The sequence below is a fragment of the Emys orbicularis genome, chromosome 5, assembly GCF_028017835.1.
Source record: "Emys orbicularis isolate rEmyOrb1 chromosome 5, rEmyOrb1.hap1, whole genome shotgun sequence".
In the NCBI taxonomy this organism is placed as follows: Eukaryota; Metazoa; Chordata; order Testudines; family Emydidae; genus Emys; species Emys orbicularis.
In genome coordinates, this window is record NC_088687.1 from 10,342,953 (window position 1) to 10,414,324 (window position 71,372).

The following is a 71,372-nucleotide window of genomic DNA, read 5'->3' on the forward strand; positions in this document are numbered from 1 at the left end:
GTAGTGGTGGCTGCAGCTCCGCGTAGAAGCGGCATGTTTGTGGCTCTGCCCCGGACCTTCCGTTTGCCACTCTGGCTTTGTGGTAGGCTTGCCTTAGCTCCTTAATTTTCACACGGCACTGCTGTGCGTCCCTGTTATGGCCTCTGTCCTTCATGGCCTTTGAGACTTTTTCTAATATTTTGCCATTTCATTTACTGCTACGGAGTTCAGCTAGCACTGATTCATCTCCCCATATGGCGAGCAGTTCCCGTACCTCCCGTTCGGTCCATGCTGGAGCTCTTTTGCGATCCTGGGACTCCATCATGGTTACCTGTGCTGATGAGCTCTGCGTGGTCACCTGTGCTCTCCACGCTGGGCAAACAGGAAATTAAATTCAAAAGTTCGCGGGGCTTTTCCTGTCTACCTGGTCAGTGCATCTGAGTTGAGAGTGCTGTCCAGAGCGGTCACAATGAAGCACTGTGGGATAGCTCCCGGAGGCCAATAACGTCGAATTCCGTCCACACTACCCCAAATCCGACCCGCAAAGGCCGATTTCAGCGCTAATCCCCTCGTCAGAGGTGGAGTAAAGAAACCGGTTTAAAGGGCCCTTTAAGTCGAAAAAAAGGGCTTCGTCGTGTGGACGTGTCCAGGCTTAATTTGATTTAACGCTGCTAAATTCGACCTAAACTCGTAGTGTAGACCAGGCCTTACTTCTGGGAAAATATTGACTCTGTGTAATGTGAGCTCTCCTCCTTCCCTTTCCTCTGCCAGCCCTGCTATGCCACCACCTTCCCACACTCCGCTACCAGCTCCTTTCTCAGACATTGGATGGTCTCTCGTACCTTCTTCCTCCAAACCCTTGATCCTATCACTTCCTTACCTCCCTAACAACTGCCTTTCTTCTTCCGCTCTTACTTATTCGTGCTCTCTTCCTCTCGTCCAGCTCCTCCTCTTAATATCGTCTGTTCCCGTGAATGTCGCCAATGAACCCATTCCTGTCTGAGACATCTGCATCCTTCTTTGCTTGTTAGCTATGCCCTCCTTCCCAGCTTTCCATGAGGTTTCCTGACTCCATGCTTGACTGCTCTCCTGCCTGCAGTGTCTACCCTTTCCACTGTCCTGTCTGTTTCTGCTCTCCCTTGGTGCCGGGGACAGGCCACACTGCATCAATATGCTCCAGTTGGTTGTGTAAGACAGTCAAAAATGTGTGCAGGGTTGCTGGGTTGTTTTAAAGTGCATCAGACCCTTCTCAGTGATGTCTGGCTCAAAAACATCCCAAACAAACAGTGAAAGCTGGATTCAGGAGACACCCAGCGGCACAGCCAGCTGCCTTCCAGGTCTCTCCTCATATGGGGAAGGGGCAGGATATATATACGCCTTCATCTCCTAGGATGCCTTACCCCACCCAGGACCACAATCTGGCTGCCGGGAAAGACGTTTGCCAAGGCTGGAAACTGCCCTGAGCCAGGCCTTTTCCTCACCATGGAGGGGGGAGGAGCTTTCCAGCCTGCCCTGTTCCTGGAGCACCACTTGTGGGCCCTAAAAGCAGAGCTGGCAGTGTTTTCTCCCAGAATGCCACTCTGATACCCCTTTCTCTTGCTCTTTGACCTTGATCTGTCACACAGGTATGTCTCCCAGCAAAACGTGCAGAGGCATAATGCTGTCCCAGGTGGTCTCCCTCATTACGGTGTCCCTTGGGCTTCTGTCCTTGGCCTGCTGCTCTTCTCCTTCTGTATCTCACTATTTATTTCTATACGTTACATCAGCACGCAGAGGCCTTGACCAGGATTGGGCCCCGTTGTGTGCGGTACTGTACGAACACATAGCACAAGCTAGTCCCTGCTCCGAAGAGCTTACAGTCTAAATGGACAAGACAGACACACAAAAGCAAAACAGTCACAAGGTATGTGTCTGCGTTCTGTTTTAAGATTTAGATTCCACTTCCTCCTCCTCCCAAAACACACCCAGCCAGCTGGTTCCTCTGCACTCGGTGTGCCCTGCTTCTGCCACAAAGCTTTGGGTTTGTTTGTGTAACCTTGTCTAGTCACCCGTTTTGTTTTATGTTAATGCCTGTTGTCTCGCTTCTCTGTGTGTCCCTCCCAGAGCTGTTTCAGTCTCTAATCAGCATCCTTCCCCATTCTTGCTCTTTGCAGTAGATAATTCTTTAATGTTTCCTATTCCTTTAACTCTAAAGAGACTACACCTGTGTGAAGAAGTGATTTTTTTTTTTTATTTCCTGGCCATACCAAAAATTGAGTGGGGTGGGGGTTAATTTCAGGTTGAACAAAACATTTTGTTTTGGTTTTGAGCCTTATTAAATGTTTTTTTTATTTTTAATAAAACGGAAGTAAGCTTTGACATGAAAAGTCATTTCAGATCAAAAAATTGAAATGCTCCAAAAAGGTCAAAGTGAAATGTTTTGTTGTTTTGGAATATTTTTAGATTTTTTTTGGAGGGGCAAACAAATTGGCAAATTTGTCTTAAATTTGTGAAATATTTCAATGCCCCCGAATCTGCATTTTTTTTGGTGAAATAGTTTTGACCAAACTGTTTCCCTCAGCTCTAACAGAGACATTCCCCATGCTTGCAAACTCTGTATGTCTTTGACTCCTCTACCTCTTTTACTCCTTGCATTCAGACTGTTCCTAAATCCAGCCAGTTTTCCCTTTACAACATATACCAAATCAATCCTCTCCCTGTCGCCCCTGCTACCACTATGATATGTTTTGCCTTGGTTATTTTTATACTGGAATATACAGTCACTAGGTTGCACTTGCCTTTGGGTTTTTTTGCTGGGGCTTGTGTACTCACATAACAATACCTAGCATTTTCATCACTAGAACTCAAAGTGCTTCACAGTCTTCAATGTGTACAACAGCCACAGCACTGAGGGAGGGAAGTATTATGCCCATTTTACAGATGGGGAGCTGAGCCACAGAAGCTAAGTGACTTGCCCAATGTCACACAGGAAGTCTGTGGCAGAGCAGATACTTGAACCTTGGTCTCCCAAGTCCCATGCTAGTGTCCTAGCCCCTGGTCAATCCTTCCTTAGGGTTACGGTACCACTCAATGAGGTTCCTGTAGCGAGCTGTAGGCCTGACTTCTCGTTGGGTTACTCCAGTTTTATACAGGTATAACACATTGATGTATCAGGCCCAGAATGCCCATTGTTTTTCTTACCTCAGCTATGAAGATGTCTCTTCTTTTCCTGCAGCTATCCTGTATGCATTCCTCATTTATGTGGGGGTCCTCAGTATCCTGACAGTGGGACGTGTCTTCGTGATGTAAGTAGACGTTGTTTGTGAAACATTCCTGTGCACGTTAGAGACTCTCTGGGGTTTTTTGTTGTAGATGAAAGCAGACTTACTATTATTATTTATTATTTGTATTGCCATAGCGCCCAGGAGCCCCAGTTATGAACCAGGGCCCTTTGTGCTAGGCGCTGTACAAACACAAAACAAAAAGATCCTGCTGTCTCATGAGTGCAAACCGGGAGCTGGGCTGTCTTACAGCTGGCGTCTCCTGTTCATTGGAGCTAGGCTGATTTGCACCAGCTGACTACCTGGCCTTTCATTTGCTAGGGGCCAAGCTCTTGATTTAAGGATAAGAAATTTATTCCACAGATTAACTGCTGACTGAATTTAGTAGAGCTACTGTGAAACAAAGGAGTTAATGGGGGACTGGGTGGCTCACAATATTGGCAATGGAACATGGAACCTTTCACTTCTTCTGGTCACGATGGGTAGTGTCTGAAAGTCTGAACAGTCTGACAGCTGTTGATGCTGGAGAGACAAGGTGGGGGAGGTATTATCTTTTATTGGGCCAACTTGTGTTGGTGAGAGAGACAAGCTTTTGAGCTTACACAGAGCTCTTCTTCAGAGCTCACCCACCTTGTCTCTAATATCCTGGGACCAGCATGGCTACAATAACACTGCATACAGCTGTTGGTACTCTTAGTCCAGGGCTGGAGTGCTAGGTGTTTGCATTTCAGTTGGTGGCTGATTGATACTGCTGTTCTCAGTCTTACTGAAGAGCCAGCTGTAGCATATTAACCAACTCCTCACTGTAGAATTCTCTGCAGCTCAGAGCTGGGCCCTATGCATGGGATGGGGTGAAGAGACATGCATTACTGCTGCCCGTGCTATGGTTTTTTTCTAGGGATACCTTCTGCCAGGCTGTCATTCTGTAGGCTTTCACCAGCACTAAAATGATTCGATAGCATGTGTTTGTTCTGAATAAGCAATAGAATATGATTTTTTTACTGTTATTGGTTCACAGCATCGATCCAATCAGGAATTGGTTTTACAAGAAGCTGCACCCTGGAGACACTGATCGTCTCATTAATTCTGTGAGTTGCTAGAAGGTGCTAAATTGCCGTCCATGTTTTTACACTGAAGCGTTCACACCAACTAGTCCTTTTTGAGGTTCAGTAAATTACCAGTCACATCCCCCTCATGGACAGGTTCCCGGGCAATCCTTGAAGTGTGGGCAGACAGCTGTCTCGATCTGTGGGGAGCGCTGGAGGGGGCTCGCCACCTGTTTAATGTCTGTGCAGTGGACATCTATGACTCTCAGGATACATCTACGCCGGAGCCGTGGGTGTAATGTCCAGCTCAGGTAGACATATATGATTGCGCTAGCATGCTAGACAGAGAAGCGCAGCTGTGACGGGCTAGCCTCACCAGGTACAATCCAGCCCGAGACCCTGGTTGCGTACTCACGGCAGCTAGCTGCTAGCCTATCCTACTGCCCATGCTGCCCTGGCCACACTCCTATTTGTAACAAGCCAATTTCATCCGAGCTAATGTGCGTACGCCTACCTGAGCTGAAAATTACACCTCTGGCTCCAGTGTACGTGTACCCTGTCAGTTACTGCACAGTCACGTGTTTTGCCTCTCTCGCTAGTTTCAGTGCAGGAAATATTCCCCTGAAAGAATTACCCTGTTGTGACGTGGACAATGGCTGCTCCCAGCACTATAGGCAGTTCTAGGCACTCTGAACGCAGGCCTAGAATTCTGTGATCAGACCAGGGCCTGGAAGTGCTGCGGAGGCTGTGGGCCACATTCTGCGCCGTTACACACTTGCAGATGTGGAATACAGCTGTTGGAATCACTCTGGATTTACACTGGTATAAATGACATCAGCATCTGGCCTAGTGTACTTTGCCCACGCAGGATGAGCACGCTTCAGTGATATGCTCCCCAGTTATTCTCTCAGGAGTCTATTGTACATGGTCCTCATCACTGGTGGCGTGCTGAGTGCATCAGTTTGATCCACACAGCACCCCTGTGAGGCAAAGAGGTGTTATCCCCACTCTATTCATGGGGAACCGAGGCACAGGGTAGATTAAATGACTTGCCTAAGGTCACATGGAGTGTGTGGCCAACATTGGAATTAAACCCAGCTCTCCTGAGTCACAGTCCAGTGCCCTGCCCATTGGACCATGCCTCCTACGCTTATTAAAGAAGTGAGAAGTATGAAGTGTGAAATACAAGGAATAAGTGTGGGGAATAAAGAGAGAAATGGGATCATTACCTGTTAGGTTCACTCCCTCTGGGGCACCTGGCATTGGCCACTGTCAGTAGACAGGATACTGGGCTAGATGGACCTTTGGTCTGACCCAGTATGGCCGTTCTTATGCTCTTATGTGAGAACAGAATTAGTTATGGTGTGTATGAATGCCCAGTATCTCTAGGCCTAAGCTGGCTGAGTCACATTCCCCATATGGTCAGGATAACAAAGGTGTCGAGGCAATTGCTAGCTTTTCCTCTTGTGTGGTGTTTCTATTCCAAGGAGCTCGGATCCCCGACCAGAACAGATTCCACAAGCAGTGATGTCCCAGCTACCACGTGGACCGTCTCCCAGCGGCGACTGCGCTCCCTTGACACATTCCGAGGGTAAATTGCAGCCTCTCACTAGAAAGCTTCTCTGGGTTTGAACAAATGTAATTATGGCCACAGTATGAAATCTTCACCCCCAGGGATGGTAGAATGTCATGGCATCAGATGTGGGCTTATAAGTATGGAGAAGGAAACTACCTATTAATAGAGATGGCTGGAAATTATTTTTTCCTGTGAAAACTTGAGTTTTCAGCAAATAATCAAAAACCAGAATATTTTGGCGGTAAACCAAAATATTTTGATTGGTAATGCTGCCCCAGTGCCTCATGGGAGTTGTAGTTCTGGTGCCTCATCCTCTTCTATAGGGTGGGCTCTTTGGTCAGACTACATCTTCCATCATGCACCATCGTCTTCCCTCTTGGATAGTGTAGGCCATGAATCATGGCAGTCTTGTGACCCTGTGCTTCATGGGAAATGTAGTCTGGGTGGGAAGTTTGCCAAGAGAGGAGCATGAGGCAATTGAACTACGACTCACATGTGGCACTGTGGGGGCATTTCAGAATCAAAATATTTCACTTTTAGGTTGAAAACTCTATTAATTATTATTATTATTATTATTTTGGTTTTCAGGCATCCAGGTTTTCAACAAAACATTGACATTTTCCCTGGAAAGCAGACACTTTTCATGTGTGTCAAAAACTCCGTTTTCCATCGAAAAACAGTTTAGCTGGAAAACTTTTGACCAACCCTACATATTATGATAACTTCTTCCTCTCCCTCCCTGTGAGAATTGTTCCCTGTAGTGCATTTACTAGTATCTGTCCTGTCTGGTTTTGATGGGCCTTTCACCACTTCCCTTGACAGACCATTCCACAGGCTGCCAGATTTCCATGGCAGAAAATTTTTCCTGGTGTCCAGCCTCCATTCCCTTTTTCTAATGTGCACTGCATGACTTCTAGTTAGATTTTCCTTTATTGTACTCAATCATTCTCTTCCCTCCATGAGGCTTACAAGTAAAAAGACAGCCTCGCTGTTCCCTGCCCTGCTCCCAAATTTCCTGTGTGGCCTTGGTCAAGTCTCCTAACTCCGTGTTCTGATATATCCACTGTCTACAATGGGAGGAATAATGCTTTTCCCTCTTTCAGGGGATGGGGTGGGGGGCTGAGGACTTGCTAAATGAAGTTGGTGGAGTCCATGGAATTACTAGGACCAATCTGTGCAATCTCTGGCTTAGAGATCTGACAGCCCCAGGGGGTCCATTTAACGGGGAAGAACTGCAGGATCCTACTTCTTGGGTTTCCTGAAACGTTTAGAATTGGGCTGGAGCAATGTGGGGAGCCAGCTTTGTGAACTTATATGGGAATATGAACAAAAATCACACTCCGCATGCTTAGTAATGTGACTTTCAAGTGCTCTCTTCTTCTCTCAGGCAACATCAGTTTCCTCTGAATGAAGGTCGTTCACTGATCCCTCGACAGCATGCTTGGCCGTTTTGTTTATAGGCTTGTTTAAAAAAAAGACAGATTGAAAAATGTTTTAGCGGGGTAAAATATTAAGTGCCTGTCTTTCTGACACATAATATTGTACCTGCGTTCTCATTATTTTTTGTCTCTTTTTTAGGCTCTCTCTCATAATTATGGTATTTGTTAATTACGGAGGAGGAAAATACTGGTTCTTCAAACATCAGAGTTGGAATGGTAAAGTATGGTTCATACATGTAATGCAGCCCTTAGTCACAGCAATGAACAGACAGGGCCAGATCCTCAGCTAGTGCACATAGGTGTAGCTCCGTTGAAGTCAGTGGAGCTATGTCAGTTTACACCAGCAAAGGATCTAGCCCCCAGTATCTGGCAGGAGAATAGTTCAAAGCACGGTGTGACTGTTCCTGGCATCAGACAATCTTGGGAAGGCTCCATATTGTCACACAACCTTTTTGCTCACATCTTTAACACAGCCACACATTTTGAGTGGCCGTGTTCTTATTTAACGCTTCTGGTGGTAGGACCTAGAGGTGACAGCCAGGTCATGGTCCCATTGTGCGAGGTGCTGTACGGATAACATTAAAGACAGCCCCGCCCCAGTGATCATGCTTGATGGTCCTGTGTTCAGACATGTTGTGCTATGCTAATACCATGGTAAATTGTGAAGATCCCATGCCAGAAGTCTTCCCTGTGACACAGCCGTTAATTCAGACAGTGTTTGGGCAAACAAACTGAAGGGAAAGTGAAGTAGATACACTCAAAGGAGTAGTTATGTGTCAGTATCTTTTAGGATGCGGCTTAAGAATTTGGTTTACTGAATCATTACAGGCATTCTGAAGTTCCTCTGCAGACTTAGAAGTGAGGGTCATCATGAGTGCAGTCTTTCGAGGCAACTAAAACTTGTCTATTGATTCCTTTGTAGGCTTAACACTGGCAGATCTTGTGTTTCCATGGTAAGTCTTTGTGGTGATTATTATTATTGTGTATTATCATGGACCAGGGCCCCGTTGTGCTAGGCGCTGTACAAACACAGAACAAAAAGACAGGCCCTGCCCCAGATACTGACGGACAGACGGGGAAGTACAAGGAAACAATGAGACAGTACTGGTCAGCATGATGAGCTGTGATCTGAGCACACCAACAGCCAAACCATTGCCAAGGTTTTTGTGGGCTTCACAGCAAAGGAGAGTTTGAAGGAGGATACTCCTGAAAGGAATAAATGTCTCCCCTTGGTAGACTAGAAGGGCCACACAGTGGAATGCTGCTAAATTGCACTTCAATGCACTTTAAATCCATTTGGAAAATGGATTTTGGGGTGTAAGTGTTTTTTTTTTAAGCACAGACCAATGAGAGTTTGGTGCTATGCCAGGGGCAGGGCTAGTCTGTGGTGATGTGATATATGCCCTATTGGCTAGTACAGGGGTGGGCAAGCTTTTTGGCTTGATGGCCACATCTGGGTATGGAAATTGTGTGTGGGGCCATGAATGCTCACGAAATTGGGGTTTGGGCTGCGGAAGGGGATGAGGGCTCCGGCTGGGGGTGGGGGCTCTGGGGTGGGGCCAGAAATGAGGAGTTCAGGGTGCGGGAGGGGGCTCTGGGCTGGGGCGGGGGTTGGGATGTGGGAGGGGGTGTGGACTCCGGCTGGAGGTTCGGGCTCTGGGGTGGGGCTGGAGATGAGGGGTTTGGGGTGCAGGAGGGCGCTTCGGGCTGGGACCAAGGGGTTCAGAGGGTGGGAGGGGGATCAGGCTGGGGCAGGGGGTTGGGGCGTGGGAGGTCAGGGGTGCAGGCTCTGGGCGGCACTTACCTGAAGCAGCTCCAGAAGCAGCAGCACGTCCTCCCTCCGGCTCCTATGCGGAGGCGTGGCACCGGTCAGGCAGCTCTGCATACTGCCCTGTCTGCAGGCGCCACCCCTGAAGCTCCCATTGGCTGCAGTTCCTGGCCAACGGGAGCTGCAGAGCTGGCGCTTGGGGCGGGGGCAGCGTGTGGAGCCCCCTGGCTGCCCCTACGCGTAGGAGCTGGAGTGGGGACATACCGCTGCTGCCGGGAGCTGCACGGAGTCACAGCACTGGAGTATGTGTGATTAGTCATGTTTCCCCTGAATAGACCCATTTCACCGCTGCCTGCTTTTCTAGGTTTGTGTTTATCATGGGCACCTCAATTTCACTGTCACTGAACTCCATGCTGAGGCGAGGATGTTCGAAGTGGAAAGTGCTGGGGAAAGCTCTCTGGAGGAGTTTCTTGCTGTTTCTAATAGGCATCGTAATCGTCAATCCCAATTATTGCCTTGGACCTTGTAAGTGGAGAGAATTCATTTGTTGTTTGCTTGTCCTTTTTGGAATTTGTAGATTTCCCATTTTTACCTGGTTGTTGTAGAATGAATATATGATCAGTCCCACCCCAGGGATGACTGCAGGTAGAGGGCAGTTCTGTGCAAGTGCTGTAATAGGCCAAGAATGGTGAGCTGTTCAGCTGTGCTGCATAACTCTAGCAGCCGTCTGGCTTAAGGCTGTCTCCTTACTGATATTCATAGATTATAAGGCCAGAAGGCACCATGAGATCATCTGGTCTGACCCCCTGTGTAACACAGGCTGGAGAATTTCATCCGTTCAACCATTTATTTGAGCCCAGTAACTGACTGAAGCATATCTTCCAGAGAGACATCCAGTCCATAGGAGACTGGGACTTCCCAATTCTTGCTTCTAGACCATCACACCCTCCTCTTTGTATCCTGAGAATAACAGCTGTGCTCGGACTGTGAAGTTGCAGGGGAGCGGGAAAGGAAAGCCTGGGGTAAGAAAAATTGGGCTTCAAGGAAAGGGCACAGTGCAAGTGTGTTGCTTGCGTTTCATGGGACAGTCCTGTCCTGTGCCCTACTCCCTCCCTGTGCAGTGAGACAGGGTGGGGAGGAAATATCCCCCAAGCTGTGGAAGTGGGGCACAGAGAGAGTGCATCACACACCTCCTCTGGGACCCTCCCACCCCACAGGGTCCTAGAGCCCGGAAGTGTACGCAGCAATGAAACAGCGCTGCCGCCTGAGTCGGCTCGCACGGGTCAGCTGTGGTTTTTTCTTTGCTGTGTAGACATTCCCTGCGGCAGCATGAGGACATAGGCCCTAACCCAGGGTGGCCAACCTGAGCCTGAGAAGGAGCCAGAATTTACCAATGTACATTGCCAAAGAGCCGCAGTAATACGTCAGCAGCCCCCCTCTTACATTGTGTGTGTTTCCTGTAGTGTCCTGGGGTAATCTGCGGATTCCAGGTGTACTCCAGAGACTGGGATTTACCTACCTTGTGGTTGCCGTCTTAGAACTCCTGTTTGCTAAAGCTGTGGCTGAGAACGATACCTTGGTGAGTGATCCTTGGCTATAGCTGGCTTCGATGATGCTGGAGGGGCAGGCTGTAAACGCTCGTAGGATACACAGCACCGTCACATTTGCCTCTTGCACGTGCTGTCTGTTGTTGGATGGTGGCCTCTCTCGTGCCTGCCACTGTAGTCCTGTCTCCGGCAGCTCTTGTGTGGTTTTAGGAGCCATGCTGCTAAGATTAATATCTGTTTAACTGTACAGAACAGTGCAAGGGGGTTGCTCAGGAAGTGAGCAGAGAGGGGTGCATTTCAACAGCTCTGCATTGCTAGCCCCAGCTTGGTTGCCGTGTAGAGGATTATAAAGGTCCTTACGAATTCACTCCTTCCTGATCTGCAATCAATGCCTCTTGGATTCCAAGGGTGCTGAAAAACACACGTGTAATTTTGACCTCTTAATTCAGTCCACTGTCCACTTCTAGGCTCCAAATGCCTCCCTCTTCTAGAATTGTCGCATGTCAGTCTGAGCACCGCCCTCTGGGCCGGAAGGCGAGGCACAGACCCGGCAGCAGTGCCCTAAGAGGGCAGGGCTTTGTTCTACCCTGCTAAGATCTGAGCAGAAACACACTAAGCATGCTGGGACGTGACCCTTTCCAATCACTTACTGTGCTTTTATTGTAACCCTTTTGTCCTCCACCTAAGCCAAGCAAGGGTTTAGTCCATACTGAATCCAGAGTTTCAAATTTCACCCACGTTAGCATAGCTAGGGTTTGTACAACAAGGAAAAACGCCTTGTTTTCCTGTCTGGCTCACAATCTGCTCAAAGGATTTTGCTCAGACTTTCAAAACAAAATCACTTTTGAAAGCAAACCTGGTGAATATCAGTTTCAGACATTGTGGGCGTGTGAAAACAATGTTACAATGGAAAGCCTTGCAAACTCTGCTGTTATCACTCCCAACCATCTGCAGTGCCGGGGGCTGTTCGAAAGTGAAAGGTGTCTTTTCCCCAAATGCTCAGTGATCATTTGCCAGTTAATATTCCTTTTCCTCCCTACCTCTCAAGCAGGAGACCCCGTATTTTGCCCTGCGGGATATCCTGCTCTATTGGCCACAGTGGGTTTTCATTCTGACACTGGAAGCGACTTGGCTGGGTTTGACCTTCCTGTTAATTGTACCTGGCTGCCCAAAGTAAGTTGAATGCTTGGAGTCCTTTTCCTTTGGGTGCTTTCTGTGTGGTGTCGGGTTATTCTGCTACGTAGGGACCATGTTTCAGTGTCTCTAGCTCTGAGTCAGTAGGAAAAGGGGGCTTCTCAGTGAAACATCCCTCCCCCACTTTGCAGTGAACTACTTGGCTTTATGTAGAGGACATCTTTATTACTCACCTAAGTAAGAAACAGGTTTAAAATCTCCCTCTGAGGTTCTCCTATGGTCCCAATCACTGTAGTGTCTGAGCAGCTCACATCTCTCATGCATGGGAGGTAAGGGAATGAGGTGCTCTGTTCCCGAAAGGACATCTCAATAAGCCAGTCTTTTCATATGTGCTGAGCTTTCGGGCTGCTGCTGCTGCTTGCTGCCTGCTGCAGCTACATCCCTGCCGCAGCTTGTGTGCTCAGGCAGAGGAGGACCTCCCCTCCTTGTAAAGAGATCACGCACACATGGGTCCTAGTAATGACTCTTGGCGCTTCTAGCTGCGACAGCCTGGAACTCTCTTGGCTCCTAGAAGTGCCTGGGCTTGTGGGATGCTGGATAGGGGCCGTACTAGGTCTGTTCAAAGTACCTTGTTCAACCTCTCGATGAGCTGCTTTGAGTGCAGTCAGCATTGGAGATGTCCTGTCCTCCCCTGCCAGTGCCTGCTTCCCCAGCCACCAACCTCAGGCGCTGACTAGCCATGTGTGGCCTCTTCCTGCCATTCCCAAGTACAGTCTCTGTTTGACACTGGCTGTGGGTCTCGTAGCGTCAGGGCGCTGGGTTCTGGGGGATTTCTTGTTAACAGCACCTGGCTGCCCACCACGGAGGTTTCTCATCCACTTGTTTCCAAGGGGCTGCAGCCTGAGGGGTCTCTTGGAGGTCCCCTGCGTTGTGCTTACTGCTGTGGGAGTCCGTGAGCATTTCCTTGCCTGGCGGCACCGATGCTGCACTGGCTTGTTCTGTATTCAGCACGTTGTATTCACCCCCATGCGTCAGGCCAGAGGAAGACTCCGCAGCATAAAAAGCTGGGCTGAGTTCCACTGCGCGTTGTACCTTCCCAGGGGCCCGAGAGCTGGATCTGCGTTACGGGCAAGACTGGGTGGTGCTGGGCTTTGGCTGCCCTGGCGCTATGGCTTGTCGGCAGTTGATCTTGTCTTGATCAGCCTGAGTCTGGCGCTTGTCTAGTTTGGCTGTGGGGATTGGCAGTGACTGAGCGCACTGGTGGTAACTAGTTGCCTGGAAAGCAGACCACCTGATGTTGGCTAGCATCTCCTCTGGGCTGCCCTTCCCCTTGCAGCTTGTACCTGGGAAGGATGTAGTTCGGTGGGTGACCTGATTGCCTGTGGGGGTGAGTTTGTGCTTCAGCAGATCCCTAAAGAGCAGCAAAGCGTAGCCTTGTTGTTCATTCTCAAGCCTTTCAACAGTATAGTGCTGCAAAGACCCATGGCCTTTTGCTTCCTTTCCAGGGGTTACCTTGGCCCCGGTGGCATTGGGGATTTTGGAAAATATCCCAATTGCACCGGAGGAGCAGCCGGTTATATTGATCACTTGCTCTTGGGAGAAAAGCATATTTACCAACACCCATCATCCAATGTGAGTGGTTCTTACTTGCACATAAACCACTGACTCGCTGCAGAGTGAGGTTCTGTGTTTAACATGTCAACAACTTTAATATAAAATTAGCTAAGTTTTCAAGGAGAAAAAGCTACTTCCCTCTTTAAATGCCAACTCTCCCACTCCATCTGGGATGTGACAGCTAAGACGGGCTCTTCCTTGCTTAGATCTCTCTGAAACTTAGTTGACAACTCTGGTGGTACCACTGTGGGAGGTGGAGAGGCTAGACTTGGGAACGGCTGTGGATGGGTGGGGCTGGCCTGGCCTGGCTTATTTGCAACTAGGCAAGTTCACCAGCAGCTCCTTTACATCAGCAGCACACTGGCCTGGGGGCTGTGGGGAGAGAGTTCTGCTCCAAAGACCATTTCCTTGGACTGTGTTCTGAGGAGGGATTGTAGCACAGTGTAAATGGAGCGATTTCAATGTGAAGTCTAAATCTGGCATTGAGAACAGTCAAGTGTCAGGGGAGGGCTGGGGAAATGGCCCTGAGGGGAGCAGGAAGTTCAGGGCTGGGTGCGTACCTTTTTAATCCTAAATCTCTCTCTCTCTGCAAGGTGCTCTACCAAACAACAGTGGCCTATGATCCTGAAGGCATCTTGGGAACAATAAATTCAATCTGCATGGCGTTTTTTGGACTTCAGGTACCGGCTTTGCTCTTTGGACCTACACTGTCAGCAAGCCTTCATCTCCCAGAAACAACTGAAGGCGTTTTGTCAAAGGTGGGGGTAGGGGGAAAGGAGCTTTTAGAGCTGGAGCGGCAGCATCTTCTCTAGAGTTAAGGTTGCAGTCACAGGTCCATTATAAACTAGCCAAACCCTCTGAAAACTTCTTGAGTCCAAGTTGGCAGGGCAGGAGGGGGCATCCGGCAGAGGCTTTAAATTAAAATTTGAGGTACATTGACCAGCGTGATTCTGAGGTTTAAAAAAATCTGGTGTTTTGCTCAATTCTTGAAACCCTGGTTTGTCATATCTGGGGAGGCCTGGAACCATTGCCCCAGCGGTTTGTGGGGAGGTCTGGCAATTACTGGTAGCAGCTGGCTGCTCAGGGGTTCTGAAAATAAGACTAAAAATGGACTTGGGCTGTTAAATTGGCTGTGGTGTTTCCATCATCCTCCTCATCTCTCAAATGCACTTAGCACCTATGGCATGTGCTCATTTTCCAGAACAGGAGACAGTGCGTTGCCTCTCAAACCATTAACGTGTCGAAAGTTCCCTCGTAGCCAGTCACTGTACTTAAAACAGGAAATAACTAGGGTGTCTCTTATACCAGGTGTGGGGAGTGATCTTGTAGTGGCTGACTCTAGATCTGTATATCTGGACTTAGGTGGGATAGCCAACCGCCATAGTTTGTCAGGTAGAATGGCACACTGCATATCCCTTGGAGGAAAGGAATTCTGCGTTGTGTATCTGAGTAGGAGTTTGAGGAAGTGGCTACATGGATTGTAGGCGGCTGGATGTTGGAACTGAAAGGGAGCGTGTGCCATGAAGGGTTGAGGAGTGCTTTTGGGTATATGGTATATAGATGGCATGGCCTAGCCATTTAGGTTGGTGAAAATGTTCTTATATTTTGGTTGCCTTAATAGGAACTGCACTTGAGCAGCCTTAAAAGTTGTTTGCGTGGTTACTCATATGGGGTAGAAATCAGAACATTTTTGTTGCTAAACAAACATCACTTGTTTTCCACCTGAATGCATTCTCCTAGAAGAGTATCAGAGGGGTAGCCGTGTTAGTCTGGATCTGTAAAAGCAGCAAAGAGTCCTGTGGCACCTTATAGACTAACAGATGTATTGGAGCATGAGCTTTCGTGGGTCAATACCCACCCGACGAAGTGGGTATTCACCCACGAAAGCTTATGCTCCAATACATCTGTTAGTCTATAAGGTGCCACAGGACTCTTTGCTGCCTCTCCTAGAAGAGTTCCTAATCTCGGTCTTCCAACAGCTTAGCACAAATAGAGCGGTTTAAGCTTCTCAATTCTACAGCAAGTGGGTGGTGGAAAATGCCTGGTATAGTGTGGTAATTTACTGGTTTTTATGCCTTTGTTTTTTTATAGGCAGGAAAAATATTCTTGTTTTACAAAGACCAGCACAAGCAGATAATGAGTAGGTTTTTTATATGGAGTGTAGTCATGGTAAGTTGCATCTTTTCTTAATGCAGTGCAAGCTTTCTATTTCTAAGATGTGCTGCAATGAAAATTCATATAAACTCCAACCACTTATTTCAGGGGATTATTTCTGCTATCTTGACAAAATGCTCTAAAGATGAAGGGTATATTCCTGCAAATAAGAATCTGTGGTAAGTAGAGACATGTAACTTTTTACTATTCAATGTGTTTGTATCCAGGTAGCTGGAGAGAATGTATTTAACTGTAGCAACATCAATCCATATTGAATGGTCTCTAAATATCCTTTCAAATTCCCACTGAAAATATGTAGGTCAATCTCTTATGTGACAACATTGAGCTGCTTTGCCTATCTGCTTTTATTGCTGATCTACTACCTTGTGGATGTCAAGAAATGGTGGTCAGGTGCTCCATTTTTCTACCCAGGTCAGTAACCTCAAGCATATTTAGTTATCTGTGATGCAATAGGTGGTTCAGTCCTGTTCTCATCAGTAAAATTAACATTCTGTTGCCATGTCAAGTAGCAAGAGCTGTTGCTAAACTGTTCCCCTTCAAGAATATTTTTGCAATGAAAAATCTTTGATTAAAAGATCCTTAAACTTTGATTTAATTATAAAATTACATTCTCCACATGTTCATAGTGCTGTACAGACATTAGCTAACTAAACTGCTGTTGGGAGGGAGGTAAGAATTATTAATCACTCTTTAGCTGTGAAGTCAGAGGGGTAAAGTGACTTATTCAAGGCCACATGGCAAGTTACATGGCAGAAACAACATTAATGCTTAGGATTTCCTGATTCCCTTTCCCGTAAATGCGCTGCCAGCCCCTGCTGCTACAGCTAGCTCTTACAATGCAATGGAGTATAGAATTGTTTTCTTTGTCTGTGTTTATTTTAAGGAATGAACTCGATCCTGGTCTATGTTGGGCATGAAGTATTTGAGAACTATTTCCCTTTTAAGTGGAAGATGAAGGACAGTCAGTCCCATGGGGAGCACTTGGCTCAGAACCTGGTTGCAACATCCATCTGGGTCATCATATCGTATTTACTGTACCGGAAAAGGATATTCTGGAAAATCTGATTGGGTTCGTGACGGTCTCTTCTGGGGGATAAGATATTGAAGCTGGACTCCCCAGAGATGATGCCATTTCTGGTGGGATTCATTATTAAAAAGGTCTCATGTGTTCAGTTTACATTTCCAGGGAAACTGGAATGGAGACTTTCTGGTGACTAAGGGACAGTAACTTGCCTGAGCTGTGTTGTCTGCCTGTCTCTGTACACAGTATGTTTCAGTGCATAGAGTGCTGCTGGTCTACCCTCAAACAGACCACATACTGGATAGCCCTTAACACCTGGACAGTTTTAAGACAGTTCTGATCATTTGAAGTGTCTTTCATAAAGGGAACGGATATCGCTGCTCTGGGTTACGGTTGTGTGTCTGACATATTTCAAGCCATTACAAACTGACTTTATATGGACCGTGTAGATGGCACCAGAGCAATGGCATCGTTTTATCCACAGTAACTAGATTTACTTCAAGGCCTTTAACCGCCTCTCAAAGCAACACTGCAGTGTAGTCAATGGGAACCAGACTCAGCCCCAGCAGGAAGATGTACAGACTAAATAATTTAGATTGAACATCAATAGCAAACAAAATGTGATGGGGTGACAGTCACTTCCAGCCCTGCCCCATCCTACTTTTTTTTTTAATAAAGTGCTTCTTTCCAAATGACCGTAGCTGCAATTCTCGCACCATGACTCTAGAATAGCTATGGAAGCTACACAAACATTTTACTTCACAAAAGAAGAATTTTCAAATGATTTATTTATAAAATCTTTGATCTACCAAAATGAGAGAGAAAATTAGTTTAAGTATGAACTTCAGTTTACATGTACTCTAGGACATGCAGCTAGGACTGAGTCCCATAACATCATGAACGTGATTAGCTTAGAACAGTCCCATTGCAACAGCAATGTTGTGTTAGGAGTATATAATACAGCCCTCTGCTTTCTCAGCAAGACACCCTGCTGCACTGTCCACTCCACTCAGGCCAGTGTCTGAAGTAGCAGTATCTTCTCATTAATGCAGAATCTGTGTAACACCACCATCAGATTCTCCCCGCAGCGCGAGACTTGGCGCTCCATAGCCAAGCGGAAATCCTCTTTCACCCCTTTAGTTATTCCCCGGGTTACTGTGTGATGCCTGAAGTCATCGAGGAAACAAAAGACAACAGAGGAGAATTACTCTGAGCAGTAGATGAGGCCCTTGTACACAGCACTTTTTGAAATAAAGTAACATCTACCTTCCATATCTGAATTCATCTGGGGAGAATTAATGTGTTTTCTATACTTTCAAGTGTTCATTTGCTTACTTTAATTTTAAACAGTTTTGGGATCTTTAAATGCCTTTAGTCTAATGCTTAAATCATCAAATGTCACTTGTTTTAGCTAGCAAGCATGTCGACTCACTGTTCCATGCCCTCCCTCCCCCCCCAGCAGTGCTTGTCCTGCACTGGGAAGGAAATCTCTACCAACAACACTTCCCCATTCTAATCACTGTCTCTGCAACTGCGGGGCAAAGATGCAAAAGAGACTAACAAAAGTTTGAGTTCCCTCCGCAGCAGCAGGGAATTGGACCTGCCCTGGGCTTATCAAGAGCAGCAGCATGAAGCTTACTAGGCTCTTGTCTGTTTCACTTCACTACTGCTAGTGGGGAAGCTCTGTGGGTGGGTGCAGAACTGATCAGACACTTATACTAACCCCAGAGGCAGCGAGTGCCTTATGTCTGGTATCAGACTGAGGTCAGCGCCAGCAGCTCCCTCTGGAGTTGTCTGTCAGCTTCCAGGCAAGGATCAAAGGTTTCTTTTGATCACACATCCAAGACTCGTACTTGGAAAAAGCACAATGGTTCTGGTATGGCTGCAACCAAAGTGGTTCTAGCCAGAGCAGGTCATGTGATATCAGACTGCCATTCTATGGTCTGTTTTTGCTCCAGCCCCTCAACACCAACTTCCATTCCACAACTTCAGAGCCCCAACGTCCTGAACTGCTGCTGGCAGAGCAGCGTTTCGTAACACTTGAACGCTGGGATTCCAAGCTTGACTCTCACTGGGCTTTTAGTCTGGCAGGGGTCCAGGACTGGGTACAGAGTCCCTGACCTTGTATCATTAGTCCCTGCTCAGGGAAGAGGAGGAGGAAGTTGCTGTTTAGCAAATACCTCAGCACAAATGGGCTCTAGGGGAAGAGTCCTGGTGGGAGAATCAGTGAATTGCTGGAGTTCAGGGAGTGGGGAGGAACTAGGAGCAAATCCAATTAAAGCGAGGGTGGAAAGAGGCAGCAAACCATACATACCCAGAGCTGGGGGAGGGATCAGCCGAAAGGAACGATCCAGAAATTAAACCCCCAATGAAGCACTGTCCTAAACCAAAACCAGCTATTTAAGTATTTTATCTCCTACACTGAATATTTGTATCAACAAATCGCTCCCTCTCAAAGCGAAGAGAAAACTGCCCCGGCCCTTAAAGAAATTAAAAATCAAGTCTGTTTTCATACTTTACACAGAAATAGCACATGCCACATGGCTCTGCTAGAGCACAACGTAAAGGGAACTAATATCCAGACATCAACTCTTAACATAGTGGGAAATCTAACTTAAAATCATATCTTGTTACGACTTTTAATGGTAATGGGAGCCAGGCACTAAAATGCTAACAAACAGTGCTGAAAATAGAGCTCTACCCATTCAGCTTATGGGACAATCCTGCTTTCCAGTTTCTCACAAGCACTGATAACAGCTGTGGGCTACACACTCCGCTCTCATCTAAGGCCAGGGCTACACTACAGACCTATAGCAGTATAAGTACGTCGCTCAGCGGGGTGAAGAATCCATACTCCTGAGCAACACGGTTATACTGATCTAAAGCCCCATGTAGACAGGGCTATGTCAATGGGAGCTAGGCGGTAGCTAGGTTGACAGAAGAATTCTTCCACTGACCTAGTGCTGTCTACACCAGGCATTAGGTTGGCTTCACTACATCTCTTAGGAGCGTGGATTTTTCACACCCTTGAGAGATGTAGCTACGCCAGTGTACGTTTTCAGTGTCGATCAGCCATCAGGAACTCAAAATATCAATACAAAACTTGTAATACTGAATATTACTAGCAGCATGTGGCAGAAGCCAGTGTTTCCGACTTAACAGCAAGGTATGCATTAAAGAAAATTCTCAACTGCAACCAATTTGGTTGAGGAAAAGTTATTACAAGTCGATCCAATAGGGGTAGTAATAAAGTTTTGAGAAGCATTTTAATAAGTGGACTGGACGTCCGTATCATCTGATCAGAACCCCTGTATTTTTGTTTAAACTCGACAGTGATTATTAAATTGAAGAACATACACACATTTGGCAACTTATGGAAAAAACTAAACGTTACAATTGTACAACATGGTTTCCCAAAGGATGTAGGCACAAATGTGGAAAAAAAAAAAAAAAAAAAACATGAATAAAAGTACTGAATAACAAAGGGCTGAAAACCATGGGCAGTAAAAACATGTTGACAAAACACGGCACACCATGAGCAGGGTTTTTCCGCTTGGTACCTGTCAGCAGTCTGTATGCTGGGCTGTAGTACAGGTATGAACTCCTGCTGCAGTAACCCCATGGGAGGGCTAGAAGTCCTTTAAAAAACAGCAAACAGCAGCATTCAAACAACCATACTGGCTCCCCCATGCTGCAAAACAACTCTCCAGAAAGATACTGGAGGGAGATCACAGTGCGACCAACTGTCCAGCTAAAGTAATGGGAGGTGACAAGGCCTTAGCCGCCTCTACCTATCACTCTAACACACCCACAATAGACCATTCCAGGGCTTGTCGTGCCACAAGTGGGTGGAAATACAATCCAATGTACAGCAGTGCTTTCCGGGACGTTTTCCTCAGCACCCATAACACAGTGATTTTAGTGAAGAGCAGCAGGAGACCATTTTGGAAAGTTGAATGGGAAAAGAGGATGCTGTAGCAAGAAGAGTGACAAGCTGTTGATCCAGATTTCCGCTCTGTTTTTAAGCAGTACAATGGGGAGTATCAGACAATTTACCTTTATGCAATGGAGAACTGAGCATGCGTCATTATTACTTACCTGTAATCTCTCTTCTCTGCAGATACACATCTCAGCAAATTACTCCTCGTAGGCATTTGCTTGTTCACATGGCAATGACAGGAGCCCCCTTAGCTCAATGTTCTATGTGGTAGGACATCCAAGAGACAGCTTTGGGCCCTCCTCCCTCCCAGTGAGGAATTTAGGCTGTGCCAGTAATCTATTCCTTTTGGGCAGGAGGCAAAATTACTCCATAATAGATGGACATTCTTTAAATGTATACATTAGCAATGCCAAGCAAGAGAACGTTGAGCCCTTAGGGAGCAGTAATCTGCTGAGGTGTAGGTCTGCAGAGACCAACAGTTACAGGTTTAGGTTTACCAGAGAGACCCAACAAAGCAAAGCCCCATTCTTAGAGACTAAAAAAAGCTGCAAAGATGCCTCAGAAGAAAAAACAGTGCAACCAAAATGGCAATACGCTGTGTGCTGAACATACCTTTAATAGCAAGAGCGACACAAACCTTATCCTGGTATGTGGGGAGAGAAGATACTGCCCCAAACAGAAGGAGACAGTCACAGAAAAGAGTGTTTTGGGGCCCGTGATGTCAGGCAGTGTTTCTATAAACTTGAGGAGAAGCAAAATCCCCTTTGGCCTGAGGCTGAATGGAAGCAATGTTGTTCGGAAAACGTGCCGAAAGCACCATGGGGCTGCTTTGCACATCTCTTGAATGGACACAGAGCAGAGCTTGTGGCCTGCAGCAGAACACCAGTAGACCTGCCAGGCTGTAGCAATGAGATGCAATCAGAGACACAATTCTTTCCCAGTACATACTGAATTGGTGTAAACTAAAAATAGCTGGTTTTAGCATTCTCTAGTTAAAGTCTATAGCGCTTTGGCAGAGTTTGTGGAGAAGGGTTTTACTGGGGTAAGCCATGGCCGTCTGATGGATTGGCTAAGACAGAACACTGTCACCAGCTCTGCAAGGAATTCAGAATGCTAGCATCACCTGCTCTTTGAAGAACTAAATTGGGCACAATGGCCTCAAAGTTCCCTCGCTCTATGGGCTAAAGTCACCGCCACTGGGGAAAGTGCCCTACCTACATGTAACGAACTCACAGGTATCAAGTGTCTCACCGGGAGCTTTCAGCAGCTTAGTTAACGAATATTCCATTACACACTGGACTTCAATGCAAGAGAAGAAATGCACAGAGTCCCTCCTGACCCTAACAAAAGGGGACTACTCTGGTGTGATACATCTCCTCTGTAGGGCCATGCTTTTAGGATGCAAGCACCTTTGCAGTGCTATGAGCTTGGAACCATCAAGAAGAGTACTGCCCACTAAGGCTGCATATATGCCCTTTCTCATGCAACTGAAATGTCATAGCAAGATTATCGAGGGATCCACAGTCCTATTGGCTGATCCATTACTTCCAGCAGAGGGACTCCTACAAGCTGGTCAAACCTGTTGGCAACAGTATATTTCCTTTCCTGCAAGGCAGCTAGCAATGACTTGTGGGCACTGTCCAATTCCCCACTTACAGGGCTTCTGAATAAAGAAACATCTTGTTCCTCCCTGCTTGCTTATGTAAAACACAGTGAGTCACAAAATCATGTTTGTCACAGACGGCAGAGACTTACTAGACTGCAATCAACTTCAGATGAATTCCTGTGATGCCTCCTTTGCTATTAGCCATTTTTCAGCCAAATGCATTGGCATCTTCAGTCTAGGACATGAGCAAGGCTGGCTCCAGAGTTGGAGTGCTGATGATGACTGAGTTAGCTATTCTGCTGTCTAAGGCTCTTAAGTTCTTGAGGAGAAACTTAGCTAGACCACCGAAGAGCATTCACTCTCCAAAAAGTGTGCCCTTTCCCAATGCCCAAGCCCTTCATCCTCTCCAGAAGTCAGACTTTAGGCAATCTGACTACATGGGAACTCCACACATCCTCTCTCCCTAGAGCTTGTGTGGATTTGTCTCAGCAAGGAGAGGATTATGATAATCGAGCACAGAAACCCAACTCCTGATGCCATTTGGATGCCGGAAGGCCAACATTACGGAAACCTGCACTCAGAAAGAGGAGCTTCAGGTTCTTGTTAAACTCCATGACTTGCTGAAGGGCGCGCGTAGAAGGTGATATGTCTGTATGCACCAGTTTGAAAAAGGAACAATCCTGCGAGTAAACTTTGGTAACTGTTAGCCAAACAAGGTGAAACTTTATAAGAGAAGCCTTCTGTGCAATCAACTTGAAGGCTGCAAGCTCAGGACAGCAGGGCTGGGGACCAGAACCTAACTTGACAATCAAAGAGTCAGAGAGGTGGCCAGATCAAACTGCATAGCTACAGAGAACAAAGCCCTTTTTAAAAAAACACAAAGACTAAGCTCAACACTTTGGTTGAAGCAACACCTTGCGTAATGAGGATTCTGTCATGCATCACTTGTTGGGTGCATTGAGGCAACAAGGATGCCGAAGTCTTGATGCAGAATGGCATCGGACACAGTTTTAACTTGCAGACTTTGGTGCAGAGGAATGGGAGCTACACAACCTCTCCTGTCAGATCTGTGCCCTCCAGAGAGACGCTGACAGTCTCAGTGCCTGCAGTGGCATCTTGACATGGACTCTTCTGAGAGTTTTTGTGCTAGCTTTGTAGCTGAGTTAGAAGAATTATCAGAATAGGGCTCAGAAGAGCTCTTCTCAGGAACTGAGAACTTATAGTTACATCTGTGAGCACATCTGACAGTTCAGCCAGTTTATTTCCTTTCTCAAGCAGAAGACTCCAGGCATGCATGTCTGAGAGAGACACCGTATGACCACACTCATAACAATATTTTAAGTTACTGGTTTGTTTTGCCACCTGAAAGACATGGGAAGAAGCAAAAATATCCAGAATAGTGCTGAGCAAGTAACTCAATGTATCAAGCAATAGTTACAATACCCAAGCTTGATGTCAAGAGATGCTCTGGTGGATAAGGAGCAACATGGCATAAAGCTCCACAAAGGGCAACAGCCTGTGGGCAGATAAATGAAGGTCCATAAGGAGGAAGCAGGATGGGGAGCCCATAGTTTGCTGTCTGCATAAGGGGCGGAGGCAGAAAACGCTGGAGAATTCTAGAAAGGATGGTCCTAGCCCCTGCCTGCAGCCTATTGGTCCTGCCTCAGTGCTCCTGGGAGAAGGGCAGACTGTCAGAGAAAGGACAGGAGAATAAAGGTGTTGCAGAAAGTGACCTCCACGCCCTGGGAGTGATAACAATGCAGAGGGGCCTCCAAAAGATGCTTGAAGGAGAGCAGGTGAAGGTGGCATGAGCCCTGTGGACATCAACCTGGACACCATTGCAAGTCTGTGCCTCAGTGGCAGTCAAAATATACACCAGGACAAAGGATATTGTGAGAGGCAGAAGCCAGCCAGAGACACATTGCAAAGAAATGTCACTGTCCCCAAGAGTTTTTCCCTGACTGCAGTCAGAAAGGAGTTAATTACAGGAGCACAGGAGGCAGCCAAGTACCTTAGTAGCGGTGGCAAGAAACACCTCAGCTGAGTCCAGCGCTTTACAACTTTGACCTAAGGGAACTCATGCTGAGCCCAAGGCAGACGGCCGTCTTGTGAACAGTGAAGTTCTGTACAGTGCAGCATCACTGTGTTACGTAAGGATCTTGCAATTCGTACGTGGATCGCCTTTCATTCGTCATGCCAAATTAAAACAGAAAACCAAGGTATTAGAGATTGGCACAGCAGCTCATGATGCTAAGGTCAGTGCCCAAACGCCAGCCCCATGAATTTCACATGGAATGGCAAATAGTCATTTCTTCATTAGGCATTTTTAAACCTTCTCCCTTGTGATATGGGCTCACACACCAAGAAAACACTCTGGCCTGGGGTGTGGGGCAGTCTCTTGTAAAGTCTTGGTCATCTGGGCTATGGACCAACTACCCCAGGCTGTTCTAGATGAAAGGTAGTTCATACCCTCTCTGACAGGTCACATGTCCATAGCATGTGTGTGATCTACAGCAGAGAATCCAAAGCTCAAGATGGCTACCAAAAGCAAATTCACTATCCCACCTGACCAGACTTGAGAAATTTGGTTTAGAGATAGTGGTCAAAATTTTCCAACTTGAGTACCTGAAAATGGCACCCAAATCCACATTCAGGCACCCAAGTAAATGGGTTGATTTGCAGCAACGTTGGGCATCCATCATCTGCCTTAGCATTACTAGGAGCTGAAGTTACTCAGCACCTTTGAAAACCAGGCCACTCAATATTAGGTGCCTAAATATGGACATAGGTGCCTATCGTCAGGCTTGCAAGTGTGAACATTCTGGCCAGTATCTATCATTTACTAATGCAGGGGGATGGAGAGCTAGGCAAAAAGTCAATCAAATAGTTCCAAGGAAGAGAGGGGGAGAAGGGGGGGGGGTGTTTACTTTTCTACTGAGTAGCAGCAAAATTAGCCCACCGTGGCCTGAAATAACTGGTTCACAAAGATTAGTTAAACTAGTGGGACAGAGTTTCAAAAGTGCTCAGTACCCACAACTGGGGCCAGATTTTAAAGGAGACGTTGAGAACAGTGAGAAATTACATCAGGACAATGGGAGCTGCTGGGTGCTGAGCACTGCTGAAAATCTGGTCCAGTCTTTTGTGCGGGGCAGGACTGGAAACTGGTTCTCTTCGCCTGTTACTTCACTGCTGCTTACAAGAGCCATAATCAGGGCTAAATGCATGCACAAAGTAATATTCATTAAAGGGCATACCAAATTTTGCAATCTGGCTGCCTAAAGGTACATCATCAGAAGACTGCAACTGTGGTTGTGTGTCTACATAATATTTTTTTAAACACAAATAGTAATGATTTCTATACATGCCTGTATTTCTACCAAATTGCGAAGTACCACCATGAAAGTGAGATACTTTAACAAGAGGGACCTTGTTAGTTTTTAATATTGGATGGCAAATGACAGCGGATATACCCAATCAAAAACCTGTTAAATTGTGAGATATTCCAGATTTAGAAACTTGATTCTTGCTATCCGATATTAAATTAGAAGTATTTCCCTGGCTTGTGACAGTTTGAGAGTATTAAGATACTGACTAGTGAACGGCAATACAATAAAAGAAAACTCTGAGGATCTTGTAATTCGTTCTTTCAAATTTGGTAAGTGAAATATAAAAACCACAAGATCAAGATGGAATGTTTGGATAAACTCTAGAGCTAGGTGTAGAAATCCAAATAAAGTTATAACTAAGATCCATTTCAGTTTACAGTAGGAATGAGATTTTACTCAGAAATATGTTTGAGGAGTAAAGAAAAAACAAATAATCAACTTTCAAGTCAAGGTGACAAAACCACCTACTAGGCAATTAACTGCCATTTATATTGTATTATTCTTAGGACAAGATTTTGAAAAATAGGAGCCTAAAGTTAGTAATTCTTTCCTGGTCATACAGCCTCATTTTCTCCTATCCTACCAGGTCACCATTAGGCTCAGTGGACGTAGCAAACAGTATAACTCTGAAGAAGGGTTTACCTACAGTGGAGCTTGAAGCTCCATTCAACTGAATGGTTGAACTCAGATGTCACTGCAGATAATCCAGTGACACAGATAAAGGAATGTATGTAAAACCCACCGGGGGCTGCATCACAGATGAAAGAGGCATACGCCTCAGCACCCCTACCCCATCTCGTCTCCTCTATGGGCTGGAGTGGAATGTGACAAACAACATACGAATTTTACCAACCTAAATTATAAATCCACCGGCTATAATCCTTTATCTTTATGGCCAGCAAGGTCTTCCAAGCTACCCTGCCCTCATTGCAGCCTTTGAAGTACATAAACAGTAGCCTGTTTTCCTGAATTCCTGGGCTCAGGAGGAGAGACACAGGGTGTACCAGGCATTTTCTGCTCCCTGCTGGAGACCCCACCACATTGGGGTACCCCAATGTGTCATTTGGGGGGGGGAGGGAAGAGCACAGCGTTTAGTCTTCCAGGAGCTGCCTAGAAAGGCCACCCACCATCAGCTGCAGGGCACAGCAAGGAGCAGCAAATGCTTGGTACACCGTGGTTGCTTCTTCCAGGGGCCAGTTCTGGGTGAAGCTGGGACAGGAGAAGAATCTCCTCATTTTAACCTGGTCAGCACCTGACTGACTGCACCTTTTGTCAGTCAAGGAAACTGTTTTGTTTACTTTGTGGATTGCCGGGCCCAGGAAGATCATCCTAAACAGAGTATGAACGGGACTGTAAGACAAGGTAAGTTTGAGATGCTCCATTGGCTCAGGCAAGCCCATGACAAGGAGGAATATAATTTCCTCAGAAGGGAAGTGGAAGGTGCTGGGCAAAATGCTGGTAGAAAAGGTGGAACTCTGGATTCCCTTTAGGGAACCAATTCTGAGGGTAGGCTAGACTGCAGCATCTAGGGAAAACTCAATGTAAGGCAAAGAAACAATTAACCAAGTCACACCAACTAAAACTGCCAGCTTGTAAGAAAGTAGCTTTTGGGATATTTCTCCCGTATTGCAGTGCTGGGCCCATAAGCACATTCAATACTGAGGAAAGAGCTCATTGGGAGCAACTGATCTGTCTGGGTTGTTGCTGCAAAACATCACAGAAGTCTTTTTAAGCACAAGTATGACTTGATGTCCTTATATGGAAGAGGTCACCTTACTGCCAAAATTGCCAAGAACCAAAGATGCAGAGCTTCCATAGAGACTTTTCTTGAAACCATTGAGTTAGATGAAGGGAACCACTTACTACTGCCTGGATTACTGCCAAGCTCTACAGGGGTACGACAGGAGAGCTGAGCTGATGTTCTGTTCTGTGCCAGATTGTTTGCCCCCAGCCAGCAGAACTGCTGGGGATGTGGCAAAATTCTGTAGCCTCTGCCTCCTGGAAGAAAGGTGCAGCCCAAACATATCAGAGTGGGGAGTGGTCAGGATCCAGAAATAGGAAGGATTAGTGGGGCAACAGGAATTGGGCATCTGTACCTGTTTGCTTCCATGATACAGGAGGCAAAGTACTACCTGGACAGGAGGCCAACCAGGAAGATTCTATCTCTTGCAACAGACAATGCTGGTCTCCTATTTCCTGGCTGGTGCAGTTAGAACACTGAGCATAATGGTTACCCAATAAGAAAAGAAGAAGGTACAACAAAATGGTATTAAACTATTGTAATTAACATGAAGCAATGCTCAGGAAGTTCCCAGGTAGCCTAGGTCTGCAGTGTTACATTTTCTAATTCTCTATATATCTGTAAAGCAGGATGGTCTCTCACTTATAGTACCATGTTTGGCACTGCTCTCCAGACTGTCAGCATCATAAAGGTCATTACTTTTGATTAGCTTTATAACCATGACCAGGAGGATCAGCACCACAGATATACTGTTAAATAATAAACTTATTACATAATAGTTTAGGAAGAGGAGTGAAAAATGTCAGGGCCAAGGTTTGCAAAATCTGAAGCATAAAGTTAGGATCCTAAGTGCTTATTTAACCACCTAAATCTCTTCAAATTTTTTTTTTTTTTTTTTTTTTTTTTTTATAATGACCTGCGATGCAGCTGGGTCAACTTCAGACTATGTCGCTATATCCTTGACGAGTGCCCACTGACTTATTTTGACGGCAGGCTACCGGTTCTCCACCTGGCTGATGATGACACCATCAAATAGCTGGGCACATTGCGCATACACAGAGAGAGTTTGGTCAGAGTTTTTGTAAGTTCTAAGCACCCACAGCTTCAATGACTTCAATGGGAGCTAGTGGATGTACAGCACTTTCGAAGGTCAGGCCAGACGTACTGAGGAACCGAAATATGGACTTACAGTTAGATTCTTAAGCTCCTGTTTTTGAAAACCTTAGCCCATAAGTAGTGGGAATATTAGTAGCTAGAATATTGTTAAAAACATTGGAACTTGGGCAGGACACAAGGTTTAACACCTCAACATTTGTAAAAATGCCAGTGGCTCTTTATGACCAATTTTCTAGATCTTCAAAAGCACTTTTGCCTCCAAGACCTTGCTGACGGCACTGGTCTAGTCTGACTCAAAGGGAAGTCTGCTTCCTACTGACTTACCAAAATGATTTCCTGCAGCACCTTGTAATAAGCAAGCCTGATTCTGCTTAGCTTGTGAGCTCAGATGAGATGAAAACCCATTGGCTCCAGGCAGAGGTTTAATTAAATTTACTCCAAGTGTAATTCATACATAGCTCCATGCGAGCTTTCATAACTGTATAAAAGGGAGCTTCCTCTTAATAATTGCAATTATAGTTCTTAACATGTTCTACCTAATGCCTAAATAGTTAAGAATACCGTTACTATGCCAGTTTCAGAATGAAAAAAATAATACAGTACCCCGTCAATACCAGTTATTCCAGTGCAACACAATTCAAAAAATGCAGTTAGACAAGCTTAAAGTTGAAGTGCACCAAAAAGCCCTGAATTTGGTGGAAGAGACACAAACCCATGGTCTTGCTTGACCTCCTAAATGTTAGAAATACTGTATCACAAGCATACTAGCCATAGGCTCATATAAATCAAACAGACAACCCAGAATGCATTTCAGATCATTTCAAATAGACAACAAATATTTTTTCCCCTTACTTGATTAACATTCCTTGATTTGGCAGCAACTCCAGATGAATCTTCCCTCCTTCTTGTGTTCTTAAATAGGCAAATTCTTCCAGCATATCAATATCTGTAGAAAAGGTTCAGGACTTCATAGGGGGAAAAAATGATAAAACACAGATCTTCATAAAGCAATCTCACCAAAAAAAAAAATGAAGATTGAACCAACACTATACACTATACCTGCTGAAAGACCAGCCAGAGATAAGACAACACAGTTCTTTGATATACAAACAAAACATTGGTAGTTTAACACAGTGGTTCTCAACCTTTCCAGACTACTGTACCCCGTTCAGGAGTCTGATTTGTCTTGTGTACCTCCAAGTTACACCTCACTTAAAAACTACTTGTTTACAAAATCAGACATAAAAATACAAAAGTGACATTGCACACTATTCCTGAAAAACTGCTTACTTCCTCATTTTTACCATATAATTATAAAATAAATCAATTGGAATATAAATATTGTACTTACATTTCAGTATATAGTATGTAGAGCAGTATAAACAAGTCATTGTTTGTATGAAATTTTAGTTTGTACTGACATCGCTAGTACTTGTTACGTTGCCTGTTGTAAACCTAAGCAAATATAGATGAGTTGATGTACCCCCTGGAAGACCTCTGCGTACCCCCAGGGACATGCATAAACCAGTGGTTCTCAACTAAGGGTAACACACTTACCATGTTACCATGACACGAGTCAGATATCAGGAATGGCAATATACAAAAACCTGTAGGAGAACACTTCAACCTCCCTGGCCACACAATAGCAGATGTAAAGGTAGCCATCTTACAGCAAAAAAACTTCAGGACCAGACTCCAAAGAGAAACTGCTGAGCTCCAGTTCATTTGCAAATTTGACACCATCAGATCAGGATTAAACAAAGACTGTGAATGGCTATCCAACTACAGAAGCAGTTTCTCCTCCCTTGGTGTTCACACCTCAACTGCTAGCAGAGCACCTCACCCTCCCTGACTGAACTAACCTCGTTATCTCCATACTGATTTATACCTGCCTCTGGAGATTTCCATTACTTGCATCTGAAGAAGTGAGGTTCTTACCCACAAAAGCTTATGCTCCCAATACTTCTGTTAGTCTTAAAGGTGCCACAGGACCCTCTGTTGCTTTTTACAGATTCAGACTAACACGGCTACCCCTCTGATACATGTTACTAAAGTCCTCCAAATATTGTACAGATATTTTTGAGGTACAGTTCACCCACACAAGTCAGGATCATCACATATGTGCAAGCAGACAGAAAAGCTCTCTTTTTTCTGTGCAACATGGCATCAAAGTAAACGTAGTCAGACTAGGATTGAGGAGGAAGTGACACTACATTGTATTGGTGCATACTAGCCCTTTTACAACCATCGTCTTAACTTTTTCCCCTCCCCTCATTCTCTTGTTTTTTTCGTCTCTTTTCTTCTTCATATTTACCTTTTCTTCCTTCTCAATTCCTATGTTCTAATTCAGTGGTTTTCAAGCTTTTTTTATTTGTGGACCCCTAAAAAATTTCAGATGGAGGTGATGACCCATTTAGAAATCTTAGACCACAGACCAGAGGCTGAAAACCACTGCCCCTAATTTGTTCCCTTAACATCTCCCACAGTTGCTGCTCACAAGAACAGAATTTTAGTTAGGGGTCCACAACTGTAGTTAGACCCACCTCATTTAATAATTATTGCAATTAGATACCAGTCTAGTTATACACTTAGCTGACCATATATGCATTTGACATTTGTGTGCATAAATCAGACATATTTTGTATGAACGTGCATACACCTAATTCTGAAAATATGACCCAAACAGCTGCAAAGTGAAAGTGACAAGATTTTGGATCTCTGAAGCATGGATACCACATACTTTTCACTTTGCTGCCCCCACCCAGGAGCATAGCTGAAAAACTCCAGCATAATGGCCCAGCGTAACTCCTGATTGTAATGGAAGTGCTGAGAGACTTGTTTGTAATAGCACAAGCAACTGCCATTTTATAAAACTGAGGAGTGACAGCAATGTAGGGATGTATATTTTCCAGGTACCAGCAGCAATCACACATCCATTTTATAGCCAATTCTACTCTGATTTACACTTCATGCATTCCCATAGATTACAAAAGGTTTGTATGGCACATAATTAAATGCAGAATTTGGTCTCTTGGAAAAGCAGATAAATATTTTCATAAGTGACTATTTCCTACAACCTAATGGATGGTTTTAGATGACAAAGAGGACTCTGCATTGTTTTTTGCTGCACTGATAGTTTTTAATAGGAAAAAGGATACTTGTAACATAGTTGAAAAAATTCTCATACTGGAAGTTTCCCTGCTGACAGATTTTGTTGATGGCTTTCAGGAACAAGTTCTCCCCCCTTGGCCATTCATGCTGAAGCAAAACGATCACGTGACCCAAAGCCATATCATCCCTGTTATCTGTGAAAGCTCTCAGCTATATATATTATTTAAAAAAAAAAAAAAAAGATTCACACTGTATGAATCAGTAACATCACAACAGATTACTACACTCAGTGTCCAAAACTAACAGTGGTGGCAGAGACTACGCGCTTATTAATAGTTGCTGAAGTACGGCAAGATCCTGGGATGAGTGAGAGGGCAGCTAGTTGTTGTTGAGGGTTGCTAACATGGGGAAATGGGGAATTCAACCTCTCCTCCTAAGTTAGTCACTTCTGCCCATGCCAAATAGGGAGAGGGAAAGAGGATATTTGTTCCCTCCCAATACAAAGTGCACAAACTGTCCCCTGGTACTAACAAACCACACGTCATGTTTTCCTGTATACAAAAAGCCTCAGTGGTCCCCCACCCAGCTGCCAAAACCTCTATCCATTCTGACTGCCAAATGAGTAGCACAAAAGATACTGTTACCAAGGCACCGTACTAGATGTGGACAAGGAGGGAGCAGTGCCACATCATTTCAGGAACAGTGCAGCATAATTTAGATCTAAGATGCGCATAGAATATGGAGCTTTGACAATAACTTACCTTAAAACAAGCCAACAATAAATGGAGGCAATATGGCATAATAGCTTTACTGGTACATGGCCAAAGTTTTAGATCAGAACCTGTAATAGAGAAATTATATTACATAATTATGCATGTCACATAATCCTATCATTTTGATTAAAAAGTCAGAATGGGAAACAGGAGGCACAAACCTGCAATTACCTAATCCCATGCCTCAATCAGAATGATTAAAATGTAAAATAATATTAAAAAGCCCGTCTTCTTTTCTTCTTTCTTGTGCTATGATTGTGTATTCTGCTACATAGTAAAGTGATGTTGATGACAAGGCATTTACAAGACACAAAGAAGGATAAGGAATACCATCTCTTTCCACGGTAATAATGTACAGTTTCTTTTCTTTAGGATATAGACAAGTGTGTCCTAAAACTAAGCTGGGTGAAATGCTTAGAGTATTTTGTAATCAGGTTTGTCCTGGCAATACTGGCTCAGGGTGAAACCAATGTTCTCCTGTTGACATCAGAGATTTCACGCTACAATGCAACATAAGGAAAACTCTGAAACTTAGTGCACATATAAGTGACTGGGATTTTACTACAATCTATGTCACTGGGAATCTCACAATTCCTAGACAGCTGTTCAGAAGTGAAACCCAAAAAATCCCCATACCTTTCCTGAATTTAGACTTCACTTTAGGCTGCTCCTCTTGTGTTTTACCCCCTTCTTGTATGGGAAGTACCATGTAGCACATGAGGTCAAGTACTTTTTCACATGTCAACTACAAGAGAAAATATAAAAGATGAATAATCCCGAGATTCTAAATTTAAAATGAAATCCAGATTTATCAGTAACAGAACAATGAATTCAAACTCTTGCAGTAGGCAGCAGAAATGGGAACTCGAAGATCTCTATCTAATAGAATTTACAATCTATAATGGACTAGTGGGCAAAGTAATCTAATTGGTCTGGACAAAGGGAAAAAGATGTAATATGAATTGATGAAATTACCCCCTTTAACAGTGGATGCTTAGTTCTTTCACAGTGTTTTTTCTTTCAACAGTGCAAGAATAGTCCATTGGTAATTTAAAATGAATTTACTTTTAGAGTTCAAATTGTTTTCACTGTTTCTGGAAGTTTTTAATAAAAATAAGGCTTTTTCCGTCCCTGTTTAGAGAAATTATTCCCCAAAAGTCAAAACTGCAATCTGATAGCACTGCAGAAATGCTGTAAACCCTACTCCTAATTTATTAAGAAATAAAAGGGTACAAGAGGGATATATAATCAGATAAATCAAGGATTTCAAATGAAAGTTATCTGTAGGGGAGGAAACATGGGCCAGTGGAGAGACCGTAGGATGGGACTCAGGTGACCTAGATTTTATTCTCCGCTTCACCACTGACCTGCCATATGACCCTGGGCAAGTCACTTCAGAGAGCTCTCCTGCTGACAAAAAACGCCCACCCCCCACGAGCGGCAGCGGCTTTGTTGTCAGGAGAGCACTCCTGCCGACAAAGCGCTGTTCATGCCGGCGCTTTTCATCCGTAAAACTTTTGTCCTTCAGGTGTGTGTGTGTGTTTTTGTTTTTTGTTTTTTTTAAAACACCCCTGGACGACAAAAGTTTTGCCGACAAAGTGCCAGTGTAGACAAAGCCTAAATTTTTGGGACGTGGAATAATACTGCATTTGTACCCCGCATAGCGCCCTGGGCCCCATGTTGACTGTGACCTCTATGCACTACTGTAGTAATAATAACAAGGTATAAAACACATATTCCAAAGCTAAATTGCATTACGAGGTCACGCCAGATAATATGATTCTCCAAGTCTGCTGAGTTGTCAGGTGGCAACTCTTTTCTATGAACATATTCCAAAAAGTAAGATTATGTTTCCAATAACCCCTTCACCACCACCCAGACATTCCCCCCCACCCCAGCATACTCTTAATCACCTCCATGTGGTCAGCGCTAAAAACTAAGGTGAAGCTAAGGTGAAGCATATATGTCAACAATAAAAGTAAGAATCCGGAGACAAAGGCTGCAATTATCAAACGTACTGTTAAAAAAGGAAGGTAATTCAAAATTAAGGTTAATCTAACAAATAACTCCAATTCAAACTCACAGCTGCCAGATAGAACGCAGTTCACATGATACACATTTGGCTGCTCTGTCACGCATTCAGGGGGCGTGGGCAGAGATGCAGTGCCCTCCTGGCGTCAGGTGGCATGTCTGATCTCCTGCTGGAAACAGGCTAGCTTGGGGCCCCCAGGGAGGACTGGCAGATGGAGGGGAAGGCCTGGAGAAGCGAGGCCGGTAGGCTGTACTTACTCTGTATTCTCCAAGGGCGAAGTGGCAAGTAGCTAACTGGATAAGTGCTCGCTGATTCTCTAGTAGGGATCCTTGTCCTGTGAGCTGCTGCTGAGAATGAGATCCCTGGAGAGCTGCTACGTGATGTAGGCTGGTAACTGCTTTTTTATACTGACCCTTATAAAAAATAATTAAAAAGAACATTAGAACTTCTCACACACAATTCATAAAGAAATAAAGGAGACAATCCTACCTTAGAAAGTCTCCAAAGCCAAGGTTATCCAAGTAGTGAAGATTTCACAATGTCACGCTAATTAAGCTAAGACACGGTAAGAGAGGGGTTTGAATGGTACATTTGTGAGCTTGTGACAAGGGAAGATATAGGCTTAATTTTGAAAAAAAAAATAAAAACAATTATTCTCTTTATATGTATTTAAATTGGATTTTTAATTAGATTGGTTTCAAATTAAAATTTGAATTTACAAACGTGGTCTCAAGGGCTAACGAATCATTTATTTTGGAGCCATTTTAGTCTACTGAAAAAGTCTGTTCGCTATATTGGAATGAATCTGCAAGAGTCCAGCATTGCAGGTGTCTGCAGTTTTCATGGTATATGTTGCCCAAAACTGATCAAGCTAAATTGCTATTTATTTCATTATTGGTAAAACAATTCTAGATGATCAAAGAAAACCTTACTTGACTCTTTCTCTCCCTATCTGCTTGCATACACAGTTTTTGTACCTGCTTGATTGGAAGATTCTCTCTTAATTGCTAATTAGACATACAACTGTCTGTAGTGGAAGGACAGATTTTAAGTTCTTTAAAAATTCAAAACAGCCTTTTTTATGGCATACTGCCTGAAGAACAGAATGATTTACCGAACAAACACTATACTGTAAGAGTGGGCAAGAGTCTGGGCTTGTCTTCACTACCGAGGTAAGTCGACCTAAGTTATACTACTCCAGCTGCGTGAATAACGGTCAGCTTCCTTTACTCTTCTCGGAGAGCTGGAGTACCGCAGTCCACCGGAGAGCACTCTGCCGTCGATTTAGTGGGTCTTCACTAGATCCACTAAATCGATCCCTGCTGCATTGATCGCTGCAGCGCTGTAGCAGAGACCAGCTCTCCTTGCTTTAAATCTAAAAGGGGTTATTCAATCTTAATTGTTATACAAAAATTATATTTATACCTAAATTGCAGTTTTTAAGCTCTCAAATCCAGTGGGTACCCCAATATATTAGTCATTTAGTCCCCCATTCACACCTACGTTGAGGTGACCAGTAGACCAAGAAGTCAGAGCTGCAGGGAATATTTATGCAACAAGACCCAAAGGGCTATTTCTAGGCAGGTATTCATGGACTCCAGTCTGGAAGAATTCCAGGCCAGGACCAAGAGGGCCCACAAGTGCCCTCAGTGCATCTCGCCTATCAAGACTGAAACATGGCTGTGTCTGATGGCATATAGATTTGGCACATTAACCTTTGTTCAGCAGTCAAGAAAGATGGCAGCTTGTGCACTTAACAAAATGAGGCTTCCTCGGTGGATCTGACCATTTCCAGAACCAGTAACTCCTGTGCAAGACCTGGGGAAACTGCCAGTTCCTAGCATATAGGAGCATCATCTGGGCCACAAACTCTGAATTTATCCACAATCAATGTGTGTCTACAGGGATGGGGGGAGAGGGAAAGGTGGGTAGACTCTGTGAAATCCTCTAAGCCAAAGCTACAACCTCTCACTTGGTAAGAGATATTGGAGACTTGGGATTAGGGGCCATAAATTCTGGGCAACTGCTGACTCTGCCAATGGTAGGAAACAACAAGCCATCAATAAGTCATGCTCTGGATGGAGCAAGAAACATTTCTGTTTAGAGAAGACGAATTATTAAAAACCTTCCAATTAAAAAAAAAAAACAAAAAAATAGTGAGAAGAGGGTAAAAACCAAAATTCAAAGGGAAAACTAGCTATAAAGCTCTCCCACAGAGCAGTTTTCACCTAAGGAGACATGCTGATTACCACAGCACCTGAATATGGGAAATGAAAGGGAGAACTAGATTGCTCAGTAGACTGACCCTCTTCTAAGGCATTATTACACACTGTATTCACTTCGTCTTCACCTGCTGATGGTAATTCAGAACAGCCAGCCAGCCTGACCTGGGTGCACTGGACATTTTGACTTTATACGAGCACATTTCACATTCTAGGTAACCCCAAACACTTTACAAAGCATATCACTAACACTCTGATGGCAGTCCTTGTGCCTGCCATGCCAACTCACCGTGTCGTGGGCATTAGAATGTCAGCCAAGATACAAGGGAGCTAGCTTGTGAACTATTAGGAATGAGTCATGGGACCTTTACCTTCTGTGGGGACAGCCACCCAGCAGGGGCAGTCTTGCAGGGCCCGTAGGAAGCATTAGCAATGACACCATGCCAAAAGCTAAACTAATGTATTTCAAGACGTTTACCTTGCCCAAAGGCTTATGGATAAGATTTTATGGGAATCCCATTCTTAACAAGCCTCCAGCACACTGTAAAACTTTGCAGTGAGATGGAAGTAGATAATACTCAGTCCTGCTTTGTACAGGGGATTGGACTAGATGACCTCTTGAGGTCCCTTCCAGTCCTACAACTCTATAAGTAGCACAGTACCAAGCAAGGAGTCAGCTCTCTTATCTATGTGCCCTTCCAAGCAGAGGACTCGGCTGTATTTTTTTAGCAAACCTCAGTCAAGTTTAACCTCATCACTCAAGGCCCACTCTAAGCAGTCTTAAGGGAAACCTGGGTACAGGGAAAGACCAAGAACTACTTTGTCAGGATGCTCTTAATCTCTCTTTTTAAAAAAATATTGTAATTTTCCATTTAAAATAGCAGGAATGACCAAAGCATATGAAACTACTAGGTGACTTTTGTTATATGCTTATTTACATTGAGATTGCAAAGAGAAAATTAAAAAATTGCTCCAAGAAAACCATTCCTAACAGCAAGAGAGCAGCAAAATACACTGTGTCACTAAGGCCTAGTCTACATTTAAAACTTACACTGGCATATCTATGTTGGGTAGGAGTGTGATTTTTTTTTTTTTAAAGTAACATAGCTATGCCAGCATAAGTCAAGGAATAGATGCACTTATACTGACATAAAAGTGTTTTTGCCAGTATAGCTTATGTATCTTGGGGAACTGGAGTAAGCTATGCAGAAGTGTTTTTATGCCAGTACAAACTGCATCTACACTAGAAGAGTTTGCTGGTATAATTATACCGCTATAGGTATGTTAGCAAAAAATTTCTAGAGTCAACAAGGCCTCAGTCAACCGAAAATTAGATAAGTAAGGGAAAACACAGGATAGGTTGGTTTGAAACATTCTGAAATTTTGCATTCAAAATACAAGTAAATTAAGAAAATTGTGAGTGTTATGGCTATTATTTTTATGACTATTATGTGTTCCTGTTTGATCATTGTTATGCTGTTGGCTAGATGATTCAAAGGTTCTTTCCTGCAGGCGTTCCCCTCACATCCCTCTGCAGGAAGGCAGGCAATGGCTTTCGAAAACCCAACCACCAGTACTTAACTGACAAAATAGGTGTTAATGCCTTTGAAGTTTTGTCTTTGACCAACCTGGACACAATGGGAACATGGAACAAAGCACTGTTAAGTAGATAAAAACCTGAGGCCCTGAGCTCAAGGGTGGGGCAGTGTCAGCAGGGAAGCAGATAAAACCCCAGTCCCCAGAGGAAGATACCTGAGATGCAAGGGCCTTCTTCAAGTGTAGCATAGCAAATACAGTACTGGACTAGGACTCATGAGACCTGGGTTCTATTCCCTGCTCTACTACTAGTCTGCTGGGTAACCTGGGGCAAGTCACGTCACCCTTCTGGGCCTCAGTTTCCCCAACTGAAAAATGGGGATAATGATATTGACCTCTACAAAGTTCTTTGGGATCTACTAATGAAAGGTGCTTTATAAGAGGTAAGTATTATTTTTATTTATTATTAGGAGGTCAGATATATGCATGTAAGCCTTTTGTTGCTTTAACCCAGTGGTCCCCAACGCAGTGCCCGTGGGTGACATGGCGCCCGCCAGGGCATCTATGTGCACCCACCTACTGGCCGCCGGACAAGCAGCCACCGAAATGCCACCGAGAAGCAGGAACGTCAAGAAGCGGTGCCACTGAAATGCCGCTGATTTTCGGTGGTGACGCTGCTTCTCGGCGGCATTTCGGCAGCAACGCTTCTTGGCGTTGCCGCTTCTTGGTGGCATTTCGGCGACTGCTTGTCCGGCGGCCAGGCTCCTCGGCGGCTAGTCGTCTGGCGCCCACCACACAGAAAGGTTGGGGACCACTGCTTTAACCCTTTTTTATTCTGATTGCTATGTCCTATGGATAAATAAAGACTTTTGGTGGCGGGGGGGGGGGGGGGGGAGAAGAAGAAGAAGAAGAAGGTGGTGCTCAGAGTGACTGCATGTATCTACTGTTCACAGCTTCCAAAAGGAAGTCTCTTGCATGTGCCAAACCCAGCTGGGCCTGCTAAGGAAACAGTTGACAGACAGGGGTGCTTGTAGGCCAGGGACCTGCTCTGTGGGTAGGAGAATTGAGGGATTCCACCTTGAGAGGAGTGAAGAAACAGGGCCTGAAACCTGAAAGGGTGCACTAGAGAGAAATGTAAGAGGGATCAAAGATGCAGCTAGCCAGGACACAAATCCATTAGGTCGAAGGGCTATGTAAAAGTCTAAGTCTCATTCTTTCATTTACCTGGTAAATGATCATATCTGTGAGGAAGATTCGTAACCAAAGCCAGGTATCTGTCTTCCATGACAAGCAAATTCTTGTGAATTCTGTGGAAACAATCAGACAGTAGTCTTAAGGGTGGGAGGGGAAGCACTGCAAAACTTTTGTTTAAAAGGCATCTAATAATAATAAAACTGAAAAATAATAAGACTGAACAAAAACATTTTCAACATAGGACAATTTCTAATCCACCATTTTTCTATTTATCATGCTATTCATCAGGAGGAAAGTATTCAACATACCTAAATACGGCTACCTGGTACTCTTTGTATGAAGTATTTTTTCAAATAACAAATATAAGACATCAATAAAAAACACATTATAATCAGAAAAGACCCAGTAACTAATCTTCAAAGAAACAAATTGCTGGGGAAATTATCTCTTACATGCAAATCTTCAGGCGGTTACTAGCAACACTCCCACACTTAAGGTTTTGGTATCCATTCGGTACTACGTTCTCCCATTTCTCTTTCTTTTCTACTACCACCTATGTGCTACCTTAGTAAAAGCTGCTTTCAAGGAAAGGCAAGTGAATGAGTACAGAAGTATGGAGGAACTAAAAAACAACAAATAAACCAAAATTCCAAGATAATTGATAAGGCTTCTTATCTCAATGCCCAATCTCAAACCATCCAGGCTTCCAAAACAGAGGGTACTTTCAGAAATACCTGAACTGTATTTTAACAGTCAAACAATTCTTCTCTAACAAGGAAGCATAAACACAGAAACGCCTGCAATCATCCTTACCTTTATCGAGTGATTCCAGAGAATAGAGAAGCTCCCAGCTCTCTCTTGCCAGTTTAAAGCTCTCTAGTACTTCAACAGAGTTTGCAAGGTCAGTCTTATTTATTGTGATGTGACGACTTCTCCCCTTCCCAGAAGGGTCTTCATCATCCGAACTCTGCTTAAGGATCAGTATAGACAAAACATTTCGCTCTCTTTAAATTAAATGTTTTTCAAAAGAATCTTATGGAACTTCTGCAACATTGCGTATAAGCTTCAAAGCAAACAATCCCAGTGCAAATATCTTCAGAATAGACTTTTCACTATTTCTATGCTTAGAATTAATTATATATTAAATATTACTAACTCCTTTAGCAAAAAGAAATGAAAAATAGTGGAAAAAATTGTTATTTTACTCTAAAAATAAGCTATCGAGATCCTGAGTGCCATGTCGTCATAAATTGCATCTCTAAAGAGTTCAATCTGTTACACACTGGTCAAATTGTGGTATTGTTATCCAGATTGCACTAGAATAATTTATTACTGAAGTAAGAGCTAAACCTTCTCAATCAATCAAAAACCATCATGGCATACTGCAAATCACATGTAATTCTTCTAAAATGTGTACTTTTACCAACAACGTAATTCTATAAAATAGTATTTTTTCTCCTAAGAAAGATACAGAGCACACACATAACTGTTATTACAGGCCAGCTATTATGCAATAGCACTTTGCCTATGGAATTCCTGCCTGAAAACATAGTACAATCAAATAGATACAGGTCTGTCGCATCTTACACGCATTTAACATGCGCGATTTCAGCTTTATGCGGTCGGCAAAAACAAAAACAAAAAAAGAGAAAAACAATAATTTTAATACTATACCTCTAGTGCGGGCGATTCCGCCCACCATGACACTCAATGTAATTTTGACTATACGCGATTTTTGCTTTACGCGCTGACTGCGGAACGTAACCCCAGCGTAAGATGCGACAGACCTGTGATAGTCTCAGCTCAGTTCCTTTCACATCATGATACTAGCACGTACAGTATTGCCAGTAAAATTGTTTTGTTCTTGCTGCTTCTAACCAAAAGTCTCTTTCTTTGCATATTTTGGTCAGAAACAGAAATTCCTAATGTTCTAAATTCCAAATGCGTTATAATTTCTATTAAGAATTGAATAGTCTAAAGGAGTTACCATGGTCTTCTCTCTTCCTTCTGCAAGTTTCCTCTTTTTATGTATGTGCTTGTTGCGATCAAGATCTGTATCGCCATAGACACCGGACACATCTTCAAGGAGAACCAGTGGAACTTGGTTTGGAGCATTTGGCCCTACATTTAAAAAATAAATTAAAACTTTCTTTAGACTGAACTGAATGACCGTTTGCCTGCTTCAAATTTTTTCATTCAGGCATGTTGTACGGAACAATTTGAAAGTAATTCAACAAATTGTGTCAATGTTTAAAATACCCTGGTAATAATACAACTTGCTTTGAAGGGAGCCCTATCTTAGAGGTCACATATCCTCTGCCAGAAGTCATGATGATTTGCTCAAAGCTGTCAGAAAATCTTGGAACCCCTTCTAAGGGAGCAGTCACAAGATATGTAAGAGTTTTAAGTATTTTGTCTTCAAGCATCATTTACTTTCAACTAAAAGCAATCATTAAATAATGCCAGTCATTTGGTCCATTTGGCCAACAGCCTAAAAGCAACAACCAAAGAAAAATTCCCAAAGAACTCTTTATGGGAAAATGGAGCAGAGCCTTGCCAGCCACCGAAGCCTCAAAAGAGGAATGCAGTTGTTTTATCACGAGATTTCCTTAGTAGTGTAACTTGCTTATGGCCGGCTCCTGCTGACTTCAGATGTGTGGGATCAAGCTTTTAGTTGGCTGCCAAAGTCCACTACCCCTTCCCATGACCATACCTCCAAAGAAGCTTAGTTGTGGGTAAAGGATAGGAATGGGAGTCAGATCTGATTTCTACTTCCAACTGTGCCACAAACTCTCTGTTCGATCCTGGGCAAATCACTTACAGTCTTAGTGCTTAAGTTTAGTCATCTGTAAAACTGAGATAGGAGTATTATCTCCATGTGCCATAGTGTGCTGCCAGTATTTTGAAAGGGGATCCCCAAAAGTGTTTCATTCCTTAATCTACCAAAAAAAAACCCACCCTGTGTATTAGGGGTTTGCATGCTTGCAGAGAGAAGGATGAAGGAATGGGAAATCTATTTCTCTGTCATCCCATTTAAAATCTCTGTCTGCCAAGAAAGGAGGCGATGCATCACCAAACATAAAATGAACATCCTGAAAATATATCAACCAAAGCATTGATTACTGCCCAAGCCCGCAGACAGCCTGAGAGCTTATGAGAGACATGTGAATTGCCCCGCTCATCTCATAATCCTCCATCCAACCCCATGTGAAATAGGCAAGAGATGATTACTTACAAGTAATCGTTGTTCATTGAAGATCTACATCTCAATAGATGCCACCCCAGTCCATGCACCTGGTGAGAATTCTCATAGATGGAGGTTGAGAGCTGTTGCATCCAGCAGGAGGCATCTTGTGCCTCCCTGCTGAAACATGTGGGCTCTCTCCCTTGTTTCTATAGACAGTTCCTTTCTAAAAAAGGAGGAGAAAAACCCCCAGTGACGCAGATAACACCCATGGCACTGCACTCCACCGGCATTTGATAGCACAGCAGAAATCAGCAAGAGATGTCACAAAAATACATTACTGAGCTCAGGAACTGACACAGTGGTACCCGAAAGGATGTGAGAGTGAAGCACAGTGCCCAAGGCTTGCATCAAGTTGGGACAGAATGCAGTCCCTCGGGAGTTCCTTCCCCAACTCTTCTCAGACAGGATGTGACGGTAGAAGCATGGGTAACTCATCGGGGCAACGCAAGACGTCCCCCGTTGGATCCAATAGGCGCAGAATCTTCAAACTACAGAGTTCCTGTCAGACCCACCCACAGTAATCCAGACCCAAGAGGTGAAGTCCACTAACACTGGTATTGTCAGTGCAGAATTATCCCCATTTTGCAGACTGGGAAACTGTGGCCTAGTGAGGGTAAGTGACTTGGCCAACGTCATAGGAAATGCTACACTCACTAGATCAGACGAATGATTCACCTAGCCAGTCCTCGCTTACAGACAACCCCCCAACCTGAAGCAAATACTCACCAACAACTACACACCACACCACAGAAACACCAACCCAGGAACCAATCCCTGTAGCAAACCTCGTTGCCTACTCTGTCCCCATATCTACTCTGGCGACACCATCAGAGGACCCAACCACATCAGCCACGCCATCAAGGGCTCATTCACCTGCACATCCACTAATGTGTTATATGCCATCATGTGCCAGCAATGCCCCTCTGCCATGTACATTGGCCAAACCGGACAGTCCCTCCGCAAAAGAATAAATGGACACAAATCGGACATCAGGAATGGTAACATACATAAGCCAGTAAGTGAACACTTCAATCTCCCTGGTCATTCTATTACAGATTTAAAGGTCACTATCATTGAACAAAAAAACTTCAGAAACAGACTTCAAAGAGCAACAGCAGAACTAAAATTCATTTGCAAATTTAACACCATTAATCTGGGTTTGAATAGGGAGTGGCTGGCTCATTACAGAAGCAGCTTTTCCTCTCCTGGAATTGACACCGCCTCATCTATTATTGGGAGTGGACTACATCCACCCTGATTGAATTGGCCCTGTCAACACTGGTTCTCCACTTGCGAAGTAACTCCCTGCTCTCCATGTGTCAGTATATAATGCCTGCATCTGTAACTTTCACTCTGTGCATCCGAAGAAGTGTGGTATCTGAGCACCTTCCATGAAAAGCAAACAACCCCCCCCCCCCCCCACACACACACACACACACAAAAGTCTCTTTTGCAACACAGCTGGCAAGCTTAAGGTATTAGAGTAGGCTTTCCTACTAGTACCCTATGACAGAATGTATCCATGTCCACACCCTACATACAAGTGTAATAAGCTTTGTACAAAGTACACCTTGTGAGGTATCATTTTGAAAACTTGTAATTTGCTGGTCATTACTGTCCTGATAAAATATGTGTGGCAACATTGTATGCAAAGTTGTAAGATTCCACTGTAGGGTGTTAGTAACACTTGTTCCAAACTGAGGTTGGCAAACAGTTCTCTCTCAAACACAGGGATGTATGCTCTGCTTAATTTGCATTTAAGCAGTAAACAGAGTCATCAAGAAGGAAGAGAAATGAAGGAAGCTCAAACAGGTGAGAAAAAAGCAGGGAACATCCTTCTCCATAGACTGTGTCTCTCCTGGTACCCAGCTGGAAATGTTTTTCAATGCGGGAAATGAAATTATAAAAAGGAGGGGCAAAAACCCCAAGACCCCCCCTCTCTCTCCCTGCCCATCGCATTAAAAATTACTTAGATAAGTTAGATATCTTCAAATCACCAGGGCCTGATTAAATGCATCCTAGAATACTCAAGGAGCTGACTGAGGAGATATCTGCGCAATTAGCAATTATCTTTGAAAAGTCATGGAAGAAAGGAGACATTCCAGAAGACTGGAAAAAGACAAATACAGTGCCCATCTATAAAAAGGGAAATAAGGACAACCCAGGGAATTACAGACCAGTCAGCTTAACTTCTGTACCCAGAAAGATAATGGAGCAAATAATTAAGCAATCAATTTGCAAACACCTAGAAGGTAATGAGGTGATAAATAACAGTCAGCATGGATTTGTCAAGAACAAATCGTGTCAAACCAACCTGATAGCTTTCTTTGACAAGGTAACAAGCCTTGTGGATAGGGGGGAAGCGGTAGATGTGGTACATCTTGACTTTAGTAAGGCTTTTGATACTGTCTCGCATGAACGTCTCATAAACAAACTAAGGAAATACTACATAGATGGAGCTACTATAAGGTGGGTGCATAACTGGTTGGAAAATCGTTTCCAGAGAGTAGCTATCAGTGGTTCACAGTCATGCTGGAAGGGCATAACAAGTGGGGTCCCGCAAGGATCAGTTCTGGGTCTGGTTCTGTTCAATATCTTCATCAGTGATTTAGATAATGGCATAGAGTACACTTATAAAGTTTGCGGACGATACCAAGCTGGGAGGGGTTGCAAGTGCTTTGGAGGATAGGATTAAAATTCAAAATGATCTAGACAAATTGGAGAAATGGTCTGAAGTAAATAGGATGAAATTCAATAAGGACAAATGCAAAGTACTCCACTTCGGAAGGAACAATCAGTTGCACACATACAAAATGGAAAATGACTGCCTAGGAAGGAGTACCGTGGAAAGGGATCTGGGGGTCATAGTGGATCACAAGCTAAATATGAGTCAACAGTGTAATGCTGTTGCAAAAAAAGCAAACATTCTGGGATGTATTAACAGGAGTATTGTAAGCAAGACACAAGAAGTAATTCTTCCGCTCTACTCCACGCTGATTAGGCCTCAACTGGAGTATTGTGTCCAGTTCTGGGCACCACATTTCAGGAAAGATGTGGACAAACTGGAGAAAGTCCAGAGAAGAGCAACAAAAATGATTAAAGATCTAGCAAACATGACCTATGAGGGAAAATTGAAAAAAAATGGGTTTGTTTAGTCTGGAGAAGAGAAGACTGAGAGGGGACATGATAACAGTTTTCAAGTACATAAAAGGTTATTACAAGGAGGAGGGAGAAAAATTGTTGTTCTTAACCTCTGAGGATAGGACAAGAAGCAATGGGCTTAAATTGCAGCAAGGGTAGTTTAGGTTGGACATGAGGAAAAACTTCCTGTCAGAGTAGGTAAGCACTAGAATAAATTGCCTAGGGAGGCGGTGGAATCTCCATCATTGGGGATTTTTAAGAGCAAGTTGGACAAACACCTGTCAGGGATGGTCTAGATAATACTTAGTCCTGCCTTGAGTGCAGGGGACTGGACTAGATGACCTCTTGAGGTCCCTTCCAGTTCTATGATTCATGGCACCTGAAGCGACAAAGGACAGATTCGTTGGATTCTGGGAGAAGGAACTGGCTTGATTTATGTACTATAGCTTACTTTATGTAGAGCTGTTAAGAAATTCTAGATTAAGTAATTACATACACAATACAGCACAAATAGTTTATAATATCAAGCAACAGTCTATAATGAAAGTCATAAGTGCAATTAGAGACAATTTAAATTGGACTTTCAGCATTAACTATACATTTCATGACTTATGAGTGCCCCGTTTTTCAATATTAATAGACATTAATATTTGCAAGGAATCTCTTTGGGATTAAAGAAAACAGGAGGGAATAAACATTGCTAATGGGGCTTGTAAAATCCTTCATATGAAGCAAATAGCTTGATAACTCCCGAACACAGCCTTTCAAAACCCACTCAAACCAGAGCTTAAACCATATCCTTCAGCTTTGGGGCCATGTCTAAGAATTTAGATCAATCCAAGCACAAGCAATTCAGAGCATCCTGATTTTTCTGAGATACTCTAGCTCAGATGTGGGCAAATTATGGCCCGCGGGACCATCCTGCCCGGCCCCGGAGCCTAGTCCCCAGCTCCTCCCCCGCTGTCCCCTCCTCCCCCACAGCCGGGCCACGCTCGGGCCTGCTGCTCCCACTGGGCAGCGGGGGGAGCGCAGCTGGCTCTGGCCGGGTGTTGCGGCTGCGAGTTTCTGCTGCTGGTAAGGGGGTGGGGGGGGTGGGTAAGGAAGCAGGGGGTTCTGGGAGGCAGTCAGGGAGAAGGGGGCAGTTGGATGGGGTGGAGGTTCTGGGGAGGCGGTCAGGGGATGGGGGACAGGGAGGGTTGGGAGTGGGAGTCCCAGGGGGCCTGTCGGGGGGCGGGGATGTGGATGGGGTCAGGAGGGCAATCAGGGCACAGGGAGCAGGGGGTGTTGGATAAGGGGGTGGGATCCCGGGGGGCAGTTAGGGGCGGGGGGTCCTGGGAGAGGGTGGTCAGGGGACGAGGAGCAGAGGGCTGTTGGATAGGGGGTGGGAGTCCCAGGGGGGTTGGATGGATCGGAGGTTCTGAGGAGGGCAGTGAGGGGGCAGATAGGGGGTGGGGGCCAGGCTGTTTGGGGAGGCACAGCCTTCCCTACCCGGCCCTCCATACAGTTGCACAATCCCGATGTGGCCCTCGGGCCAGAAAGTTTGCCCACCCCTGCTTTAGCTTTAGATTTGAGTTATGTTTTCCCCCTATCACTTTAAACACTCAACTTCTAAATTACTTTAAAAAATTAACATTTTTCTTCAAGGCCATGTTACTCCTTAAACCTGAATGAGCTACCTAAAACAAGCCACATTTGAAGTTTTTAGCTTCAGCTTTTATTGAATTATGCACAAGCATATTTTTTTAAATAGACCATCTGGAGGGAAGTATTATTCATGTGTTCATAACTCAAACAGCTCAACTGATTTTGTGCAAATTTTCCAACTCCTCTCTGGTCTGAAAGCAAGCTGGAAATTTTCAGCTCCAAGAAAGTAAGTTTGATAATATTATGAGCAACAGTAAAAAGGGAAAAGAGAAGCTGAATGCAAGCTGGAACTCAGCCTTAAGTACAGCACTAGAAGATATGCCAGATACAACCCACAGGTAGAGATTTAGGCTAAGACATTTACCTTAAGAGGAAATTTCTAAAGCTTAAAACAGCGGTTCCAGAAGGGTTTTTATATTGCTTATATCTGAAAGATCTTTACTCATTAGCGTTTTCAAAACTAACCTTGGAAGAGAGATGGCTGGATGCTGCTGACATACTGGAATGCGTTCTTAAAGAAGACCAACATTGTGGAATACACTACTTGATTCTTATACTTAGCATGGGCTTCGTTATCAAAATTACTGATGTATCTGCAGAGGTCTTTCATTCTGTGTAAAATATCACCAAAACTTCTAAAGGGTAAGAGACAATCAAAGAATACAATACATTACAAAGACTTCTCAACTCAAGAAAAGCAAATGAAAATACACATTTCAAATTTAGTAGTAGTTTGGGGAGTGGGAAGGTGACGAAAAGGATGTCACCATCTAGGACTCGCTGCCCTAGGAGAAAATACAATGTATTCAGCAGACAATCGGACAAAATTACTGAGCAGCAGTCAAAGATCCAGATAATTCTGGGGCTTGCATTTCCTCGGAAAAACTGGAAAGTCTTCCCTCTTGCCAGTTAAGAAGGATACTAACATACTTAGAGACAAGTAAATAAAACAAGCTTTGGCTACACCAATAAATCATGCACTGTGGACAAAAAGGAACAGGTAAGGTGAACTGATGCAGAACACAGTTTAATACAAGTGTAAGCAAGGGCAAACGCACTGTCTAAATATGTTAAGTATCAGGGGGTAGCCGTGTTAGTCTGTATCTACAAAAACAACAAGGAGTCTGGTAGCACCTTAAAGACTAACAGATTTATTTGGGCATAAGCTTTCGTGGGTAAAAACCTCACTTCTTCGGATGCTATGCATCCGTGAGGTTTTTACCCACGGAAGCTTATGCCCAAATAAATCTGTTAGTCTTTAAGGTGCCACCAGACACCTTGTTGTTTTTGTCTAAATATGGTGCTGAATGCAGTTTGTTCTAGCCTATGCTTGCAATTCAGTGTTTGTGCCTAGGAATGTTAATGAAGAAATTCAGCTGCACCCATTGCTGCTGTCTGTCATCACCAACCTAGTAGTTTTCTTAATGCAGACCAGGCTACCGAGTCGATCCTTATGCGGTCAACGTTTACAGAGGCTCAACAGACCCTACATACATGCTCTGGGTTGTATGCTTTTGAGAAAAATACTGGGCTGAAATTATACAATATAACTTAAAATTCAATTTGTTCTATAGTCCAGTTTACTGAAGAATTGAAAAGCCAAACTCTCCTAGCGAACCACCATAGGAAAAAGGACACATTTCTCACCTTCTTCCTTTATCCATCTGCCATTCACATCTCATTCCCACAACAGACAGTATCTTAAACAGCCTCTCCCAAGGGTCTGTAATCTGGGATGATTTCTCAGTCAGACCCTCTATTACATACTTCTGAGAGCTACGTTTACTGGGGGACATGAGATCAGAGGTATCTTGTGAACCTAGAAAAAAGGAAGGAAAAAAAAGATTTCTCCTTGTGCAGAAATCAAATTAGTTAAAGTTGTATTAATTTTTTAAAAGAAAAAATAATCAAGTAGCAGGACAGCATATTTGAGTTTTCAGATAACTATGAAATCCTATCTGAGCAAGGAAAAAGATAAAACCCGATGAGACATTGGAACTACATGGCACTTCACACACTACAAGAAATCTGATCAAATGACTTCCAAGCCTCTATTTCATAAGTAACTAAGCTACCCACAATTTCACAGAAAATATAAACAAGTTGAGACAAATTAACAAGAGTAAGTAAAATCAGGATCAAGACCTAGGTGTGTCTCAAAACGACATCTCAACTGTCTTAGATCTCTGTATCTTTGTTAATTTGTGTCAAACATTCTCCAAATGCAGTTGTATGGTAGTTTCTTTTATGTTTGGCCTTATGTTCTAAGAAGCAGAAGAGTATTTACTAGTCTGAGCGCTATTAAAATTATTTTTCAACAAGGTCCATCATTGTTCCACCTTCATACCAGCCTGTGCTACTATCACACCAAATCGCACAAGCACAGCAGTGGCAGGTCTGGTTAAGTCCTTGGACTGGGAACCTCCCAGGAAACCCCAGATGCTACAGAACATGTAGGTGTTGGAATTTAGCAGATGACATTTTTTTCTCCTAGCAACATGCCAAAACTCCAGCATGGTATTAGGGGAACTGTACTGCTGAACACGCCAGCTTTAAGGCTTAAACTTAAAATAGAGGCACTGACTAACAGACTAGACCTTTCGCCCCATGAGTGTAGCCACAAGAGTTCTGGTGTGGGGGAACTAGACATGTAAAGGAGAATATTAGCTTCCTTTTTTAAAAGGAGGTTTAGTTCTTTTCCTTGCAAACATAAACAGTTATAAACCCAATATACCAGTCACTATGGTCCATTGTAACAAGCAATTGTGTGCTATTACATTGGAGGCTGGGGAAGGAGACTTTAGATTCCTCCTGCCCACACATATTTATGGAAAATGAGGCAGTTATGGAATATGTTTTCCTTAGATTCTACAGTGGTTCTCAAACTTCATTGTTCCGTGACCCTTTTCTAACAACAAAAATTACTACATGACCCCAAGGTGGGGAACTGAAGCCTGAGCCCACCCAAGCCCCACCACCCCAGGTGGTGGGCCAAAGCAGAAGCCCTGGGCTGAATTCCTTGGGCAGGGGGTCTGTAACCTGAGCCCCATCACCCGGGCCTGAAGCACTTGGGCAGTGGGGCTCGGACTTTGGTCCTGGGCCCCAGCAAGTCTAATGCCAGCATTGGCGACTCCATTAAAACAGAGTCGCGACCCACTCTGGGGTCCCGACCCACAGTTTGAGAACCGCTGTCTTAGAATAATCTTGCTAACCCTCCCATATTCGTTAGTCTCACCCTGTGCATAATGCTTGGATAATGAAGGGCAGGAATTTATTATGTTGTGCAGGGAATCAAAGAAAACAAAAACTGTTTCACAGCCTCACTCCAAATGTCAAAGCCATCCCTGGGCTACTTGTCCTCAGTAGAGATCCAATGGCAAAGAGTTAGGAATTAACCTGGTGTGACGTACACAGCTAAATTCCAACACAGGTAATGATATTCTGCTAGCCTAAATTCACATCATAGTTTCAAATGGATGTGAAACTCTTTCCTACCCTGAACTGCTTTGTGGCGCTCACAAGGGCCATTAGATATCTGCTGCATTATTTTACTGAAATGGCTGCATTTCATAGTGGATGTAGTGATCCCTATCTTTTACCCTCCTTACAGGATTATTTAGTGTTCTGAAATCAAATGAAAGATCCTGTGAAACTGTACAATATTTTTATTACCCTAACTCAGTGGCAGATATTACGTAAAATGAATACCTTATTCAGTTACACTAATTTAGAAGAGGATTTTAACATCATTTGGTAAAAGTATTCTTACCTTGATACTGGTTTTCCATTTGTGTAGATCTAGTTACATAATTAATATAAAATTCTGCTGCCTTGTTCAAGTACTTGTACAGCAAGCTGGCAGGTAGTCGAACATCAGGGTTGTTAATGATTAGAGGAAGAACATCACAAACTAAGAGGTGAAAAAAAGCACATTGGGTTTGGTTTTTCTGATACTTGTTTTGGCTACATAAGAGTTCAAAATCAACAATGCAAGTTTCCAGAACCTTCTGTCTAGCAAAATATTATCTTCCTGGCATACACAGAGAAATTCGATATAAACATAAAACACTTTTGCTGAAAAGCTGCAATGTAACAGTGCTTTATTTCTTAGAATTCAGAATGATAACACACAAGAACCCCAAAAGAGAGAGACACAAAGCAGGCTGCTCCCTAAAACAGAGAGGCACAACTCAACCTACCTTACTCTAGGTTGGCTCTTTGAAGACTAACTATGAAAGACCCAGATCACACACTTTCTTATAGAGCTGTCTAGCCTGCCAGCCTTAAAGTGAAAGCCTGGAATTTTAATACAGTTTTCAGTACACCACAGCAAACACCACAACAGTTAGCCACTAAATGCCCCATGGGTCCTGTTCAGTTTTTGACCAGTTTTAAAATGAGTTCAGACTACAATGATTTTCAAACCACTTTGAACCATAGAATAGACCTGGTTTAAGGTGGCCTGATCTGTTCCCCCCCCCCCCCCCACCCGAATCTGTTCCAAGGCCAAACTGTCTTGAAACCACTTAATCAAAAACTGGTCAGGCTGTCTTAAACTGGGTTTCCACTAGGGCTCTAAATGATTTTAAAATTGGTTAGAAAATTTCCCCTGCATAAATAGGTCTTAGGTGTTCGCTTCCATAAGAGTATACAGTAACCTAGAATTCAACATATCATTTCAGCAGATGATATACTAACAGTAGCCAAATTTGTGTGACAGCAAGGTAGAAGATCAAATCCAAGAGTCCTCTGCACATCTGGAGTAAGGACTGCCAACTCATTTCACACAGGCCATTAAACTAAAAAGATTTGTTCACTACCAACCTAGGCTGACGAGTTCTTAACAGATGGTACCAAGCTCTGTCATTTAGTTCTATAATAAAACAGACACTTGTATTTTCTTACCAAATAATTTCCTAAAACAATTGACCGGGGATTCTTGGTCCTCAATATTTTCAGCCTCTAATAACGTTTCTCCTAGGCCCACCTGTGTAAGAAGTGGTTAAAATGAATATCTACTCAGAACTTTCAGAAGTTTTTGGAAATATGAGATTCAAAGCAATTGAGCAAACACGCTCCCATCAGTAGCATTCCATCGTGTACTGAGATTAGTACACTATGCAATTTTCATTTACACTTTACAGTTAAGCAGCAATGTTTTAGTATCTGTGGAGTCAATCTCAGGGGACAAATCCTAAAGCAAAAATATACTGCAGTACATATTTCAGTAAGTTCACGGTCTCTCACTCGTCTCCTAAATAAGAAGTAACTGACAAAGCAGTGAAGCAGTATCATTTTCTAGTAAACTACATTTCATTTTAACGTGAGATTACAATCTCTCTTTTTTTACTGTTCTGGCTTACTTTTAATCATGGACTCACCTGTGGACTTTACAAAGAAAGAGATTGCTTTGTTTTCTTGGGTTAATTTTACTTGGGTTAATTTTACACTTATACCCTCAGTGGTTTGAGCATTGGCCTGCTAAACCCAGGGTTGTGAGTTCAATCCTTGAGGGGGCCATTTAGAGATCTGGGGCAAAAATTGGGGATTGGTCCTGCTTTGAGCAGGGGGTTGGACTAGGTGACCTCCTGAGGTCCTTTCCAACCCCGATATTCTATGATTCATTTGGGGGTCTGAACTTAAGGTATGACAGCAGCAACTGCCTGAAATATCACCTGCAAGTCTGAAGTTAAAAAAAAAAAAAAAAAACCCACCCGCATCTGACAAAGCACATAACGTGGACACAAAGGCACGGGCTGATAAGGTTGTTAACAGCAAAAAGGAGCTAGTTTTCTCTTACCCCATGCTGCACCACAGTCTCTGGGAAGCGTCGTAGAAGCAGCAGTAGCATTTCTGCCCTTTCTAGTGTATTGAAACACTGCTCTGTGGCCTTTAGTAACATTTCACACTGAACTCGACCAGGAAGGGTCTCAAATAAACCTGAAAAAAAAATCAGTTATTGAAATAAAAAGCAATCTGTCTGAATTGAGGAGACAGAAAAAAAGCAAAAGAATAATCAATGTTGTCTTGTTGTTCAGTTACAAAAAGCATCCTACAGTGCTCTTGCAACTACTATGACGTTTTAGCCAGAGAACAGGCACCCATATCTATGCGAAGAGCAATGCACATACTTTTCTAAATCTATTTCAGGGTAAAGTGCATGGTTAATAAAAGTAAATTTTAAAACAATTTAGAAAATTTAAAAACTACATTATAGTAATGCATGGGAACACTGAAATCAAAACCATTTAATATTTGTTAAGACAGATGGTAGCCTTATCAAGAATTCCCATTGAGATTTTTAATAATGAATGTTGTATTTAGATAAATAATTTGTTTATAAGAGACAATGGCCTATCATATGAGTCAACAATACGATACGGTCACAAAAAAAGCAAATGCAATTGTGGGTTGCATTAACAGAGGCACAGCATGCGAATCACGGGAAGCGATAGTACCGCTCTACTCGGCGCTGGTTAGGCCTCAGCTGGAGTAGTGTGTCCAATTTTTGTCACCAACGTATAAAAAGGATGTAGAGAAACTGGAAAGGATTCAGAGGTGAGTGACAAAGATAATCAAAGGGACAGAATGCAGCCACATGAGCAAAGGCTGACGGAACTGGGTATGTTTAGTTTGGAAAAGAGGAGATTAAGTGGGGGACAGGATAGCAGTCTTCAAATACTTGAAAGGCTGACATAAAAAGATGGAGAAAAATTGTTCTCTCTTGCCACAGAGGGCAGGACAAGAGGCAACGGGTTCAAACTACAGCATAGCTGTTTTAGATTAAATCTCAGGAAATACTTCCTAACTGTAAGAACAGTAGGACAATGGAACAAACTGGGTAGGGAAGTCGCAGAATCTCTTTCACTGGAGGTTTTCTAGAAGAGGCTGGAGCCATCTGTCTTGTATGGCTTAGACACAACAAATCCTGCATCTTGGCAGACTAGATGACCCTTGCGGTCCCTTCTAATCCTATGGTTCTATGTTTCTGTATCCTTTAATAAACCCTTAAGAAGGTCAATTTCCAAGAAGGTCTCTTGTCAGGATCAACACACTATGGCCATTCTATTCATTGGTGTCTTGTTTGAGTCATTAGGAGTGGCAAAGAATCGTGGGCATCTCCGACCCCATGTAAATGAGAAAAGGAGTCAAGAAGAAGTAGTAGTAGTGAAGTGTCTGGCTAGAAATAAGAGTGCTACATATTCCTTCTCATACATTTTCATGGGAGGTATTTGTGAATGTTTGGCTCTATAATCACTACACAAACTGTTCTCCGTGACCTGCTCCCACAGCCTTCACTAACTGTTCTGGTGCATGTCCTTGGCCAGCAAATTACATTGAGTTTGTCAGATTCAAGTCCCAATTTCACAAGCCACCTGTGGTTCACAAATCCTCTGCTAGCCACCAAGAGGCTGTTCCCTGGCGAGGGATACTGACATAGGAGTGGAGCTGGTAGTTGCACTTCTCATAGTGCTTCAGCTCCCTGCCCTGCTTCTTCCCCTGTGTCTCCTAAACCTAACAGTGGGTGAGTCTCTGTGGCTGAGAGTCACTGTATACAATAGACCACTGATAGTTCATCAGACTAGGACTTGCGGCTTCCAAATCAGCTGTGTAGCCTGGAGATTTATTCTTAGATTCCCACTAGACTCCACCTCTGTCAGATGACAGAGTCCTTACCTCTTAAGAACTGAGTCTGCTTATCCTGTGAGTCATTCCTTAATGCTGATGTAATAACATTAATCTCCCTCCACACCACTGGCTGGTCTGGAAAATTCACAAACCTGGAATAAAGGGTCAGGCAAAAAATTAGAATAATCCCAAATTCAGTTTAAAACAGAAAGCTTACTTTGAAAGCACCTGTATGAAGAAATGCAAAAGAACATTTTGCTTTCATGGCTGATTTTGTTTTTAAAAGATTAGTAAGATCTGTCTAGTTTGCCTACAGAAACGACATAATATCAGCATTAGATTGCTGAAGATCCTTGCACTTTTATCCCATCTTATGATAAAAGTACTGTGGTATACAGCATGGAAAAAGATGACGAGTGTTTTTAGAGTTCTATGTTCAGCGAAGTTTACAATACACTTTCAAAAGAGAATTAAGCAAAAGCATTTCTATTACTTACATGTCATATAACAGTCTGCCAGCTGATGCTGTCCGCTCAGCATTCCTCTCAATAGTGTACATTTCATACTGAAATACAAGAGAATGGAACAATAGCCACACTGTATATCCTCATGTACCCACTTAGTTCTTCCATACTGACACCTGTCACTAACTTGTTATAATGAGCTCAAATTTGAATAGTAAATACTGAAAGTACCACAAGCAGTATTCAATTCAGAAACTAAAAACTGATGGTAAATATTTGTAACCATACAAAAATCTTACTTTAACTGCTATATGTTTTAATATTGTTAAGATAAATAAGTTTATTTTATCTTCTCTAAAATAAAAAAAGCAATGACAATACAATGAACTCCATCAATTACACAAGCAAGTTTACTCCCAAGGATACTACTCAAATTTAGTTCAAGTTTTGACAACACCTAAGGCCAATGTACATACTGGAAAACTCCAATGGAAAAGGTTATTTTTATACAAATAAACATCCTGCTGCAAAGCCTGAAACCCAAACACTGCAGCACTGTCCTAGTGCAGGAGACACCAAAATTGACTAAACCTACTATAAACGAAATAATGAAACTGACTGGTCTATTTTCATTGTCTTTGCTGGGTGAAATGCCAAAAGCAATTGAACTTTTACAAAGTTTTTATTTTTAATTGTAGGAAGGTTTAAAAAGCAAACCAAAACCATGATCTTTAACATGACATTGCCTGTGCAACTTTCAGCATGACACCCCTACCCTCTTTGGAGTTTGCCAACAGTTCTCTCTAGTCTTCTGCTGAAGGAATCTGATCAGTTTCTTGCATATCCAAGTACCCACACTCTCCTCCTTCAAATCCCTCTTTGAATCCCACTTCTATGTACATTTTCTAGGTTGAACTCCTCACTGAGTCCACGCATTCTTGCATCTTCATCCTTGTCCTATATATCATATTTGTCTGAGTTAAACTGTGAGTTCATGGGGAAGGCGGGTTCCAGGCTTTAAATTTTCTGTAAACCACCATATACATTTATGAAGCTGTGCAAATTTAGTACAAAATAAAGGTAAAAGATTATTCAAGACTGCAAAGTGAAGGTGCCAGATGTTCCACTGGTGTAAATCAACATAGTTCCTTTGACTTTAATGGCACTACGCCAATTTACACCAGCTGAGAAGTGGGCACAAACTCTAAAGTCAAGAAATGCCAAAGTTAAAGTTAACTCTGTACCTTTGAATGTATGCATTACAATACAGCATTTTTACTATATGATCACATGTTGTTTTATCCACAGGACCAATGCCTCATTCAGTGTGCAGACTAGACCATGTACAGTGAACAAGACAGCAGTACAATATTTGTAAATAAATTATTAGAACAGAAATGAAGATGAGAGGTGCACACAGTCAACTACATGGGACAAACTTTACTTTGTCAATGCACATTCATTTACTTTCTTTTTTTTTTGAATAAATGTGTTATCCTCTCAAATGAGTGAAACTTGCCTCTGCACTGTACCCATCTACTCTGTGCAATGAATGTATTGAGTGACAATTCAACTCTCACAGCGGGGTACATTCTGTGTAAGTTTATGGTGTATGTTAAGAGATCCAGATTTACACTGCTGTAATTAAACAGAATCCGAACTATAAGGAAGCAGGGATGACAGGTCCCACCACTTTGTTCACTATGCACCACACCAACTCATTTGCTGCATTCTCTCCACCTAAGTATTAATGATCCAAGAGCCTCAGAGAAAAATGAGTTTGCAATAATATAATTAAAGATTGCAGATATTCCAAAACACAGGTCTGTGAACCATTTGCTGGGGGCCTCCTTCCTCCTTGCTAAATTTCATAAAAGTGCAATAGTTACTTTTTTAAATATTATTTTTCCTTGGAAACAGTTGCTGTAATTGTCACAGGAATGTTATTTGTTCATGAATGAGAGCTAGTGGGGCCACACAATTGGGAATAGAAGGAAAGGTGGTAAATGACAATGTCTTTTGTGAGTCACATTATAAAAGTTTGAAAAGCACTATCAAAAACACAATGGCAGTTTCTTCAAGTGACATTAACTTTGGCATTTCCTAACTTATGGATGCTTCACTTTACAGACTTTGCCCCCTGCAAACACTTATGCGCATGCTTAGCTTTTAGCACTAGTAGTTCTATTGAAGTCAAGCATGTGCTTAAGTGTTTGCAGGATCAGGGCTGTATATGTTCTCAATGGAGGTTTTCTATGGCATTCTCTAGTTTGTTTTGTTAAATAAAAAAATTGAAATAGAACCCTGATTATTTGCCTTGACAATGCAACTAGGCAACACAAGAATGGCAGGAATGAAAAAAGTGCACATCCAACTTAGAACATCCCAATGAATGAGGCCACATCTACACTTAACATTTAAATTTACACAGTTACGTCCCTCAGGTTTGAAAAATCCACCCCCCTGAGCAATGTGGTTATGCTGACCAATCCCCCAGTACAGATGCAGGTAGATCGATGGAAGAATGGTTCCATCACCCTAGCTTCTGTTGCTCAGGGAGGTGATATTCCTACACAGATGGAAAAAATCCTTCTGTCAGTGTAAGCTGCATCTATACAATAGGAACAACAAGGAGTCTGGTGGCACCTTAAAGACTAACAGATTTATTTGGGCATAAGCTTTCGTGAGTAAAAACCTCCGAAGAAGTGAGATGTGCTCTGGCCTACCACTTCTCTAGTACAGGTTTTTATTTTTCAGGCTAGCTCTAGCAAGAGCATGACTAAGGCCCCCAATCCTGCAAAGGTCATGTCTACAAGAGGATACCAATGAAAGCTCAAATGACTCAACTGAAGATGCGAAGACAATGCATGTAAATTAAAGCACATCAAACCCCGTGTGGATGCGCTCTCAGAAGGAAAGGGGTTCCTAGGAATGGCGACTTTATTGCCCTGCGAGAGCAATGCCCAGGACATTTAACATGATGAATTCACACCTTTAGCCGATTCACCTGAGCACCCCTGCGTGGGGTGGCCCTCATGTCGCTCCACGAGGGGTGCGCCAGCTCAGGGCGAGGCCTCAGCACACGGCACGAGGGAGTAGGTACATCCCTGCAGCAGGTACATCCCTGCAGCATGGGACCTCAGCCACGCTCCAAGTGGTTTGCAGGCTGGGATGCAGCCAGGTCCCTAAGGTCCCCACCATGGCAATGAGCATGGTATGACCACCCACACCCTAGGCCATGTGCTGCCACCACCCTCCTCCCCAGGGTTCAGAGGAGGCTGGCATCAGTGCTACCCTTCAGCTCAGGGCAGAGGGAGGCTCCTGCTGCCAGGGCTGGCTCCGTGTGGCAAGACCAGCCAAGTGCCTCAAATGCTGACTTGGGGAATATGAGGATCAACCCCTTCCATGCTCCCCTGAGGCTGCCGCAAGGCACTGTGGGAGGGGGTGCGAGGCGCACACAGGGGTGGGTGGGTGCCGCAAGGCACTGTGGGGAGAGGGAACGAAGCACACACAGGGGTGTGGGGGTACTGCCGCAAGGCACTGTGGGGTGGGGTGGCGAGACGCACACAGGGCTGGGGGGGCTGCCGCAAGGCACTGTGGGGAGGGGGCGCGAGGCGCACACAGGGTTGGGGGGGCTGCCGCAAGGCACTGTGGGGAGGGGGCGCGAGGCGCACACAGGGCTGGTGGGGGCTGCCGCAAGGCACTGTGGGAAGGGGGTGCGAGGCGCACACAGGGCTGGGGAGGGCTGCCGCAAGGCACTGTGGGGAGAGGGAACGAAGCACACACAGGGGTGTGGGGGTACTGCCGCAAGGCACTGTGGGGTGGGGTGGCGAGGCGCACACAGGGCTGGGGGGGCTGCCGCAAGGCACTGTGGGGAGGGGGCGCGAGGCGCACACAGGGTTGGGGGGGCTGCCGCAAGGCACTGTGGGGAGGGGGCGCGAGGCGCACACAGGGCTGGTGGGGGCTGCCGCAAGGCACTGTGGGAAGGGGGTGCGAGGCGCACACAGGGCTGGGGAGGGCTGCCGCAAGCCACTGTGGGGAGGGGGTGCGAGGCGCACACAGGGCTGGGGAGGGCTGCCGGACACACACAGGGGTGGGGGGGCTGCGGCAAATCACTGTGGGAAGGGGGTGCGAAGCGCACACAGGGCTGGGGGGGCTGCCGCAAGGCACTGTGGGGAGGGGTGCGAGGTGCACACAGGGCGGGGGGGGGGCTGCCGCAAGGCACTGTGGGAAGGGGGTGCGAGGCGCACACAGGGCTGGGGGGCTGCCGCAAGGCACTGTGGGAAGGGGGTGCGAGGCGCACACAGGGCTGGGGGGGCTGCCGCAAGGCACTATGGGAAGGGGGTGCGAGGCGCACACAGGGCTGGGGGGGCTGCCGCAAGGCACTGTGGGGAGGGGGTGCGAGGCGCACACAGGGCTGGGGGGGCTGCCGCAAGGCACTGTGGGGAGGGGTGCGAGGTGCACACAGGGCGGGGGGGGGCTGCCGCAAGGCACTGTGGGAAGGGGGTGCGAGGCGCACACAGGGCTGGGGGGCTGCCGCAAGGCACTGTGGGAAGGGGGTGCGAGGCGCACACAGGGCTGGGGGGGCTGCCGCAAGGCACTATGGGAAGGGGGTGCGAGGCGCACACAGGGCTGGGGGGGCTGCCGCAAGGCACTGTGGGGAGGGGGCGCGAGGCGCACACAGGGGTGGGGGGGCTGCCGCAAGGCACTATGGGAAGGGGGCGCGAGGCGCACACAGGGGTGGGGGGGCTGCCGCAAGGCACTGTGGGGAGGGGGGCGAGGGGCACACAGGTCTGGGGGGGCTGCCGCAAGGCACTGTGGGGAGGGGGGCGAGGCGCGAGCAGCACACACAGCGGGCGGCGGGGGTGGGCTGCCGCCCTGACCTGGATGTTGAAGTCGGCCGGGTAGAGGCTCCGCGCCGTGATGAGCCAGGCCTTGGCCGCCCATAGGTCCCCCTGCACCAGGTCCCGGGCCCGCTTCACCAGGAACTCGCAATCCCCCTGCGCCGACATCCTCCGCAGCCACCGGCTTCGTCCCCCTCCCAGGGCGCATGCGCGGAGTACGGGCGCTCACGCGTCACAGCCCACGTGCTGTCCCGAACGCGAAGGGCTGCATAAGGCAGCCGCCCAGTGAGGGCTCAACTGCCGGGCCGACGCGCGCGTGGCTCTGCGGGAAGCCGCATCCGCCATGTTAGCTGCGGGCAGCAGGTGCACTTCCGGTGTCGGCGGGACTCCGGCTCTTGGCCAGCGCGGCCTGGTGCGGTGCCGCGTCCGCCGCAGCGCTGGGGGCGGAGCACCTCGGGGCCTGCCTGCAGAGAGTGGCCCGGTTCCGCCCGAGCGTGATAAACCGATACCCCGCCCCTCGTGCCGGGCCTCCCGGGGGTGCTGGGGCCCAGCCGGACACAGGGTGCGCTCCGACTCGAGAGTTCCGCCCCGTCGCCAGGGTGATAGCCCCGCCCACCCCATCACCAGGATGACTACATTCCCCCATCGCCATGGTGATAAAGCCACCCCCACACCAGGGTGACAGCATTTCTCCCATCCCCATGGTGATAAAGCCCCCACCCCGGTGACAGCATTTCCCCCATCGCCATGGTGATAAAGCCCCCCACCCCATCACCAGGTGACAGCATTTCCCCATCGCCATGGTGATAAAGCCACCCCCCACACCAGGGTGACAGCATTTCCCCCATCTCCATGGTGATAAAGCCCCCCACCCCATCACCAGGTGACAGCATTTCCCCCATCGTCATGGTGATAAAGCCACCCCCACACCAGGCTGACAGCATTCCCCCATCGCCATGGTGATGGTACCTTTTCCTCCCCTCACCATCAACATTTCCCCCCAACACGGTGATAAAACATGATTCCTCCTCTCCCAGCCTCCTCCATTGGCCTGTCTTCTGCAGAAGATCAGACTCTAGATGGTCACAATAGGCCCTTTCGATCTTAGAATGTATGAATTTTGGTAACAGTGCAGCAGCCCCTTCCACACACACACCCGTTCCGTGGTGCTGGCATGGTCCCTTCTACTCCCCTGTTGCCCATTTCAAATCCCCCTCATGGATTTGGTGGTGGCCTGGCAGTGGTCCCATAACCCTCATGGTGCCCTGTGCTCACCCATCTAGCTTGTTGATAAGGGAGTGACACTGCAGTGTACAGGAAACATGTTCCTTTGTCATCGGGCATCTCTCATGTGCCCGACCAGGGTAAGACTCTGCCTGCGGTCCTGTGCTTGCTCTTCTTGTGGCCCTGAGGGCTGTGGGTTATACCCAACATTTTCCACTATGACACAGAGGCCTCTGTATAGACTCCCATTATAGGCACAGGTTTAATCTTTCATCCCAGTACAATTTTATACTTGGAGTCACCTGTCAAGCCCTTTAGAATTGCTCTCAAGCTGCTATAAGGTTTGGTTATTTTGTATTTGAGCTTGTCGCCTTTTCTTTATAGAAGTGGATAGTACTTAAATTGTTTTTGCTTCAGACTGCTCTTCCTGCCATAACTTGGTTTCACTCTTTACAGGGGCTTGTGAAGCATGTTCTTTGTAAGAAAATCCTCTTCGAACTTATTGTGAGTTTGCTGCTTTGTCACCTGTGTATCCCTTGTCAGAGCTGTTTAAAGGCAGACAAATATTGCCACATAGAGCTAAGTCAAAAGCCATTCACAAGCACTGGGCCAACGAGGATAATCATCCAAGTAGTCTTGGCCTCACTCTGGACCCTGCTTTGTTAGCAGTGATCAGTTATGCCAGCTCATGTATTGTAGATATACAGAATAACGGAGCATCATGTGCACGCTAAACAAATCCTGCCACAGTGTTTAAAAGACCCAGTGGGGCATGTAGGAGAATGCCAGCATGGTGGGTACCTGAACCCAATTTTGCTTTTTGCCAACATATTGCTGTAAGGCTGACAGAAACAAAGGATTTTTGGCAGCAGCTAATTACAAAGTCCATTTGTCATACAGCACCTCTGTCTAATTGGCTGCAGCAGCACATCAGCTGTGCAATGTAAGCGCTGTGCTGTTTTTCGTGCACAAATTATAGCATCACAATAGAATATACCCACAATAACTGAATCAGGGCCAAGAGTAAGTAGATGCAGCAGTGACAAGGCTGGAGAGTGTATCTAAAAGTCATCAGGGAACAATCTATCAGTGAGAAATCTATTGTGTATTACTTAGTTCTGCCATGAATGCAGGGGACTGGACTAGATGACTTCTTGAGGTCCCTTCCAGTCCTACGATTCTATGTGGCATCAGCTGCATCAGAACACAAAGTGTAGCACAATTATCACTATTCACATGGCAACCATACAGTTTCTCCAGATTGTCTCACCCGCCACCCTTACAGCCACAGACAATAGATGTCTGTGGATGTGTAAGCGGGGGAATGGTCCGGCTATTGTGGGGAACTTTCCTGGCTTCTGCACTACCCCGGTGAAATGGGCTAGTGAAAGGATCTGAGTCCTCACTCCCACTTCCTTTACCCAGATGCCTCCCTGCCCTTGAGGACTCCCCTTCCACTCTCCTGTCTGGCAGAGTCCTCGTAACCCCAACAAGGCTGGGCCCAGGATTCCTGAGGGGCTCGACCCCCAACCCTGCTGTGGTCACCTAGGACAGGGGCTAGAGTGTCCCCACTCCAGGGTACTCTCTTTGCACTGGGCACTTCCCTGACCCACTGATCATTACATACAATCTAAATCAAATACAAGTTGTTTAATCAACAATTAATTTAAAAAAAAAGAATTAGGAAAAATGGGAGAGGTTAAAGGAAAACACATCACTCCGCTCTGTGGCAGGGAACATCACAACCAGTGTCTCTGGAATGTCAGGGCAGTTCACACTCTGTTCCTTGTAGGTCCAAGGCCTTCTTCTCAGGCCCTGACTGTGCTGCAGGTTGGACACTTGCAATTGTGGTGGTCACACACCTCTGGGCTTTGGGTGGTGGGACCCTTCTTCCCAGCATCAGCCCCCCGTCGGGTTAAGATCCCCCTCCCAGTCTGTCCTGCAAGGACCCTTGGCTGGGGGTGTCTTTCTGCGCTGGGCCCTTTGCCCAAGGTCCCCCCTTGGCTGGCCCCAGTTGCTCACCACACCTGGCTCTGCGGCTGCAGCTCTGCTCCCAGCACAGGATCTGCTCTGCAGGAGGCTTCTATGACTCTGCTCCCAGCTCTGACCTGCTTCCCGGGCTGCTGTTCTGGCCCCTCTGGCTGGCCCAGCTCTGCTCCCCACTCAGCTTGGGCCCCTGCTCTCTCCTTAGCTCGGCCCCACTCTGTCTGACCCAGGCAATTCCAGCTCACATGGAGGACGGGACCCACCCTGGCCTCCTGACTCCCTGATTAGCCTGCCCGCCCTGTCAATCAGGCTGACCTGGAGCATTGGCCTCCCCCCATTCTTTTGGTACTGGGAGCTAGTCAACCAAAACACCCCCACTGAATGTTAGTAAGGGAACAACTGTCCCCTTACAGATGGATAAGTAGATTGCATGTATTTTACAACAGCCACTTCTCTGCTAGTTGTTATGCATGTGCTCTGAGCTCACTTGCCACAAAGTAAAAATACTTCGCCACAGAAAGTTGCATGGGGCATCACAGCTAGTGTGGAGGAACACATGCTCTGTGCAGATGGCCCCGCATCAGTGGTGGCTTCCCAAGCTACATGTGGCTCAGGGGAGAGGGATAGCTCAGTGGCCTGAGCATTGGCCTACTAAACCCAGGGTTATGAGTTCAATCCTTGAGGGGGCCACTTAGGGATCTGGGGCAAAATCAGTACTTGGTCCTGCTACTCATAGACTTTAAGGTCAGAAGGGACCATTATGATCATCTAGTCTGACCTCCTGCATGATGCAGGCCACAAAAGCTGACCCACCCACTCCTGGAATAATTCTTTCCCTTGACTCAGCTGTTGAAGTCCCCAAATCATGATTTAAAGACTTCAAGTCGCAGAGAATCCTCCAGCAAGCGACCCCTGCCCCATGCTGCGGAGGAAGGCGAAAAACCTCCAGGGCCTCTGCCAATCTACTCTGGAGGAAAATTCCTTCCCGACCCCAAATATGGCGATCAGCAGAACCCCGAGCATGCGGGAAAGATTCTCCAGCCAGACCCACATTGACCATTGATACTAATTACCAGCGATGGCATGTTATTGACTAAAATCACGTTATCCCATCAAACCATCCCCTCCATAAACTTATCAAGCTTAATCTTAAAGCCAGAGAGGTCTTTCGCCCCCACTGTTTCCCTCGGAAGGCTGTTCCAGAACTTCACCCCTCTGACGGTTAGAAACCGTCGTCTAATTTCAAGCCTAAACTTCCCGACGGCCAGTTTATATCCATTTGTTCTCGTGTCCACATTAGTACTGAGCTGAAATAATTCCTCTCCCTCCCTGGTATTTATCCCTCTGATATATTTAAAGAGAGCAATCATATCCCCCCTCAGCCTTCTTTTGGTTAGGGTAAACAAACCGAGCTCCTCGAGTCTCCTTTCATACGACAGGTTTTCCATTCCTCGGATCATCCTAGTGGCCCTTCTCTGTACCCGTTCCAGTTTGAGTTCATCCTTTTTAAACTGCACACAGTACTCCAAATGAGGTCTCACCAGTGCCTTGTATAACGGAAGCAGCACCTCCTTATCCCTACTAGAAATACCTCGCCTAATGCATCCCAAGACCGCATTAGCTTTTTTCACGGCCACGTCACATTGCCGACTCATAGTCATCCTGCGATCAACCAGGACTCCGAGGTCCTTCTCCTCCTCCGTTACTTCCAACCGATGCGTCCCCAGCTTATAACTAAAATTCTTGTTAGTCTTGTTAGCCTTGTTACTGAAGGCAAGGGGCTGGACTCTATGACCTTTCAGGGTCCCTTCCAGTTCTATGAGATAGGTGTATATCTCAGTGATTGTGAAGGCTGTGGGCTGGACTTGGTACTTCTCCCAGAGGGCCAAACTCCGCATCTTCTATCTACTAAAGAAACTGCAATGGGAATAGGGTGACTAGATGTCCCAATTTTGGGGTCTTTTTTTTTAATATAGGCTCCTATTACCCCCCACCCCCGTCCTGATTTTTCACACTTGCTGTCTGGTCACCCTAAAGGGGAACCTTGTATAATTTTACTTCTCCTGTTCTGCTTCTGTGTGTTTTCCCATTATATGGGAAGATGTGGGCCAATAGTTATATAGAGAGTCTATAAAGATAACAAATTTATTCATGAAGCAGCAGCAGACAGGAAAAGCTCAATTACTCCAGGGAAAGACCCAGAAGTATCTGAAACCTTGGACTGTTGCCACTTTCGGAATAAATTCTTAATAAAATACCAGGAGAGATTTTGTATGTAGTGTAGTTGTAGCCGTGTCGGTTCCAGGATATTAGACAAGATGGGTGAGATAATGTCTTTTATTGGACCAACTTCTGTTGATGAGAGAGACAAGCTTTCGAGCCACACAGAGGACAAAAAAGTGTTAGTGAATTGCAGATTGTTGTAATAAATGGTAAATCCAGTGTTTCTGTCCAGTCCATGATTTTTATTGTCTAGCAGAGTAATGAATGTACTGATCTACCAGGGCAACATTCCCCCCCACACACCTGGCTGTCACCTACCAACCCACACTGAAAGACAGGGATTATCTGCCCAGGGGAAGCTCTCTCTGCCAAGGGGCAGGAAGGGAAGAGTTGTGGGGGGGAGGTTGGAGGAATGCTGTGCTGTGGAGGAGATATAATTCCATGCTGGGGGGTGTTTTATGTAAATTATTTGATTTAATTTGCCTGTTACTGTATAATTTACATATAACCATTAACTTGATCCCCCATGTATTTGCATGCATTGCTTGTGAAAGGTGTAGGTCTGATAGCCCTGGACTGGTGAAAGAAGTCCTGTACTGATCTACGGGGGCAATATTCCCCCCCACACTGCCCTGCCAGCATGTCTCAAGGGATTTGGGGATGGAGGAGGGGAGTCTACCTGTAGGGGTAACAGGGCTAGTGCAGTCTCTGTGGCCTATGCAACTCTTGGCCTCTCTGATGAGTCTGCAATTAGCAGAAGATGGGAACTGGAGCTGACCCACCAAATATCCATAAGATGGAAACAGCATTCAGCCCCTCGCCAGCAGAGCTGGATTAAAACTGGCGATCTGCAGATGAAAGCTTTTGCAGCTCATTAGCAATTCAGATGCATCAAGTCTCTCAATAGGTACTAACTTAAAAGGGGGTCTATATTACATTAAAAAAAGACAAAACAACCCCACAATCAAACTACATTACAGAACATTAGACTTGCAAGATCAAGCACTCACAAATTAGGCAATGCCAGCATTAAAGCCGCCTGTGGAACCTTAGTTCTCCCCCCATGTGCATAAGCATTATGATACAGTCTTTAATTATATGCCTGCGTTTGCTAGATGATAGTAAAATGTTAGGAATGAAGATCCCAGAGATCTAGTCCTGGCTCAGGGAGCAGAGTGTGGTCTGAACAGAGGTTACAAACAGCATAGCCCAGCATGTTGATCACAGTGGTCAACCTTTATTGAAGCTAAAATTCCTGAAATCCAGAGCACTCAAAACCCCAGGGTGTAGTAGCTAGAGCTGGTCCTGTGCTTGCCACGGCACTCCATATTTTAGGATATGTGCCTCAGATATTTGTATTCAGTGCTCGGGGTTTCTTTGTCTGGAATTTAAGTGGGTGGCAGTGAATGAATTTATCACCAACTCACTTAAGTGTTACAAGGCAAATTAAAACTGCAGAACGTTTACAAGAATAATTGCATCCTCACAACTGAAAACTTGCTGTTTTGTTAAGGAATAGTACATTTTGTTGACATTTGCGAGCAGTTCTGATACTATGTCTGTTTTGCAGGCACAAGCGAGGAGGAGTGCAGAAGGGCATGTGCGGTTACACCAGAGGGAAGTACTTTATTCAGGATAACACAGAAGAAGTGACACGGGCAGTCAACACTACTTTCAGGTGAGTGTCCAGTTAACTCCTCCCTTTCCTTACTGCACAGGGATTGGGGGATCCATTCAGTGACCAGTTGGTCCTGCCTCCAGAGCCTGTGGATTTCCTGAGCTCCATCTATGACACTGGTCCAAAATAAGTTCAGCGAGACAAGGGACATTTCTTTGCAATTGGAACTGTCTGGCTGAATACGGGACCAGTGACAACCACACTGGGCCTCCATGCTGTCTCCCGGCACTCTTCCCTGCCAGCTCAACTGCAGACATGCTGCCAATCAGGGCCTGACCTGGCTGAAGCTACTCCAGATCCCTCTTTATATGGCAGGGTTCTTCAGTGTAGAAAGGGTCAACAGAAAAGGCAATGTGGTTTGGGACTATATTACCTTTTCCAGGTGTGTGGAGCTGGCAGTGTCTCCCTCTGGTTCTCCCCTAGGCCCACATGTTCCCTCTTCCTGCACAGATCCTGGACCCCATGGAGACTCAAGAGGGTTCCATGTGGGTCCAGTGGTCTGCGTGCATGGAGCTGGTTGCAAGATGGGGTGTTAATATGGAGAAGATCACCCTCCTAAAGACTGTAACCTGCATGGACTGTTTTTCTCCTGGAAGCTTCTAAAATATATCTTAACAAAACCCATAAATAGTACCTATCAAAGTGTAACAATGTCCCTGAACAAGCCCTGTGTGGGGACTGAACCCTGGACCTGTGGATTTAAAAACATGACCCATTTCTGATTGAAGTAAAGAATCAGACTAGTTATCTAAGGCTAATCTAGCCTGCAGTTAGATACCTGTGGCTGGCCCATGCCAGCTGACTCGGGCTTGTGGGGCTGTTTAATTGAGGTGTAGACCTTGGGGCTCAGGCTGCAGCCTGAGCTCAGGGACTGTCCCACCTTGCAGGGTCCTAGAGCCTGGACTCTAGCCCGAGCCCAAACATATACACTGCAATTAAACAGCCCCTTAGCCTGAGTCTCGTGGGCCACTCGCAGGTTTTTAATTGCAGGGTAGACATACCCTAAGGTACATCTGGTATGTCAACACTGGAATAAAAGACCCCAGCACAGCTGCAGCTGGCCTCGGTCAGCTGACTCAGGCTTGGGGGGCTCAGGCTGCAGGACTCAAACTTGCTGTGTAGATGTTCAGGTGGGACCCCAGGCTCTAGGACCATCCCCCTGACAGTCTGTACCCCTGTGTTCTTCACCCTTTTTCAAAACCATAATGAATTTTGTACAAAGTATGCTTTGCGTGGTGTCATTTGAAAACTCATCATTTGGTTGCTGACCATTATTCTCCTGGTAAAATACACGTGGCAACATTGTATGTAAAGTTATACAATTCTACTGTATAACATTACTGAGACAGGTTCCAGGTTTAGAAAAGCAGCCACAAACCAATTCCTCAAAATAAAAGACAAACTGATACCTCAGCAAGGTGTCATCAAAATCAAATGGATTATCACCTGGTTAAGCAGCAACTCTTCGGCAGGAAAAAGGGTGTGATATTATTTTCAAAGAGAAAGAAAGCTATAAGAAAGGATAACAGTGGCCCCAAAATACTCCTTCCTTTCTCTGTGCTCACGGCATCAGCAACACCTGAAGGACAAGGAAATTAACACTGAACACGGGGAGGGTTACTGGCTGAAAGGATTCCAGCCAGTAAGACTGCTAGAGTATGTGGTAAGAGAAACCTATGCTTTAAATTCATTTGGCTTGTTAAGTTAAATATTAATTGTGTTTTATCTTTTATTTTCTTGTGACCAATTCTGACTTTTATGCCTCATTACCTGTAATCACTTAAAATCCATCTTTCTGTAGTTGATAAACTTGTTTTATCTAAACCAGTGTGTGTTTGGGAAACTTCATTTGGGATTATAACATTTGTGCGTATCGCTTTCTATTATGAAATGATGGACTTTATATGAGTTTGTATTGTCAACAAGGGTGCTGGGTAGAACATTTCTAGGGGAAAGTCTGGGACTGGGAGTTTGCTGGTGTTACCCTGCAGTGTAATTCATGGGTGGCTGGCCACAGCTCTCGTACAGTATAGTTAGGAGTAATTTACATGCTGGAGGCTGTGTGAGAGCAGACCAGGAGTGGTTGCTCGCTAGAACCAGAACGACCAGAACACCCGGTCGAAAAGGGACCCTGGTGGCTCAGGTCAGCACTGCCGATCGGGCCGTTAAAAGTCTGGTCGGCGGTGCTGTGGGTCTAGTGCAGGCTAATCTCTACCTGTCCTGGCACCACCCTGCGCCCCAGAAGCGGCCAGCAGGTCTGGCTCCTAGGCGGGCGGCCACAGGGCTCTGTGCACTGGCCCTGCCCCAAGCACCGGCTCTGCACTCTCATTGGCTGGAAACCACAGCCAATGGGAGCTGGGGGGTGTGCCTGCGGGCAAAAGCAGCGTGTGGAGCCTCTTAGCCCCCTACCTAGGAGTCGGACCTGCTGTTGACTGCTTCTGGGGCGCAGCGCGGAGCCAGGACAGGCAGGGAGCCTGCCTTATCCCTGCTGCACCATTGATGGGAGCCCTCCAAGGTAAGCCCATGCCCCAACCCCCTGCCCCAGCCCTGAGCCCCCAAAACCTGGAACCCCCCTCTTGCACCCCAAACCCCTCATGCCCAGCCCCACCCCAGAGCCTTCACCCCCCCACACCTCAACCTCCTGCCCCAGCCCAGAGCCCCCTCCCACACCCTGAACCCCTCATCCCCAGCTCTACCCCAGAGCCTGTACCCCCTCCTGCACTCTAACCCCCTGCCTCAATCCACAGCCCCCTCCCGCCCTGGGGACTGTCACACCCCCTTGCAGGGTTCCAGATCTGGGGCTCCAGCCTGAGCCCAAACCTCTACACAGCAGTTTTACAACCCTGCAGCCCGAGCCCTGCAGGCCCAAGTCAGCTGACCTGGGCCAGCTGTGGATGTTTAATTGATGGGTAGACGTATCCTTAGAGCAGCGGTTCTCAACCCGCGGGACGCATGCGGCCCTATTAGCACACAGCTGCGGCTCACTTCAGCTGTGTGCTAGAGGCCGGCCCGTGTGCCGGGGCCTGGCAGGTTCCTAGCTGCCTGACATAGAGGGGTCTGGGTTTCCCCGCTGCCCATTGCAGTGAAGTCAGGGCTTCCGGGACAGCCCCTCGGGGTTGGGGGCCTGGGATCTGGGACAGCCACTCAGCCCTGGTCCAGGGCAGCCGGCCTGCCCCATGTGGCAGGGGTCCGGGGCTGGGGCAGCCTGCCCCATGGGGTCTGGGGCATCCGGCCGGCCCCGTGGGGCTCGTGGAAGCCATGTGGTGGGGGTGCGGGGTCTGGGGCTGCCGGTCCACCCCAGGTGGGCTGCCCTGCCACCCACTCTCTGCGGCCCAGGTAACACATTGTGGGCCACATATGCACTTAAGTAACCTACCAAACAGTAATAATGGGGACAGAGCAAACTGTATGCCACTTAATCCCCTTGTCCATTGTGTTAATGCCAGTTCTCCTTTGCTTACATGCCTGATGTTCTTTATCCTTCTAGTATCTTGGGTGAATTTTGTTTACAGCTCACTGTGGTTCCTGCACCATTACTCATTGATTTCTCAAAATAATTTTTTTTAAAGCGGTATTGATTTTACAGGAGCTGTCAGTTACTGCCCCTGCAGCCTCCTTCTGTTCTCAGCTTGCTGGCTTTATACAAGCTCAGCCTGCCCCTGCCCATCTGGGCTTCAGCTGGCTCTCAGGCAGGTGCAGCCTATCAGGTTAATTGTCCTAACAACCTGCTCTGCCTTTTGTGAGATGGGCACTCCATTGCATCCCTCTCTTTACTTCTCTCCCTTGTGAAAACTGACCATTTATTCCTACTCTTTGTTTTCTGTCTTTGAACCAGTTACTGATTCATGAGAGACCGTTCCTTTTATCCCATGACTGCCTACTTTGCTAATGAGCCTTTGGTGTGGAACTTCATCAGAGGCTTTCTGAAAGTCCAAAACCTGCCACAAAGAGGAAACAATGGAGTTTTGGAAACAAGGGAGGAGCTGACAGAGATGCTCCGGATCCAGCAGGTATCCACCTCTGTCCTACTGTCCTATCAGTGTGACAGCCTGGGATGCATGCACAAATGGCAATTT

The 71,372-nt window shown here is 45.4% G+C and overlaps 2 protein-coding genes across 8 annotated transcripts; one reads left to right on the forward strand and one right to left on the reverse strand.

Moving 5' to 3' along the window:
- Positions 1-7,448: 7,448 nt before the first annotated feature.
- HGSNAT (heparan-alpha-glucosaminide N-acetyltransferase) lies at positions 7,449-16,610 on the forward strand. Its single transcript, XM_065404579.1, has 11 exons — positions 7,449-7,516; positions 8,223-8,253; positions 9,433-9,593; positions 10,532-10,647; positions 11,667-11,788; positions 13,255-13,381; positions 13,957-14,043; positions 15,455-15,532; positions 15,626-15,696; positions 15,837-15,949; positions 16,422-16,610. The coding sequence occupies exons 1-11, from the start codon at positions 7,456-7,458 to the stop codon at positions 16,601-16,603; spliced, it is 1,149 nt and encodes a 382-aa protein (XP_065260651.1). The 5' UTR covers positions 7,449-7,455; the 3' UTR covers positions 16,604-16,610.
- Positions 16,611-17,563: 953 nt separating this feature from the next.
- Positions 17,564-60,353, reverse strand: INTS10 (integrator complex subunit 10). Of its 7 annotated transcripts, none has more exons than XM_065404578.1 (18): positions 60,225-60,353; positions 55,375-55,442; positions 54,926-55,029; positions 53,049-53,188; positions 52,154-52,235; positions 51,018-51,158; positions 48,959-49,067; positions 47,714-47,883; positions 41,204-41,337; positions 40,030-40,183; positions 39,247-39,329; positions 34,522-34,677; positions 32,869-32,977; positions 32,221-32,300; positions 31,507-31,669; positions 29,201-29,294; positions 20,120-20,197; positions 17,564-17,725 (listed from the first exon to the last, which is right to left on the reverse strand). In XM_065404578.1, exons 1-18 carry the CDS (start codon positions 60,351-60,353, stop codon positions 17,569-17,571), a joined length of 2,151 nt encoding a protein of 716 aa, XP_065260650.1. In that variant the 3' UTR covers positions 17,564-17,568. The 7 variants fall into 7 exon arrangements, with proteins under 7 accessions (XP_065260650.1, XP_065260646.1, XP_065260648.1 ...); XM_065404574.1 differs by having other exon boundaries at positions 47,714-47,880; positions 48,896-49,067; XM_065404576.1 differs by having other exon boundaries at positions 40,030-40,186; positions 47,714-47,880; positions 48,896-49,067.
- Between the last annotated feature and the right edge of the window lie 11,019 nt (positions 60,354-71,372).

What these genes read in the sequence shown, in the direction of transcription:
- HGSNAT (XM_065404579.1), top strand. Translation starts at nt 7,456, where the DNA reads ATGGTATTTGTTAATTACGGAGGAGGAAAATACTGGTTCTTCAAACAT. An exon ending in GCAGATCTTGTGTTTCCATG is followed by an intron (nt 8,254 to 9,432) that starts GTAAGTCTTTGT and finishes CTGCTTTTCTAG; the next exon opens with GTTTGTGTTTATCATGGGCA. An exon ending in TGCTCCATTTTTCTACCCAG is followed by an intron (nt 15,950 to 16,421) that starts GTCAGTAACCTC and finishes GTTTATTTTAAG; the next exon opens with GAATGAACTCGATCCTGGTC.
- INTS10 (XM_065404573.1), bottom strand. Translation starts at nt 60,353, where the DNA reads ATGTCGGCGCAGGGGGATTGCGAGTTCCTGGTGAAGCGGGCCCGGGAC. An exon ending in AAGGAAGAGAGAAGACCATG is followed by an intron (nt 40,187 to 41,203) that starts GTAACTCCTTTA and finishes CTGATCCTTAAG; the next exon opens with CAGAGTTCGGATGATGAAGA. An exon ending in TTTTTTCAACTATGTTACAA is followed by an intron (nt 29,295 to 31,506) that starts GTATCCTTTTTC and finishes CCTTTTCTACAG; the next exon opens with ATATTGATATGCTGGAAGAA.